Here is a 71,464-nt window from a genome sequence, read left to right on the forward strand (position 1 = left end):
GGGGGTTTTATTTGGTTACTTTATGACCTGTAGGAGATAAGATACTATAGTCTGGAAGCTTTGAAGCGATTTTTTAAAAATTTCACAAATTTTGATAAAAACCAATAAGTTTAGGAAAGCATTGCGACTTGATAGTTTGGAGTAGACTGACAGTTGTGCCTATTCTGGATTCCCCAGAATCTGTTCTTTCCAAAAATGTATCATTTTCTGGTATAAACCTTCTGTTAGTGGATGTTTTGGCCTTGAAATCTAAAGTACTGCTGGGAGTTTTTGACCTATACAAGTGAGAAATCTCCATATAACTATATATATTTGGTATTGGCACATTCAGGAGACATGGGACTTTCCAAATCAGTTGTATTTTTGTGCATAAAATAATTTTTGTTTCTAATATGTGTGTTTATATTATGGAAAATATGATTTTTTTTTAATTTGTAGACATTTAGAAGCCTATATCTTGTTACAGAATTGGAATTACATCGAACTTCTACCAAATTTTGAAAGCTTAGGTTGTCCTGAAAAAAACGATATATTGTTTTCCTGGGTAAACTAAAAGTCCCCCCCCCGAGGAAAGGCCCCTAAAGTGAAACAGTGCAAAAAAACTGTCTGGCAATACAAGGTTAAAGGTTTAATTGCTTGATTTTATTAAATCTATCTAACATTCCATAATATAAAACAAATCAGGTTTTTCCATAAATTAGGCTTAGGTTCAATTAAAGCTGAAGGAATATGTAGGAAATATAGAGGGGGGATACTGCTGCCGCACTCACCTGGCAACACCGTGAAACATTGATCCAATGTTCTACTGCCGGGACCGTATAGAGATTATATAGTCCCCCCTAACCCAGCGGGAATCCATCCCCCGGCCCCTTGGCCTGTTAGTATTTACCCACTGGGTTTGTATTAACCCAATTAATTGTTTTCTCTGGGATTTGTTAGAAAGATCATTATCTGGAACTGGAATATTTATGTTTTAAAGCTTTTTTTCTCAATAAATCACTTAATAGGCAACAATGTTTCATAGGTATGTTTTTGTATTTTTTGTTGTTGTTTGAACAACACCAAATATTTTTCATGCCATAATCATGTAAATCACCTAAGGGCAACAACAAGAGCCCCTTTGTATTTCCCCATTATCACTATATATAGGGCATTAACCCATTATGCGCTTTAAGCAAAACAGGGGTTGTCTGGCCTGTCCTACACTCACTCACCCCCGGTCTGGCCAGTCCTACACTCACTCACCCCCGGTCTGGCCCGTCCTACACTCACTCACCCCCGGTCTGGCCTGTCCTACCCTCACCCTCGGTCTGGCCTGTCCTACACTCACTCACCCCCGGTCTGGCCAGTCCTACACTCACTCACCCCCGGTCTGGTCTGTCCTACACTCACTCACCCCCGGTCTGGCCCCTCCTACACTCACTCACCCCCGGTCTGGTCTGTCCTACACTCACTCACCCCCGGTCTGGCCAGTCCTACACTCACTCACCCCCGGTCTGGTCTGTCCTACACTCACTCACCCCCGGTCTGGCCCCTCCTACACTCACTCACCCCCGGTCTGGTCTGTCCTACACTCACTCACCCCCGGTCTGGCCCCTCCTACACTCACTCACCCCCGGTCTGGCCCCTCCTACACTCACTCACCCCCGGTCTGGCCTGTCCTACACTCACCCCCGGTCTGGCCTGTCCTACACTCACTCACCCCCGGTCTGGCCTGTCCTACACTCACTCACCCCCGGTCTGGCCCCTCCTACACTCACTCACCCCAGGTCTGGCCTGTCCTACACTCACTCACCCCCGGTCTGGCCCGTCCTACACTCACTCACCCCCGGTCTGGCCCCTCCTACACTCACTCACCCCCGGTCTGGCCTGTCCTACACTCACTCACCCCCGGTCTGGCCTGTCCTACACTCACTCACCCCCGGTCTGGCCCCTCCTACACTCACTCACCCCCGGTCTGGCCCCTCCTACACTCACTCACCCCCGGTCTGGCCTGTCCTACACTCACTCACCCCCGGTCTGGCCTGTCCTACACTCACTCACCCCTGGTCTGGCCTGTCCTACACTCACTCACCCCCGGTCTGGCCCCTCCTACACTCACTCACCCCCGGTCTGGCCCCTCCTACACTCACTCAACCCCGGTCTGGCCCCTCCTACACTCACTCAACCCCGGTCTGGCCTGTCCTACACTCACTCACCCCCGGTCTGGCCTGTCCTACACTCACTCACCCCCGGTCTGGCCTGTCCTACACTCACTCACCCCCGGTCTGGCCCCTCCTACACTCACTCACCCCCGGTCTGGCCTGTCCTACACTCACTCACCCCCGGTCTGTCCAGTCCTACACTCACTCACCCCCAGTCTGTCCAGTCCTACACTCACTCACCCCAGTCTGGCCTGTCCTACACTCACTCACCCCCGGTCTGGCCTGTCCTACACTCACTCACCCCCAGTCTGGCCTTTCCTACACTCACTCACCCCCGGTCTGGCCAGTCCTACACTCACTCACCCCAGTCTGGCCTGTCCTACACTCACTCACCCCCGGTCTGGCCTGTCCTACACTCACTCACCCCCAGTCTGGCCTTTCCTACACTCACTCACCCCCAGTCTGGCCAGTCCTACACTTACTCACCCTGGTCTGGCCAGTCCTACACTCACTCAGTAGGTATCAGAATAGCACTCAATAGTAAGAAATCCAAGTCCGGCTTGGGACTCCTCCAGTTACATGGGAGTAGGAGAAACAATAGGTTAGCTGAAAGCAGTTCTAATGTGTAGCGCTGGCTGAAAGCTCAGATTCAGGCACACTTTACTGCTGCGCTGCAAGTTGGAGTGATATCCCCCCCCTCACCCCCAGCAGCCGATCAGCAGAGCAATGGGAAGGGAGCAAGATAGCAGCTCCCAGTAGGTATCAGAATAGCACTCAATAGTAAGAAATCCAAGTCCGGCTTGGGACTCCTCCACTTACATGGGAGTAGGAGAAATCTACTCACCTTCAACCCACAGTTGATGTATTTTAAGGTGTAGTCCTTGTTGTTCTGTGATGATCATTAAAGACCAAGAGCACTTTAAGAATAAATAATTTATGGGTCAAAACTGATGACACTATGGATGATTCCGGTTGTGGTTTTTTAAACCACAAAAATTTAAACTTTTTAAGTACCCCCCTTCATTTTAAAGGGCTTTTGAGGGGCCATCTGGGACCATGGGCTGGGCACCAAAATATCTGCACCGTTCCATGAAAAGCAGGACAGTTGGTGGGTGTAATGTGAGATAACCAGGAAGTATCTGGGAACCAGGAGGCTCTTTCAGTGAACGAGTTAGATAAGTACTTGCTCTTATATAAAGGTGTAAAACAGAGTTTCTGGGCAGAAAAACTCTTATTTTTAGAGAAAAGCCTCAACATAAATCACAGCAACTAAGAACAGTGAGTATAAATAATGACTTTATAAAGTGTCAGCTCTTCAATGTTCTGCTAGAGGAAAGTTGTTAAATACTTCAGATATAAACCCTCATCTACCAAAAACTGTTATTTAGACTTCCGCCATAGGGGGGCAGTAACAGTTCTCCACTCCAATACCCTCTCTGTTGAGTCTATACCCAGAGACAATGTGTTGGCCTAGGTGCAGTCTCCCCAAAGAGCGGAACAGCTGTTTACTTGCCCTTAAGTGCAGGTCAATTTTTTTTTCAAGATGACATGAAAGTTTGAAATTCTATATATAATATAATCCTACATATGTGTAGAAATAATAATAAATATGCAGTAAAAATGTGAAAAAACAACTCAAACACAGTAAAAGTTAGAAGGTCTGGTATTGAGGAGGTCTGGTCCAGAGAAGGTCTGGTATTGAGAAGGTCTGGTATTGAGAAGGTCTAGTATTGAGGAGGTCTGGTCCAGAGAAGGTCTGGTATTGAGAAGGTCTGGTACAGAGAAGGTCTGGTACAGAGAAGGTCTGGTACAGAGAAGGTCTGGTATTGAGAAGGTCTGGTACAGAAAAGGTCTGGTATTGAGAAGGTCTGGTACAGAGAAGGTCTGGTAAAGAGATGGTCTGGTATTGACAAGGTCGGGTACAGAGAAGGTCTGGTATTGAGAAGGTCGGGTACAGAGAAGGTCTGGTATTGAGAAGATCTGGTACAAAGAAGATCTGGTATTGCTATTTCCTATGACATTCTAAATATTCAATCCTATTCCCCCAAATATTTATATATTTTCGCATGGTGCTTCTAATATCCTGATTTCTCAAGCAGTAAATGATGGGGTTAAATAATGGGGTCACAAATGTGTACAATAATGAGAGAAACTTATTTGCATTGACTGAATGATTTCCAGGTGGATATATATAAATTGATATTAGGGTCCCATAATACATACACACAACTGCCAGGTGGGAGCTGCAGGTGGAGAAGGCTTTTTGTCTTCCACATTTGGAGGGGATCCTGGTGATGGTGACAATGATGGAGATGTAAGTGCCGATAATGAAGAAACAGGGGGAAACTATTACAAGTGTAGAAGCCAGGGAGGTGACCAGTTCCAAGGTGGAAGTATCTGAGCAGGAAAGTTCCATGACAGGGGAAATATCACAGTAGAAATGGTTGATGATGTTGGAACGACAGAACTGCAGTTGACTGAAGAAGGTAAAAACTAGGAGAGACATCATGAAACTAGAGGACCAACAGAAGATGACAACATGTAGTTGCACTTTGAAGGTGACAATAGATGTATAATGCAGGGGGTTACTAATAGCGGCATGGCGATCAAAGGACATGGCGGCTAGAAGGATACACTGGGTAACGGTGGGGACACATAAGACAAAAAACTGAACTCTGCATCCAGATACCGACACGTTTCCTCCCCCAAACAAAACAAGTCGGAGCAGGTTGGGAACAATGTTTGTGGTAAATAAGATTTCAGATGAAGACAGTTGGCTGAGGAAGAAATACATAGGGCAATGAAGAGCTTCGGTGACAACAACCAGAATAATAACCAGAAGGTTCACCGTTAATGCCATGAGGTAGAGGAGCAAGAACAAGGTAAAACAAAAATATTTTAAGCCATGAAGGTCTCCAAAGCCAAGCAAGAAGAATTCCATGATTAATGTGTGATTTCCCTCTGGCATTGCCTGGGGACAATAAAACAGAACAGAGATATAAGCATTTCAGTGACTGACAAACTGTAGGGAGGCTATTGGCACCGGAGGCTCAGCCTAAAGGCCAGTTAAGGTGAGAAATGGGGAGAACGTATCAAACCTTCTCTTCATTCACAGCACCTTCTGCATTCATAAATGACCCCTTTAATATATCTGCTATATCTTTATCTTCTGCTGTATTATATTCTATTGTCTATTTAGTCTACAATGGTTGAGGGTAGTTAGCCTTTTTTCATGATACCCAAGCCCCTAGTTTTAGACTGTGACCTACTGAATAGATATTAGCGATGGAGTTAGCACTGACTGGTGATGGATCCTAAGTTCTCCAAACAATATCTCCATTAGTGCTTATTACATCTAAAATTTCTCTTCATTTAGCCCTTTACTGCCAACTGCTTGAGAGATGCCTCACAAGGAATCTAGAACCTGTAAATCTGCTCTAGATTCCTGTCCATATATTAACACCTCCCATAAACATTAAATCATCCTGTATGGATATCTCACATATCTTGTCAATAACAAGACACTTTCATGGATATAGAAGCACCTGCTTCTACAGATGTTGGATGGATATAGAAAATGATTCTGTAGCTCCATACAAATGACCATCTATTTTATGGACAAATATCCCTTGTACAAACTTTATTTAAAACCAGACATTATCAAACACAGCTGCATTTCAAGTGTGGGACGCATTTTGTGTCTCAACAGGCTACTGAATCATAGGCAACTATTAAGAAAAGAGATCTATTGACATTCCAGCACCTCTACGATAAGTAGAACATACCCAACACTCATGTTAAGGGTCCCCTACCCAACAAACTTACTACGCTATCATATAACCTCCTTATACAGGAACAAGAAATAAGACCTCAAGCTCTGGTAAGGTGGGAACCAGATCTGCAACTTACATGGACCCGTAAACCCTCTAAACACTTACAAACAAGAAAGTATCTGAAATCACTGAAGCGTTCTGAACTCTCTATAAAACACTTGAATTGAAGGAAGTGGACCCCAGACACTAGATATGCAACAAGTCCTCGCTGCTCTGATAAAATCTGGAGGAACTGTGGAGTAATCCATTCCATTTTACTAATTTGTTGTGCGTACCTACAACCAGTGTCGGACTGGAACCCCAGGGGCCCACCAGAAAAACTTAGACCATAGACCCACTCTCCAAAATACTTTTCCTCCTTTCCTCACCCAACATCTTTATTCTCCTATTATTTTTAATTACATGCTAGCATCTATCCTTCTTCTTCCTCTTTGTTCCCATTCAGAAATAGCAAATGACCATGAAGTAGGCCAAATGGTCAGGAGCAAGATGGCCCACTGGGAGTTTTCCTGGTATCCTGGTGGACCAGTCTGACACTGCCTACAACTAACCTAATGTACGTAGAGGGTTTTCAATAATGGTAAAAACAAATCCATGCATTATCCACTGGCCATAGAGAAGGGACCTCCAGAAGCTGGTCAGTTGAGGACTGGTTTGTGTGGATTCTATGAAGCAACAATAATAACTTTATTAATACACAACAGAATATACAGGCTGATCAGCTGACTTACCTTAGACAAAATCATTCCGAGATATCTTCATAACGTACTCATGTCTTTCTTCTGCACTACTTAGCTAAAATATCTATAAAAATAACCTAACTGTAAATCCTTTATAGTTCCCTAGTCTGAATTTGAACAATTTGCCCCCAAGTGTTAGTTTTCTTGCCTGAAACATTGGCTGCCTGAGATACAGCAAGGCTTGGAGCAGTCACATTCCCCTCATACAAAAAATATAAGTCCTGGATGATCGGGTTTGCACTTTTATTAGCCCTGTTATCTCCAAGGAGGACGTCTTCAAATCCCAGAGACTGTATAATTAATAATAATTAGACTAATTAGATGCTGTTGTTTTACTAAACTGGGAAATATTGGCTTAGGCACAATTTTTGTTAACGGTTTTTACACATGTCTCTATATGCTGTATTTGCTGCCTTGTAAAATATCAAAGAAAGTCTAGGCATGGATGAACCTTACTATATTTTATGTGGGAGAGACCTGGATAAATATAGTATTAGAGCCTTGACGTATATCACAAATTTTTAGAGCTGAAAGTATTGTTAAAACTTGAAAAAAATGAGTTTAAATGGACGTTCATTTCCATGAAACAGGAAGTCCTCCAGCAGCCATTTTAGGAGCACTGGCGCTCATGCTTGGAAAAGAATAATGTGTTTAAGTTTCACTTGAAACTGGGTGAAATAGAAAACAATGATGGGATTAACTTCCCCTTGAAACTGGGTGAAACAGAAAACAATGATGGGATCAATGTCCCCTTGAAACTGGGTGAAACGGAAACAATGATGGGATCAATGTCCCCTTGAAACTGGGTGAAACAGAAAACAATGATGGGATTCATTTCCCCTTGAAACTGGGTGAAACAGAAAACAATGATAACATTAACTTCCCCTTGAAACTGGGTGAAACAGAAAACAATGATAACATTAACTTCCCCTTGAAACTGGGTGAAACAGAAAATAATAATGGGATTAACTTCCCCTTGAAACTGGGTGAAACAGAAAATAATAATGGGATTAACTTCTCCTTGAAACTGGGTGAAACAGAAAACAATGATAACATTAACTTCCCCTTGAAACTGGGTGAAACAGAAAATAATAATGGGATTAACTTCCCCTTGAAACTGGGTGAAACAGAAAATAATAATGGGATTAACTTCTCCTTGAAAATGTGTCAAAGACAGGTTGTCACTGACTATTCTATTCCCCTACTATTCTAAGCCTCCATAGGACACAATGGTACTCCATAGATCAATCCTGCTGAATTTTTTTTGACAACCTCTTTTTTTTTTGGAACCTGTTTTTGGGCTCCATAACTGCCTTCCCTGACTAGTACCAGTAGAACATGGGTTTCACTGCACTCCCTTCGCTAAGTGGAAGAAGAAGGTGAGGGTGTTGCGCAACTACACTTTGCTGCTATACAGGAAAATAAAGACAGAGGGCACCAGAAGTTCTTGCAAACAAAACAAAAAGGTTTTAATTAACATCCACAAGGTTTACTTACAGCTCTGAGGCAAGTGGTACAGGCAATGTCAAACGCAAAGAGTAATAATAGAAATCATTAACCAAATGTATTGACTTTAATGTCCATATTTCCTATCAAATTTAATACGTTCTGTCTACAGTTTTAAAGCCCCCCCCCCATCCCCACAAATATGAAATATTTCCGTATGACCTGTCTAATATTTTGATTTCTTAGGCAGTAAATGATGGGGTTGAACAATGGGGTCACAAATGTGTACAATAAAGAGAGATACTTATTGGCGTTCACTGAATGATTTCCAGGTAGGTAAATATACATGGATATTAGGGTCCCATAATACATACACACCACAGCCAGGTGGGAGCTGCAGGTGGAGAAGGCTTTTTGTCTCCCACAGCTTGAGGGGATCCTGAGGATGGTGACAATAATGGAGATGTAAGTGCCAATAATGAAGAAACAAGGGGAAAGTATTGCAAGTGTAGAAGCCAGGGAGGTGACCAGTTCCAAGGTGGAAGTATCTGAGCAGGAAAGTTCCATGACAGGGGAAATATCACAATAGAAGTGGTCAATGATGTTCGAACGACAGAACTGCAGTTGATTAAAAAATACAAAAACAACGAGAGGCACCATGAAACCAGAGAGCCAACAGAAGATGACAACATGTAGTTGCACTTTGAAGGTGACAATAGAGGTATAATGCAGGGGGTTACTAATGGCGGCATGGCGATCAAAGGACATGGCGGCCAGAAGGATACACTGGGTAACGGTGGGGACACATAAGACGAAAAACTGAATCTTGCATCCCAGTACCGACACGTTTCCTCCCCCAAACAAAACAAGTCGGAGCAGGTTGGGAACAATGTTTGTGGTGAATAAGATTTCAGATAAGGACAGTTGGCTGAGGAAGAAATACATAGGGCAATGAAGAGCTTCGGTGACAATAACCAGAATAATAACCAGAAGGTTTTCCATTAATGACACGAGGTAGAAGAGCAAGAAAAAAGTGAAACAAATATTTTAAGCCACAAAGGTCTCCAAAGCCAAGCAAGAAGAATTCCATGATTAATGTGTGATTCCCTTCTTGCATTGCCTGGGGACAATATAAGAGTACATAGGCATTAGTAAGTACTAAAGGTTGATAGTCTAGAACAGTGATCCCCAAGCAGAGGCTCGGGGGCAACATGTTGCTCATCAACTCCTGGCTTCAAAGAAGGTGCTTTTTTTTGAATTCCTGGCTAGGAGGCATTAAGACCATGTGTACTGCCAAACAAAGAATCTTGTAGTCTGCCAGTGGACACTGGGCTACCAAATAGCCAAATACTGCCCTTAATGGTCACCCCCAGGAACTTTTTTCATGCTTGCGTTGATCCACAGAAAGGTTGGGGACCCCTGGTGTAGAACAGTTAACCAGCTAGTAAGAAGCAAAACGGAACAGACCTACATGTAGACCTGTACCAGCCAGTATTGGGCTATTGACCTTTCTTACCTGAATCCAGTGAGTAGTGACACATCATTCCAACCAGAATCCCACATTCGTTGGTTTTATTAACCTTGTTTAACCCCTGAGAGATGTCCCTGAGTCCCACAGCTCTGTGTAATTAATCATTGTTCCTTAACTGGATTAATTGATGTTATTTTCCCATGTTGTCCCATGAATAATTGGTTCTAGATACAGGAAACTGGTAAAACTCCATTCTAAGGCGTGACTGTTCTGCCCAACCTCTTTAAACTGATTTAGCCACACCCATAAAGGACCTCATACATCAATATATATGTAAATATTTCCCCTGCACCTATAGAAATTATTTTGTCATTTTATTGGGATGAGTGGAGATGATGAGTAGTGGACATAGTTCATTACAAAGCAGAGAATGTCCCGCAGAAAAAAGATGAGACCAAAGTTTTGCCTCTGTAGCTCTTGGTTTGGCTGCTAAGGTAATGTGCCTGTAGCTAGCCTCCCTCCCCAATCAGATCTGTATATGGGGAAATTGTATTCTTCTACTGGTTTTCTCTCTTGCAGATGGAAAAGTCTGGCAAGACAAAAAGCTGTGGATGAGTATAAAGCTTCTCCAGTTCCCACATTATGCCGTGCCTCCTTAAATAAAGATTCATGATGGGGAATCCTCAGGCAAAAGTGTATCCAGTTCCGCTTCAACTTCTGAACCTCATACTTCTCAAAAAGAAGATTTTTTTCTCTTTCCTGTGGAAAAAAATGCCCAGGCTTATTAAAGAAGTTTGTAAGGTTATATCACCGAGGGATACTGCTCAGGCGAATTCTGACACAATAAAGGACATTTTCCGGTACATCCTTCTGTTAAAGATCTTATTGAATGGAAATGGAAAATTCTGGGGGAAGAACCCAGAATCATCCAAACGTCAAGCTTATGTTTCGTTTTGAGGCTAGGTTATCGAGGAGTGGGAAATCCTCCCAAAGTAGATATTCCAGTGGCAAGATTGGCTTAGGACAACAATTCCTGTGGAAGTAGCAGCAGATGGATCGTAGGGCACAATGTGCCTTGTGCAGGTCATATATTTCGGGTTCTTCAATTTGTAAACCCTCCTTAGCTGCTGTTTCAGATCTTTGAAACATTGGCTGAAGACGCTAGAGGAGGATATAGATTCTGGGACCTCAAGAGATGTCCTTCAGGATATACTTTATCCAATAAAGTTGGCAGTAGATTTCTTATATGATGTTGCAGTGGATACTTTGAAGCTTGGGGCCAGGACTATGGCCTTGTCTACAGCCAACAGAAGAGCCTTATGGCCTAAAGCTTGGGCAGCAGATTCAGCTAGTAAAAAAACGGTCTCAATTCCATGCCCTTTGAACCTGGGAAACTCTTCGGCTCAGCTTTGGATAAAGTAATAGAAAATCTGTCAAGTGGAAAGGATAAAGTTTTACCTCAAGATAAACAAAAAACTCAGTGTAGGTCATCCTTTCATCCAGCCTCTAAAAGAACTTCGCCCAAGTCCAATGCTTTCAGAAGAAATAACTTCAGAGATGGAAACAGATACACATACAGAAATTACAGATCAAGAACTTTTAGATCACAGGCGTCCAAAGATACAAAGCAAAGGAAGGATTGTTCTTCAAAGAAGACAGAGTTCTGACACCAGAAGAAGTCAGGGAGAAGCGGGAGAAAGGTTAACCCAATTTCTCCCAGAATGGGAAAGGACAACTTCAGACTCTCGGGTCTTAAGTATCATAAGATCAGGCTACCTTATACATTTCCAAAAGAAGCCAATTCCCAAGTTCTGTGTAAGCTTAAAAAAGGCAGACAATCTAGAACAACTATAGAGAAAGCTGTTATGGATTTCTTGTGGATGGGAGTCCTGGAACCTGTTCCCGTGATGGAAAAGGAGATGGGAATTTATTCCTGAATTTTTCTGGTTCCCAAACCAGACAGCAGGTTCAGACTTATTATAGATCTAAAGTACCTAAATCAATTCATTTTAAAGGAAAAATTCAGAATGGAGACCATGAGGTCAGCATTGAGTATTCTTCAGAAGGGAGATCTGATGATAACCTTGGATCTGAAGGATGCATACCTTCATGTTCCAATTCATCCAGCCAGCAGTAAAATGTCTTTCTGAAGGGGGAAATTCTTCATCTCCAGCTCAGGGCCCTTCCATTTGGGATTACTTCCACTCCAAGAGTTTTCACGAAACTGATTGTGGTTCCAGCAGCTCATTTGAGGAAACAGGGAGTATTTGTGATTCCTTATCGGGACGACTGGCTGATCAAAGCTTCATCGACAGCTCAATTGATCAATCCTATGAATCTGACCATGGAAGTATTGAGGAACCACAGCTGGATAATAAACAAAGAAAAATAAAATCTTCGGCTGTCAAACTCAAGCCATTTTTCTAGGTCTCCAGGGAAAAATGCTATTTCCTGTTCTTATGATTCTGCTGGGAAAGATCCTCCTTCTCAATTAAAAGCTCATTCTACAAGATCAATCTCTACTTCCTGGGCAGAAAGATCAGATATCTCCAGTTCAGGGCCCTTCCATTTGGGATTACTTCCGCTCCAAGGATTCTGCTGGGAAAGATCCTCCTTCTCAATTAAAAGCTCATTCTACAAGATCAACCTCTACTTCCTGGGTGGGAAGATCAGATATCTCCAGTTCAGGGCCCTTCCATTTGGGATTGCTTCAGATCCAAGGATTCTGCTGGGAAAGATCCTCCTTCTCAATTAAAAGCTCATTTTACAAGATCAGTCTTTACTTCCTGGGCGGAAAGATCAGATATGGATGTGCAAAAAATTTGTAAAGCAGCCACCTGGTCCAACACGTTGACCAGACACTACAGACTTGACTTAGCAGCCAAGCATGATGCAGCCTATGGCAGTTTAGTCAGTTTCTATGAGGGAGTTTCCCCCCACCCCCTTGTTAGCTGGCTATATCCTTCATTTGGTGCTGCCTGTAGGACATGGTAATTTTTTGCGCCCGTTTTGCAAAAATATGGGGCAAAAATTAGCCGGGAATCCATGCCTTCACTCATCACTACCCCTGTCCATTCTAAGGAACAGATTTGCTAAAACTTAAACTGATTAGAATTCCACCTTATATTTTTTTCTGCCTTCCCATTGACTCTAATGCATGTGGGGAAATTTGGGTGAAATTCTGCCATTTCACAAATTTTTCTAGCGTTTGTGAATTTATTTACCAAAACAAAATGGGCTCCTCACTAATGCTTGAACCCCTCAGGGCATAAAGTTCTCCCATAGTATTTGTGTAGGGACCCATAGGGTTAACAATCCCTACAGCCTTATTCCTACTACTTCCTTGGTTGCTGTTACTACCAATTCTCCTATTTGCATCTGTGCATTTATTGGCTCTTAGATAGGATGACCACTTCCTGCTCACTTTAATATAGTGTCAGACAGGGGGTGGGAACTTCCTCTTTGGCCTTCCTCTTTCCAGCAGAAGGTGGTGTTCCAGGGAGCCTTGACCAACTAGGCCCAGAAACATCGAGCCTTAGAGGAAGCCGTAGCTCTAGTGATAAAAGTCAGGGAGCAGGGACCCCGTGAAGTCAGTGTGCAGGAATTAAGGTAAAGCTCCACTCTGATTCAAGTCAAAAAATTCGCGAAAAGTGATTTTTTTACATGACCACGCCCCTTTTTGATGTGACCGTGCCCATTTTGACACAGCTGTGCCTATTTTGACCCAACTGCGCACCTTTGTAAGTGACCACAACCAATTTGACGCAACTGCGACTCTTATTTTGACCCATGGCAAATTTTTTCCATGGTGAGTTTTTGCCCCCTTTTTGCAAAAAAATGGTGAAATGCAAAAATTTGCCGTGAATTCATGCCTTCCGAAAGATTTCACTCATCACTACCCCTGTCCATTCTAAAGTGCAGATTTACTAAATTCCATTATTTAAATTTTTTTTTTTTTTTAAATTTGACTAAATTCAATTCCTCGAATATCTGACATTTACTGAAAAATCAAGCCTCGAAAATTGCGGCTTTTTTGAATCGAAGCCCCCGAAACCTCCACTTTATTGAATTGTCGCACAAAAAAACAACTTCAAAAATCCGAAAACCTCTAAAGTCTCGAGGCAAAAGAAAGAACTTCCAGGAAAGGGGAGGGACCTCTGCCATTGGCTTCTACATGAACTCGGCAAGTTGAATCTGGTAAATTGTCCAATTCAGATTTTTCCTTTTTTTTTGTTTTGATGCATTGAAAATCTAAAAAAAAATAACTTTTCAAGAAAAAAAATGCAATGGTTAGTAAATAAGCCCCAAAGTGTTTATGTATGTGACAACTTTGCACAAATTTATTATCGCGGCCACATCTTTGCTCGGTATTTTGTGATTTATTAAAAAAAATGATTGTGTAAAATCCAAAACTACCATAGAATTTAAGAGGAATTTAATTTTTAGACTTTTTCCAAGAAAACCGTTCTAGACAACTGCCAAACTGACAAAATCCTTTACAAAACGAATTCAGTGGAAGGCAAAGTGCCTAATAGGCATGAGCAAACTTTTTCACCTGCTGCTATTTTGCCTCTCATTTTTGCCAGTTTTAAAAATTATCACAAATCTGCCCTCGAATTTCACCATTTAATTTGCTTTGCTGAAAAAAAAAAATGAAAAAATGCAGAAAAACTGCCACCGTGATTAGAATTCCACCCAATGTTTTTTTTTTTCTGCCTTCACATTAACTCTAATTCATGTGGGGAAATTTCGGGGAAATTCTGCCATTTCACTAATTTTTCTAGCGTTTGTGATTTTTTTTGCCAAAGCAAAATGGGCTTCTCACTAATGCTTGAACCCCTCAGGGCATTAAAGTCCTCCCGTAGTATTTGTGTAGGGACCCATAGGGCTAACAATCCCTACAGCCTGTTCCTACCAATTCTCCTATTTGCATATGTACATTTATTGGCTCTTAGATAGGATGACCACTTCCTGCACACTGTAATATAGTGTCAGGCAGGGGGTGGGAACTTCCTCTTTGGTCATCCTCTTTCCAGCACAAGGTGGTGTTTCAGGGAGCAACCAACTGGGTCCAGAAACCAACTAGGTCCAGAAACATCAAGCCCTAGAAGATGCCAATTAGGTCCAGAAACGTCAAGCCCTAGAAGAAGCCAACTAGGTCCAGAAACAACTAGGTCCAACTAGGTCCAGACCAACTAGGTCCAGAAACATCAAGCCCTAGAAGAAGCCAACTAGGTCCAGAAACAACTAGGTCCAACTAGGTCCAGACCAACTAGGTCCAGAAACATCAAGCCCTAGAAGAAGCCAACTAGGTCCAGAAACAACTAGGTCCAACTAGGTCCAGACCAACTAGGTCCAGAAACATCAAGCCCTAGAAGAAGCCAACTAGGTCCAGAAACAACTAGGTCCAGCTAGGCCCAGACCAACTAGGTCCAGAAACATCGAGCCCTAGAAGAAGCCAATTAGGTCCAGAAACATCAAGCCCTAGAAGAAGCCAACTAGGTCCAGAAACAATTAGGTCCAACTAGGCCCAGAAACATCAAGCCCTAGAGGAAGCCATAGCTCTAGTGATAAAAGTCTGGGAGCAGGGACCCTATGAAGTCAGTGCGCAGGCTATACATTTGTAAGAGCGTGAGTTAGTTCAGGATTATTTAGAAAGAGCGGTTGTGGCTCCAACCAGGAGAATTTAATGGGAGTAGTTTTCCCAAGTCTTTGCTGCCTTAGTGAAGGACCCACAGTAGCAACAGGGAACTCCGGTATAGCTCCACTGTGATTATTTAGAAAGAGCAGTTGTGGCTCCAACCAGGAGAATTTAGTGGGGGTAGCTTTCCCAAGTCTTTGCTGCCTTAGTGAAGGGCCCGCAGTAGCAACAGGGAACTCAGGTATAGCTCCACTCTGATTATTTAGAAAGAGCAGTTGTGGCTCCAACCAGGAGAATTTAGTGGGGGTAGCTTTCTCAAGTCTTTGCTGCCTTAGTGAAGGGCCCGCAGTAGCAACAGGGAACTCAGGTATAGCTCCACTCTGATTCAAGTCAGCTGTAGGGATCTGGGCCTTTAAGAAGGCTCATTCTGTGTGTTGGAGTCAAGTCCACCTGTGCTTTGTACCATCTAGTTGGACACTGGCATACTACTAGCCAAGATAGGGTTACCCTAGAATAGATACAGAGCAAATATGACATTTTCACAAATCAAATAGTAAACCTCTAGAGAGCAAATTGGCAGTTATAACAAAGAATTATTATTATTTTTATATTTATTTTTGTATTGACCAATCAGGCTGCCAGTGTTGTAGGCCTATTGATCTGCCTGTTGTGTTATTAGATAGATCTAGGTGAATATGACTTTAGAGTTTATTTATAACAGAGTATTCCTCTAGATAATGCCGCCATTTCCCCAGAGATTACCTGCCCCACGCGGAATACTGAGCTCCGTGCTCCATAATGGCCTATTAACTGTACAGCAAATGTATAAAAGACTGTTTGGATCTAACAACATTCCATGGCTTTTACTAAACCCGTTTGGGCTCCGAAGAGGTAATATTTCTTGGGGAGGATTATGGGTAAAATAATTCTTTCATTTCTCTTCATTTTATGTAAACAAAGTTCCTTCAATTCTACTAATTCTGGTGGCAGTTTTTCATATTTATTATAAACCTATTGGGATAATTATGTATTATTTATATTATAGATAAATATTATTATCGATTATAGATAAAAGCTACCGAGTATATAAAATGATTTATTAATTGATCAACCTTTTGATTTCAGATGAGACCTGAATTACAACTAGAAAGTATTTTTATAGAGATTCAAAATTAGAAGTTTTCTATGTGTTGAGCGGATCATTCTATGGGGCTGATTTACTAATCCACGAATCCGAATCCCGAATGGGAAAAAAATCGGATTGGAAACTAACATTTTGTGACTTTTTCATATTTTTTGTGATTTTTTCGTCGCCGTCGCCACTATTTTGTGAATTGTCGCGACTTTTTCGTTGCCATTACGACTTGCGCGAATTGTCATGACTTTTCCGTTGCCGGTACGACTTGCGCGAATTGTCGCGACTTTTTCGTATTGAGTGCTAGTAAACGGTGTGCAAACCTTTCCGATTTTTTTGCGACGGCTACGAAAAAGTCGCGACAATTTGCGCAAGTCGTAACGGCTACGAAAAAGTGGTGACAATTTACAAAAAAGTCGCGATGGCGACGAAAAAAACCCAAAATACCGATCATTACGAAAAAAACGCATTCGGACGCTTTTGATTCGTTTGTGGATTAGTAAATCAGCCCCTATGTGTTTCTTTATTCACATGATTAACCAGCACTTTGGCAGATATTCCTTGTTCCGGAGAGAGTGTCACTATGAAACCCAGTGGGTGAGCTTTAGCCTATAGGATAAACCCATGTAAATAGGATTTTGTTAGGAGCCTTAAGGAATTTGTTCCCAGAATGCCTTTGGTCTATTTTGCATACATATGAGGCGGTCTCCCCAACCCGTTTGAGTTGTTTGTGTATCCCCACTCCTGGCTCTCCCTAAGCTGATCAGAAAACCCTGCACTACACTGATGAGCCCCAAGAAGGGTGAAACTGGTCTGTAGTTGGGGCAAAACCGGTCTGTGGTTTGGAATCTGAAGCTTTAGCTTCAAAAACCCAGTGGGCGAGTTTTAGCCTATAGGATAAACCTGTGTAAATGGGATCTTGTTAGGAGCCTTAAGGAATTTGTTCCCAGAATGCCTTTGGTCTATTTTGCATACATATGAGGTGGTCTCCCCAACCCTTTTGAGTTGTTTGTGAATCCCTACTCCTGGCTCTCCCTAAGCTGATCAGAAACCCTGCACTACACTGATGGGCCCCAAGAAGGGTGAAACCGGTCTGTAGTTGGGAATCTGATCAGCTATTATCCCGGCTTTTGCATTAAATATCCAGTGGGTGAGCTTTAGCCTATAGGATAAACCCATGTAAGTGGGATCTTGTTAGGAGCCTTAAGTAATTTGTTCCCAGAATCCCTTTGGTCTTTTTGTACACATATGAGGCGGTCTCCTCAACCCTTTGACTTGTTCATGAATCCCCACTCCTGGCTCTCCCTAAGCTGATCAGAAAACCCTGCACTACACTGAGGAGCCCCAAGAAGGGCGAAACTGGTCTGTAGTTGGGAATCTGATCAGCTATCATCCCGGCTTTTGCTTTAAAACCCCAGTGGATGAGCTTTAGCCTATAGGATCTAAGGATCTTTTTAGGAGCCTTAAGGAATGTGTTCCCAGAATCCCTTTGGTCTATGTCCCACTGTATAAAACATATTCATTTCTATAGAATACACATTGATCAAATGTAGAATGAAATGCAAAAATTCATGTGTTCCCTTCTACAATTATTTCTAAAAAAAACTTTTTTATTTCAATTATATTATATTATAGTTCATTCTCCACCAATTTTGATGCATTTCTATCTAGAGCCATCTAGTGGTCATCTTAGTATAGCAAACAACGTTTAAAAGTGAATGTTGACTTCACGTAAGATGACCACTAGATGGCTCTGGGAATTTAGTTAACGTGTGGGTTTCTCGACATCTGCTGTTGTATTACCGCACTGTATCATTTTTCTGCTGGAAATACCCTCATGTCTACTAATTTCAGTATTTCATTTGGTTTTTAAAGTTTTATTTTGAAATTATTTTCAGTTTTATGTTCTGACAAAGAGAATACAAAAGTGTGATATGGAAAATAATTGAAATGAAGTCTGCAGGTTATGAACCGAATCCCGGATTTGGTTCGGGACTCGGGCCGAATCCAGGCCTTTTTTTTGAAGGATTCAGTTTCAGCCGAACCCAAAAAAGTGGGTTCGGTGCATCCCTAATGGTACAAGCAGAAGGAAAGGCAAAATCACTGGGGGTGCCAAAGTTAAAGGGATACCTAGGTCATCAGCCATAGAGAAGCTTGAAATCTGCCCTGTTTGTTTTGATCATCCTCCCTAGTCACCCACTATGGTCAGTTTCAGTAAGATATTGATCTGGTGGGAGGGGAGGAAACCCACACAAACATGGTGAGAACATGTAGATGGGCTCCTGGTTGGAACGGAGGCTCCAAGAGTGCGAGGCACCAAATGTAACCAAATTACCACCGCAGCTGGGACTGCATGCAACCCATAAAAAGTCAAAGAATAAACACCTTGAGTTTTTAGAAAAGTTGGTGGTTAAAAAAAAGTTGGGTCGATAAAAGATAGACATCCATCACATTCAACCATAATGCCTATATATAACCTGCCTAACTGCTAGTTGATCCAGAGGAAGGTTAAAACCCCATCTGAAGCCTCTCTAATTTGCCTCAAAGGTAGAAAAATTCCTTCCTGACCCCAAGGTGGCAATCAGACCAGTCCCTGGGGCAACTTGTACTAAGAGCTACTTCTCCTAACCCTGTTGTCCCTCACTTGCTAAACAGCCATCCAGCCCCTTCTTGTCCCTATCAAAACCTTTCTGAATATTCAGATGGAACCTCCTTTCTTCTAATCGGAATGGGTGCCCTCGTGTCTGCTGGAAGGACCTACTGGTAAATTTTGATTATTACTATTATTATATACTATTATATTATTGTTATGTAAAAGAAGCTCTTTGAATTTTGCCAATTCTGCTGGTAGTTTTTTCATATACATTATGAACCTACTGGAATAATTATTGATCTTTCATACAATATATATTTTTTCTTTATTTCTATATCTCCAGTTGGCTTCAGTTGGCTTCAGTTGACTTCCTAATCCCTATGATTAAGTTTTTGGAAACACAAAACGCATAAGGATTGTGAAGAACCACGGCCATTGGTATTCTCTGTCTGCGCCCATTCAAGAAGTTTGCGCCCATCTTAATCCAACAAAAAAAGCGAATCTGATGTTCCAATAACCTTCTCAACAAGTCAAGATAAGTGGATATCATAAGCTTCGCATCAGCAGAAGAACTGTTGAGACACTTAATGGAAAGATATAACAGATCTGGGAATGGCCATTGAGACAAGGGCATTCATGTGAGGTCAACGTCCAATCATAGACAATTTATGGCCCAATATGGCAGTCACTATGGGGCACTATAGGCCCCATTGACCTAATAGGGAACGATGGATGATCCCTTATAGATTGTGTTGTGTTTTTACACTTTCATCATTAACTTTGAATGGAACCATTGGGGAGTTCCATGCCGCCATGATCTTTGGAGACTTGACTTCAGTAGATTGAGTGGAGTCCATGTGTGTAATGGCTTACAGAGCGGTCACGCTGACCTGTATCTGCTTTTACCTTTTTTATCTGAGCACACTTTTGAATTGGGACACCGTGATTCAGAAGAACTACAACTATTTATTTGTTTTCTTATATTCAGATGTTATTTTGTAGCTTTATGGCACGGTGCTATGCATTCCATATAGTAGATCCCATATGCTTCAACCTTTAAGATCAATTTTGCTATTTTTTTGGTAGGTATATATTGGGGGGGGAACTTGTACTTGATCCCAACTAAGATATAATTACCCCTTATTGGGGCAGAACAGCCCTATTGGGTTTATTTAATGGTTAAATGATTCCCTTTTCTCTGTAATAATAAAACAGTACCTGTACTTGATCCCAACTAAGATATAATTACCCCTTATTGGGGCAGAACAGCCCTATTGGGTTTATTTCATGGTTAAATGATTCCCTTTTCTCTGTAATAATAAAACAGTACCTGTACTTGATCCCAACTAAGATATAATTACCCCTTATTGGGGGCAAAACAGCCCTATTGGGTTTATTTCATGGTTAAATGATTCCCTTTTCTCTGTAATAATAAAACAGTACCTGTACTTGATCCCAACTAAGATATAATTACCCCTTATTGGGGCAGAACAGCCCTATTGGGTTTATTTAATGGTTAAATGATTCCCTTTTCTCTGTAATAATAAAACAGTACCTGTACTTGATCCCAACTAAGATATAATTACCCCTTATTGGGGCAGAACAGCCCTATTGGGTTTATTTAATGGTTAAATGATTCCCTTTTCTCTGTAATAATAAAACAGTACCTGTACTTGATCCCAACTAAGATATAATTACCCCTTATTGGGGCAGAACAGCCCTATTGGGTTTATTTAATGGTTAAATGATTCCCTTTTCTCTGTAATAACCCTTGGTCCCGAGCATTCTGGATAACGGGTCCTATACCTGTATATTGTTTTTTATCAAGGAAGAATAGTTATAGTAAATCATTTATTTTCCAATAACCAAATGTATGATGAAGCCACTTAGACTACTCTTTGTGTTCTTGCCTTCCTCCAGTTCTGCTGTAAGTGGCATTGTGGTGACAACCCAAGGACTGGTCCAATGTTCTTCTGCCTTCCAGTCAGTTCTGAGCTCCGTTGTGGTCTCTTGTGTTCAACTGCACAACTCCCAACAGGCCTTTCCATAGGACCACTACCTATTCTCTTGGTTCACAGTGATGCGTCAGTAACATTAGTGCTCCAGTCTACTGGGTCTTTGATCCACCACCATGTAAACCCTACATTTTCCTACCATGTATATAAGTTGGGCACGTCTCCCCCACCCAAACCCCACCATTAGTGATGAGCGAATCTGTCCCATTTCGCCATAAAATTTGCGAAACAGCTAGAAAATTCGCATTTGTCGCGCCCGCGTCTTTTTTTTTTTTTTTTTGTAGCTGGCGCTTTTTTTTTACATTACCGCGCCCATTTTTGACGCAACCGTGCCCAAGTTGACGCGCAATTTGTTTCCGCAGGTAAATTTTCACGGAAGTTTCACAAAACAATTCACCACTGGCGAAATACGGAAATTCGCTGCGAATCCATTCCTGGCGAAAAAATTCGCTCATCACTACCCACCATTTTCCTAAAACAAATAACAGCTTTCACCCGGCGGCCATTTTCCCTCTCACACATCTGCAAACAGCACCTGTGCGCAGTAAAGTTCATGGAATGAAGAATGCAGGCTTACACGGGCAGAACTTACTTTCATAAAAAGTCCTGCTTGGACTGTGCCCTGTAACAGTTAAACTGAGCTCAGGACAATTCGGGACGTGTTTCTCCAACAGCGGGCACAGCTAGAGCAGAGTTTCTATGGAAACCAGCAGTGCCATCTCTTCATTGGCTGATAGACTGGGGGGTTCTGAGTTGATAAGAACTGAGCATGCTCAGTAGCCAAGAGCCAAAGGCAATACCTAAGGGAGGGGCCGAGTGGGATAGAGGAGGAGAAGGAACCCTAAGTGATTTAGGGGGTGCTGCAGCCTTACTATTAACCTGTTAACAACCGGAGTGGCAGCTATAAAAAGATTTCAAAGAGACTGTTCACTGATTTTTCACCATGATAAAAATGCCAAGAAAGTGCACTTTGACCCCAATGTATTTTGTAGGGATGCACCGAAACCACTTTTTTTGGTTCGGCCGAACCCCCCCCTGACAGATTCGGCCCGAATCCCAAACCAAATCCAAATCCCAATAAGCATATGCTATCAGGGAGGGTTAAAAAATCCCCCCCCCTAACATTTAACCCTTCTGTTTTATTATTACAGAGAAAAGGGAATAATTTAACCATTAAATAAACCCAATAGGGTGGTGGTGGTGGGAAAATTTGCCCATAGGCAGTTACCCATAGCAACCAATCAGTGATTGGCTTTTTTCAGCCAGCTGCAGGTAGAACAATGAATGCAACAATTTGATTGGTTGCCATAGGTTACTGCCCATGGGCGAATTTGCCCAGTGTTAATAAATGACCCCCACTGTGTAAAAATGCCCACTAAATCCAAAGTATTTTGCACAGAAAAAGTTGCGGAAAAACCCCCTCGGACTTGCCAAGATTCGCTCATCGCTAGCTATCGGCCATTTTGCTTTGAAAAGAAGACGAGCAGTTAAATGAATATGCCGCCACGGCCAGTCATATTGGCACCACCTTGGCACTTTTTCAAATACCTCACAAATAAATCAGCTGCAAAACGTTGCAGCAAAGTCGTGAAAACCGCAACTTTTTGCAACTTTGTCGCCAGATAACCACGACTTATTTCAATTGGCACGCAAAAACCAGCGTAAAAAATTGTCAAAAATCTCTAAAAACCACAAAGCAAAGAGAGATCTTCCAGTTGTAAATGGGACATCTGCCATTGACGTCTACATGATCTCCACAGGGTTTATATGGGATAGTTTTGAATTCAGAATTGTCGTATTTTTGTCGCATAATAAATCTTGGAAAAGTTCCAACTTTTTGGGGCTTTCCCAACCTGAAAAAGTTGTCGCTTAGTAAATGCCCCCTTAAGAGTACCGACATTGCCATTCTGTCCAGAACTCATTCAGGTCTGAATACGTTACGGTTGGCAAAATTATTGACCTCCTAGACTTAATATTTGGATAGAGTAAGTGAAATCAAGTGCTTCCTATAGCCACCAATGGGCTTTTGGCATTCTTTGCCCATGACTTAATGAGGGCAGTGCACTATGTGTCGCCGGCCTAAGAGAATAAAACTCCTTACCAAGAATATTTAATGGGATATCTGGTAGGGATGCACCAAACCCAGTTTTTCAGGTTCGGCCGAACCCCCGAATCCATCGTGAAGGGATTCGGCCGAACACCGAACCTAATTTACATATGCTAATTAGGATTTGGAAGGGTTAAATGTCACGTCCATGTTCACGTGGCGACATTTAACCCTTCCAAATCCCAATTATGCTTATACTAATTAGGATTCGATTGATCCAGGAGCTTGGATTTGGCCGAATTTGAACCCTGCTGAAAAAAGGCCAAATACCGGACCGAATCGTGGATTTGGTGCATCCCTAATATCCGGTTCATGATATACAGCATAAAGTAGAATTAAGTCTAAAGCAACGGGACATTTCTCGAAAACTTTTCACCGAAGAACCGTAGAAGCCTCTCGGATGAGTTGTGAAACGTTGTCAAGGAAACTCAGAGAAGTCCACTTAATTCTACTTGGTACAATGAACTGGAGTCTTTATAGGGGGGGTTACAACTGATACAGACATTATATATGCCAACGACTTTATAATTACCATCCGCTGTTTCCTTGCCCCTAGACAATGCAAGAATGGAACCAGACTATAATCACAGAATTGTTCCTGGTCGGTTTCGGAGACCTTCACAGATCCAAATATTTCTTCTTCTGCATGTTCTTCCTCCTCTACCTCGTGGCTTTAAAGGGGAACCTTCTTGTCATTACCTTGGTCATTATCAACGAAGCTCTTCATCTGCCCATGTATTTCTTCCTCAGCCAACTGTCTTTATCTGAGATCATATTCACGTCCAACATGGTGCCCACCATTCTCCGACTGATATTGTCTGGGGGAGGAAACATGTCGGTATCGGGGTGCAAGATCCAGTTCTTTGCCTTGTGTGTCCCGACTCTTACACAATGTTTGCTCCTGGCTGCCATGTCCTTTGATCGCTATGTGGCAATTTGTAATCCTCTGCATTATACGTCTATTATGACCTTCAAGTTGCAGCTATGGGTGGCCATCTTCTGTTGGGTTTGTGGCTTCTCAGCTTGTGTCCTTGTCATTGTGTTTATATATCAACTTCAGTTCTGTCGTTCCAACGTCATCAACCATTTCGCCTGTGACATTGGTCCCGTCATGGAGATTTCCTGCTCAGATACTTCCAGAATGGAACTGGTCACCTCTTTGGTCTCTACGGTTTCTATTGCTTTCCCATTTCTGTTCATTATCGGCAGTTACATCTCCATCATCCTCACCATCCTCAGGATCCCCTCGAGCTTTGGGAGACAAAAAGCCTTCTCCACTTGCAGCTCCCACCTGGCCGTGGTGTGTATGTACTACGGGACCCTAGTAGCACTTTATATCTACCCATTCGGGAAGCATTCGGCCAATGCCAAGTTTATATTCATATTATACACCTCGGTGACCCCATTGTTCAACCCCATTATTTACAGCTTGAGAAATCAGGATATTAAAAGAGCCATACGGAAATTGGTTTCTATTTGTAAGAAAAAGATTGACGTCTAGATGTGATAATAGGATAAAGGGGCTCATATGCAACGTGTAGACCCTCTTTCTAGCAACTTTGCATTCATAATTAGCGATAAGCGAATTTTTTTTGCCAGGCATAGATTCGCAGCGAATTTCCGCATTTCGCCATTGGCGAATTGTTTTGCAAAACTTCTGTGAAAATTCACTGTGGAAATATTCATTGCACTATTTTTTTGTTGTTGTGCATCAAAAAAGGGTGCGGTCGCAGGAAAAAAAAAGGTGTGGTCGAGGGAAAAAGGCGCAGTCACGGCAAAAAGGCGCAAAATTGGGCTCGGTTGTGTAAAAAAAATGCAGGCGACAAAAAAATAGCCGCGGGCGACAAAAAAGTGAAAACTTCCGGGAAAATTTGCCGCAGAAATATTCGTGGTGCAGGTTTTTTTTGCCATTGACAAATTGTTTTGTAAAACTTCATTGAAAATTTGCTGCGTAAATCTTTGTTGCGCAGATTTTTTTTGTTGTGCATCAAAAAAGATGGCACAAAAAGACGCGGTCACAGCAAAAAGGCATGGTCACGTCATAATTGGGCACACTCACGTCAAAATTGGGCGCAGTCGTGTCAAAAAACACAGGTGACAAAAAAATGCCCAACAAATGCGTTTCGCAAATTTTTGCGCTGTTTCACAAATTTCACGCCATTTCGTGAATTTTCTTGCCATTTCACAAATTTTTTGCCGTTTCAGAATTTTTGGCACTGTTTCGTGAATTTTCTTGCCATTTCACAAATTTTTTGCCGTTTCGGAATTTTTGGCACTGTTTCGTGAATTTTCTTGCCATTTCACAAATTTTTTGCCGTTTCGGAATTTTTGGCACTGTTTCGTGAATTTTCTTGCTGTTTCACCAATTTTTCGCCATTTCACAAATTTTGCGCCGTTTCGTTCATTTTCTGGCTGTTTCCTGAATTTTATGGCGAAGCGAAATGGCACAGATTCGCTCATCACTATTCATAATTCACCATTTACTAAATATATTTATAAAATGCATTGACAATTACTTTTTGGACCACGGGTTGGTGGGCTGGGAGTGTGTGAAGTTTGAAAATTTGTTTTTTCATTGTATAAATTCAAATTAAACTTGTTCATTGTTGTATTTATAAAAAGGCCTGATACTGCTGTTATTGGTTGTACAGAAATTTCGAGTCTACATTTTGAAAATCACACATTTTTCTACTTGAAAGCATGGTTGAAACTCAAAAAATTCAATATATTTTGGCCCAATCAGATCCTACCAACCCTAAAGCACTAGGATAAAAGGAATGAAATAAGCCCCTTGCACAATGGCACGTAACTTATGTCAATGAAATCAAATGGACCAGGTCACTTTAATGGTTTGTGTGCAAGGAACGAGGAAGTGTGTATGTCATAAACAGGGTTCAGGTGTAGGATCCCTTATCTGGAAACCCATTATCCAGAAAGTTCTGATTTACGGAAAGGCCATCTCCAAAGACTCCATTATAAGCAAATAATTCTAATTTCTGAAAATGATTTTCTTTTTCCCTGTAATAATAAAACAGTACCTGTACTTGATCCCAACTAAGATATAATTACCCCTTATTGGGGCAGAACAGCCCTATTGGGTTTATTTCATGGTTAAATGATTCCCTTTTCTCTGTAATAATAAAACAGTACCTGTACTTGATCCCAACTAAGATATAATTACCCCTTATTGGGGGCAGAACAGCCCTATTGGGTTTATTTCATGGTTAAATGATTCCCTTTTCTCTGTAATAATAAAACAGTACCTGTACTTGATCCCAACTAAGATATAATTACCCCTTATTGGGGCAGAACAGCCCTATTGGGTTTATTTCATGGTTAAATGATTCCCTTTTCTCTGTAATAATAAAACAGTACCTGTACTTGATCCCAACTAAGATATAATTACCCCTTATTGGGGCAGAACAGCCCTATTGGGTTTATTTCATGGTTAAATGATTCCCTTTTCTCTGTAATAATAAAACAGTACCTGTACTTGATCCCAACTAAGATATAATTACCCCTTCTTGGGGCAGAACAGCCCTATTGGGTTTATTTCATGGTTAAATGATTCCCTTTTCTCTGTAATAATAAAACAGTACCTGTACTTGATCCCAACTAAGATATAATTACCCCTTATTGGGGGCAGAACAGCCCTATTGGGTTTATTTAATGGTTAAATGATTCCCTTTTCTCTGTAATAATAAAACAGTACCTGTACTTGATCCCAACTAAGATATAATTACCCCTTATTGGGGCAGAACAGCCCTATTGGGTTTATTTAATGGTTAAATGATTCCCTTTTCTCTGTAATAATAAAACAGTACCTGTACTTGATCCCAACTAAGATATAATTACCCCTTATTGGGGCAGAACAGCCCTATTGGGTTTATTTAATGGTTAAATGATTCCCTTTTCTCTGTAATAATAAAACAGTACCTGTACTTGATCCCAACTAAGATATAATTACCCCTTATTGGGGCAGAACAGCCCTATTGGGTTTATTTAATGGTTAAATGATTCCCTTTTCTCTGTAATAATAAAACAGTACCTGTACTTGATCCCAACTAAGATATAATGCTTCTTCTTTTGCAGACTGTATGGGCACTAGAGGGAAAAACCTGATTGGTTCTAGCCGGATTGGGATCCACAACCTTTGTATCAGAACCCAAAAATGAGTTATCGACAAGGCGTCTTTAGCTATAGATATCGTTTTTAATAGGGTATGCATTTAATGATTAAATTAGGCATTTATTATGTTCCATTATGGTCTGTAACACTCTGTTACTGGAATAAACTTTAATGGAGACAAAAAAATTGGAAATTAAAATGAATACAGAAGATCTGAGCTTAATCAATATTTATGGACCCCAGACAACGGCAGGAAGGAAAAAAACGTTATGTAGAGGTGAGTCTATACTTCATATGTGTGGCTCTTCAGTTAGGAAAGTTCAGGAGTTATGTTTGATATAATATATGTTAAACCTGCCATTATTTTTGGGATGGAGCAAAATATTGGGGGGTTTTCTGACCAATTAGCACTTTTAGTTGAATATGACAGATTGGAGATTCCAGAAGAATATGGAGATGGGAAGCAAAGGAGGAAGCAAAGAAGGGTTTCAGTCCACTAATCTGTTAAAAGGGAATGTAAAAGACAATGGAATTAATAGAATAAATAAATTGGAATCCTGTATTTCAGAAGGGGCGGGGTGGTGGGTAAAATTGCCCAACTGAAGAACAAAATAAAGCAGAATCAGTATTACTGATAAGAGTCTCTGGAGAACCTTCTGGAGAACCTTCTGGAGAGAGATTTTGGAATAAGAATCTCCCAGATAGCTGGAGCAGGATCTCATTGGGGTCTCATTGACTTCCAGGGTAAAAAGCAACAAACATCAAACAAGGCAATACTGGAGGGTTGTGGGATCCTACTGATTTGGAAACGTGGAAAGGTAAATAATGAAGATATTTATGGAGATAAGCTCAAGCCCTGAGACCAATGATTTAGAAGTATGATGTAAGGCTTACAATAAGTCTACAGAAAAAAAGACTCCGGGACCAGATTGTGTTCTGGTTCTCTGGTCAACAGTAAGAATTGGGGCCTTCTGAAGATTGGAGGTTGAGCCTAAATGATGAGGCTTCTTCATTATTGTCTCTCCGGTTAATATTCTTTAATATTCTTTAATGTAATTGTGTTCTGGTTCTCTGGTCAACAGTAAGAAGTTGGAGTCTTCTGCAGATTGGAGGTAGAGGCTAAATGATGAGGCTTCTTCATTGTTGTCTCACTGGTTAATATTCTTTAATGTAATTGTGTTCTGGTTCTCTGGTCAACAGTAAGAAGTTGGGGCCTTCTGAAGATTGGAGGTTGAGGTTAAACGATGAGGCTTCTTCATTGTTGTCTCTCCGGTTAATATTTTTTAATATTTGAATGCATTTCAAAGGAAAATCAACGTATAAGCCAATTGTGAATTTTCAGTTTCCAAATTGGAACAAGTCTCTGCATTGCTTACCCATTGTAAAATATGGAAAATATTAACCCATAGGGCATCCTCTCTTGTGAAACGGTTAGTAGACATGACTGAATATTGTCTTACGCTTAACTATATTACAATTGCTTATTGCTCTCCTTATATCCTGATTTCTCAAGCTATAGATAATGGGGTTGAACAAGGGAGTGACCAGAGAGTATAGTAAGGAGAGAACCTTATTTGCATTCATGGAATGTTCTCCAGTTGGGACAATATAAATGGTTGTCAATGTGCCGTAATACATAGAGACGACAATCAGATGGGAGCTGCAGGTGGAGAAGGCTTTCTGTCTCCCATGGTTTGAGGGGATCCTGAGGATGGTAAAAATGATGGAAATATAAGTAGCGATAATGAAGGTGAAAGGTAAAAGAACCACGGGCATAGAAACAAGGGAGGTGAGCAGTTTCACAGAGGAAGTGTCCGAGCATGAGAGTTCTAGAACTGGAGCGATGTCACAGTAGAAATGGTTAATGACGTTGGAATGACAGAATTGCAGCTTATGTAGGAATATATCAATGGGAAGGGCCAGTGTGAAACCGGAGGTCCAACAGAACATTACAATGTGCAGCTGCAGTCTGAAAGTCAACACTGACGTATAGTGAAGGGGTTTGCATATAGCCACATAGCGATCAAAGGACATGGCAGCCAATAGCAAGCACTGAGCAATGGTGGGGGCACATAAAAGATAGAACTGGGTGATGCAACCATTTACAGACATGGTCCCTCCTCCGGCCAATATGAGTCTCAGCATATTGGGCACAATATTGGAGGTGAACAAGACCTCAGACAGGGACAACTGAGTGAGAAAAAAATACATAGAAGAATGGAGGCTCTTGCAGGTAGCAACCAAGATGATCACAAGATCATTACTCATTAATGCCATAATAAAAATGATCAGAACCACGGCGAACAGGATTATGTTGAAGTTGTGAAGATCCCCAAACCCAACCAAATAAAGTTCAGTGATTAAGGTTCGATTTTCTTGAAGCATTGCCTCGTAATAATTAATCAATGATAAACATATTCTGCATCCCTAGATGAATGAATACTATATCATAAATCAATCAAGAGGAACCAAAGAAACAAACTTTGTCTACGTTGCCATATAATCTCAAGATTCTGTCCCTTATCCAACCAGATGTCACAACTTATAAACACATTATTCATTTAAAAAAAACAAAAAACCCAACCATAAGCATGAGTCCTCTATCAAAAGAAACACAGGATTTCTTGTCTCCTTTTGTCGGAGAATTTATCCTCTTGATGAATTCAGTGTGTAAGTACGTCTAATATTCTTGTTCTGACAAATAATGACCCCAACTGGGACAATACGGTTCAACTCTTCGGCTCACAGATCTACCAAATCTTGTTTGATTATTGTCCTACATCTTCAATAAATAGGCATTTGGGTCAGTAGATTTGCTGTACTGTCTGAATGAAGGTTTTGGGTCAATGAACGTTTTTGAATTAATATTTGGAAGCCACAGCTGGCCATTCCATAGTCACGGAGATCCTGCCTCCATTTTGGTAAGTTTGTTGGGACGAAACCAGAAATACGTTGTGACTGAGGATCATCGGCTCTCAACTGACAATAGAAGAATTCAGACTTTTTAGAGTCGTTGATTCAATGATTTGATTTGGGCCCATTGGGTCTAAATCAGATTTGAGTTGAATGTTTTTTAAGCCATAAATACTAAAACCTGTATTTTCTAGAATCTTCTTACGTGTCCTACACATCGGAGGTGAATGAGCTTTGCTGATTGGATTTCATAGAACACTTTTATTATATTTATTTACTCGTGGGGGGATAAACTCACAGAGCTTTGGTATCAGGGGACTAATTACATTATTTTCCCCTGGAAATGTAAATCATTTTCTATTCCTTGTTTATTATTATTTTGGTAATTGTTACTCCCTGTGGTGCCCTAAATGGGGAGTTCAGCTTTACATTTACTTCTAGTATATTATGGATTGACCTATTCTTGGTATTTTTTTACTGGTCTTTGTTATCTATTTTGTTTGTTTTTTCAGTTATTATCTGCCATTTTCCACCCTGTTTGTAGTGGGGAGGAGGGTCAGTGACCCTGACAACCAAACGAAAAGGAAACCCCATAAATGATAATTGCAAGCAGACAGGGATGTGTAAACTAATTCAGAGATGCTCACTAGTTCTCCAAGTAGTGCAAACTTGGCCTGGTAGGCTTAACTCAAGTTGATATTTTTGGGTAAGGACTATAGCCTCTGACTCAGAACCTGTTCATAAACTGCAATCAGAATTTCATACATGCACATAATGGCGCAGAATAATGATGTGAGGATCACGTGGACTTCCCTTGCATCACTGGTGACCCTGACTGCTCACCTTCTTCATTACAGCCTCCAGAAGAATTAAGAGTGTAATCAATTCCATAGTTATGTGAGCCTCTGAACATGAACCTCTTTTGTCTCAAAGAGGATTGTTCACCCTTAAGGAAAAGGAAAGGTAAAAACTAAAAACAAAAATAAGTTTTATCAGAAAGGTCTATGTAAATACAACCATAAGCATGAGTCCTCTATTAAAAGAAACACAGGATTTCATATCTCCTTTTGTGTCACAAGTTCTTCCGTGTCAGACTTCCTCTCTCAGAAAAATCCATCAGGGGGATGGGCACAATGTGCAGCTCTCTCCTCTCTCCCCCTCCCTTCTCCCTCTCCCCTCTATACTTGTTCCTCCTCTCAACTGTGCTGTGTAATCTAAGCTACCAGCAGCCAGAGCTGCAGCAGGAAGCTACGGAGATCAAGCTAAAATGGCAGCTGCTATCTTAAACAAACAGAGGGAGCCTCTACAGCTGTTACTCAGGTATGGTAAAGCTTTCTGCAGAATAAATATATATTGTTTATATATTATTATATTATTATTATTTGTGGTTTGTCAGTTATGTAGCTTTTTCTTTAGCAGATCTCCAGGTTGGAAGCCGCAACCAGGCAGTGGTTTGGATGAGAGACTGCAATATGAATAGCAGGGGAACTGAATAGAAAGATAAGGAATAAAAAGTAACAATAATAATATAATTGTAAATGTCAACACACAGAGGATTATGGGGTTCTTAATGTTTTTGGGGCTCCGTATATCTAAATGATCAAAAGAGCTTTTGGATTTCTCAAGAGAAAATATGCCTTTAACAAGGAGACAGTTTTAATTATCTTTCAATAAGAATATACCAACTGTGATCAGTAAAAAATCTTTATAAAAAATCCTTCATCGACGCTGTAGATCGTATAATAAAAAATATGTGAGAAGTTGCTTTAAATAGAAAAAGTGAGCTCTTCAGAGACAAAATGGGCAATATTGAATTGGAATAATGTTTATTACTGTGAAATAATGTGAAAAGTCTTTTCATATTAAAGGGAAACTGTACTTTGAGAATGAATATGTAACCAACAGATAACTTATATCATAATGAGTGGCCTATTAAAGAATCTCCCCAAACTGGAATATATATATCAGTAAATATTGCTCTTTTACATCCTTTCCCTTGAGCCGCCATTTAGTGATGGGCTGTGTGCTCCCTCAGAGATCAGCTGACAGGAAATAATGCCTCCATTTTGTGATGGGCTGTGTGCTCCTTCAGAGATCCCCTGACAGGAAATAATGATAATTAAGGCTGTCAGGTCTTTGATGGATCTTAAGGATGAAGATAAGCCTCACTCCAAATAGGACATGACATTCCTGGGATGGAAGAAATCCCCTAACGTTTTCCTGGTTCGTGATGTAATTTCAGGTATTATTAATAAAGAATGACTGAAACAGTAGAGGAGACACTTTTTACCAAAAAAAAGCTGAAGGCGCTATTTCCATTTGATGATAAGACATCTGCTACATGGGATCATCCTCCCAAGGTGGATGTGGCCAGTTTGGCTAAAAAGACGACTATTCTGGTTGGAGATGGTTTTAGAGATTCCATGCATCATCCAAGGTGGACTAAAGAGGCTCTTAAATCATCATCTGCAGCTTTTAGACCTGGAGTGGCTACAGCTCGTGTCATTCGATCTGTTAGGCTTTGGCTCACCCAGATGGATCAAGATATGAAGTTTCTCCTGAAGTCTTCATTGGAAATCATTAAACTGGTGGCAAAATACCTTTGCGAAGCCTCGGTTCTTGGTTGAGAGTATTAGGATGGCGGCTAGATCATCCACTTTGTCAGTGGCTGGAAGGTGAGCACTCTGGCTCAAACACCGGGCAGCTGACCTAGCATCAAGAACAAGCTTTGTGCTGTGCCTTTTGGGGGACCCTTTCTCTTTGTAAAGAGCTGGTAACTAAGTTAGGTTAAACTAATACGTTGCTTCCACATTACAAAGGCTTCTTTTCCCAAAAGAATATTTTTCACCAGATGAGTCAGGCCAGACATTCAAGAGAGAAGAAAACCGGAAAAAACGGTTTTCTTCTCTCTTGAACTTCTGGCCTGACCCATCTGTTTGATCCACCTAGGGCAAAGCAGGTAGACCTCAGAAAGGGAAAGATGGACCAGGGCAGTCATGTAAGACAGAACAGTTCTGACGCCAACTCATCCAGGCCAGTGGGGAAAACTACTTTATTTTTTTCAAGAGTGGACAAAAATGATCAAATTCTAAGTATTATCAAAGGTGCTTACAGGCTGGAGTTGGCCTCTTACCCAAGACCTCGTTTTGTTTGCACAAGGGTTCTCAGACATTTTGTGCAGTCTTATGTTTTGATTCCAGTCCCCCAAAAGAGACAAATTTGAATTTTCAATTTTCAAATTGGAACAAGTCTTCGGATTTGGTGTCCTTCTATGTGAAATGGTTGTTAGTAGACAATAGGGATGCGCTGAACCCAGTGCTTTGGGATTTGTCCGAACCCCTGAATCCACCCAGATGGATCCTGGAAATCCTGGATTCGGTGCATCCCTAGTAGACAATAATGAATATAGTTTTATGCTTATATTATGGCCACTCTGGATGAACAATCAGAAACAGATTTGCTTATTGCTCTTCTTATATCCTGATTTCTCAAGCTATAGATAATGGGGTTGAACAAGGGAGTGACCAGAGAGTACAGTAAGGAGAGAACCTTATTTGCATTCACGGAATGTTCTCCAGTTGGGACAATATAAATGGTTGTCAATGTGCCGTAATACATAGAGACGACAATCAGATGGGAGCTGCAGGTGGAGAAGGCCTTTTGTCTCCCACGGTTTGAGGGGATCCTGAGGATGGTACAAATGATGGAAATATAAGTAGCGATAATGAAGGTGAAAGGTAAAAGAACCACGGGCATAGAAACAAGGGAGGTGAGCAGTTTCACAGAGGAAGTGTCCGAGCATGAGAGTTCTATGACTGGAGCGATGTCACAGTAGAAATGGTTAATGACGTTGGAATGACAGAATTGCAGCTTATGTAGGAATATATCAATGGGAAGGGCCAGTGTGAAACCGGAGGTCCAACAGAACATTACAATGTGCAGCTGCAGTCTGAAAGTCAACACTGACGTATAGTGAAGGGGTTTGCATATAGCCACATAGCGGTCAAAGGACATGGCAGCCAATAGCAAGCACTGAGCAATGGTGGGGGCACCTAGGAAATAGAATTGGGTGATGCAACCATTTACAGACATGGTCCCTCCTCCGGCCAATATGAGTCTCAGCATATTGGGCACAATATTGGAGGTGAACAAGACCTCAGACAGGGACAACTGAGTGAGAAAAAAATACATAGGAGAATGGAGGCTCTTGCAGGTAGCAACCAAGATGATCACAAGACCATTACTCATTAATGCCGTAATAAAAATGATCAGAACCACGGCGAACAGGATTATGTTGAAGTTGTGAAGATCCCCAAACCCAACCAAATAAAGTTCAGTGATTAAGGTTTGATTCTCTCGAAGCATCGTGATAATTAAACAATAATAAACATATTCTGCATCCTTAGATAAGTATTGTATGACTATTTTATCATAATATTATATCATCGATATATGGAATCCAATGAAACAAGTCAAGAGTCTAGAGTCCGCCCCTTTACCTACCAGATATCACAGCCTGAACCAGTCAATATGTTCCGCTTGACCTCAATTGGAACAATATGGTTCAACAAGTTCATAGATTGACCAAATATTGTTTGACTCCTGCCCTACGTCTTCAATAAATAAAATCCTGCCTCCATTTTGGTGAGTTTGTTGGGATGAAACCAGAAATAAATTGTGGCTGATGATCGTCTGCATTTTATCGTTGAATAGTTCCAGTAACTAGAGGATTCGTTGGTTCTAAATCAGATTTGAGTTGCACCAAATACATTGTTTTTGAGCCATAAATACGTTATGTATCTTCCTACTCAGCCTACACGTCGGAGATGAGTGAGCTTTGGGTTTTGTAGAACATCCTTATTATATTCATTTACTCTTGGGGGATAAACTCACAGAGCTTTGGTATCAGGAGACTAATTACATTATATTCCCCTGAAAAGGTAATTTTTTTCCAATCGTTGTTTATTATTATTTTAGGAATTGTTACTCCCTGTAGAGTTACATTTACCTAAAGTATCTTGTTGATGGAACTATCCTTGATATTTTTTACTTGTCTCTATTATCATGTTCTGCCACTTTCCAACATGGGGAGTAGTGGGGGTGAGGATCAATGACCCTGAAAAACAGAATAAAAAAGACTGACTGTGAGGCTTTCATTTTATTGTTATTCTTGTTTTTCTGCTACTCCCATGTAACTGGAGGAGTCCCAAGCCAGACTTGGATTTCTTACTATTGAGTGCTATTCTGATACCTACTGGGAGCTGCTATCTTGCTGCCTTCCCATTGTTCTGCTGATTGGCTGCTGGGGGTGAGGGGGGGGGGATATCACTCCAACTTGCAGCGCAGCAGTAAAGTGTGCCTGAGTCTGAGCTTTCAGAAGGAGCCGGCACTACACATTAGAACTGCTTTCAGCTAACCTATTGTTTCTCCTACTCCCATGTAACTGGAGGAGTCCCAAGCCGGACTTGGATTTCTTACTATTGAGTGCTATTCTGATACCTACTGGGAGCTGCTATCTTGCTCCCTTCCCATTGTTCTGCTGATCGGCTGCTGGGGGGGAGGGGGGATATCACTCCAACTTGCAGCGCAGCAGTAAAGTGTGCCTGAGTCTGAGCTTTCAGCCAGTGCTACACATTAGAACTGCTTTCAGCTAACCTATTGTTTCTCCTACTCCCATGTAACTGGAGGAGTCCCAAGCCGGACTTGGATATTGAGTGCTATTCTGATACCTACTGGGAGCTGCTATCTTGCTCCCTTCCCATTGTTCTGCTGATTGGCTGCTGGGGGTGAGGGGGGGGATATCACTCCAACCTGCAGCGCAGCAGTAAAGTGAGACTGAAGTTTATCAGAGCACAGGTCACATGGCTGTGGCACCCCATATGTGACAATTTACAAGCAGACAGGGGTGCTAGAAACCAATGCAGATACACTGACCAGCTCTTCAAGTAGTTCCCATGTGGCCTGGTAGGCTAAAGTCAATGAGCATATACAGTAGTAATCATTAATAAAGTCTATAGCCTCAGATGTACATGGACATAGTGATACAGAATGCAATATTTAGAAAAATGGTGTGGACCACATTGAATTGAGAATACCCATACTGTTGGTAAGGACTGGAATATGATTGGCTTGAGCAAGGAATGTGAATAGTAAAGACATAATGGCACATTTTAACATCTCCCCATAGCCACATTAAGGAGCTTATCCACACTGGTGCTTCTGAATTTGAGAAAAACCAGCGCCTCATTAAAAATTAATGAACAGTAAGTCTCATTGGTGTGACTTACCCCCCCCCCCCCCCAAAAAAAGGAGGGGCATTAGCCCACACCCTACTTTTATCAGCAATGGCAGGACTTGCCTGCACTTCCACATGTCTAAGGTTCCGGTCTGACAGCACCACAAAGTTGCAGTTGCACCGGGTCTAATCCAAATGCATTAAAGAGAAACTATCCCCCCAGACAATGTAGGTCTCTATATAAATATATTGTATACACAGCTCATATGTAAAGCCCTGCTTCATCTAATAAACCATTTTCATATAAATATACTTTATAGCAGTATGTGCCATTGGGTAATCCTAAATAGGAAACTGCCATTTTATGTACTAAGCCCCGCCCCCTGGGATCATAGGAGTCACAGTGCACACAAACAAGCCAAGGCACACATACATGCTAGGCCCCATCAGCCAATGAATGGGCAGAGTTCTACCTTTTGCTCCCACACTACTTCCTGTTAGAGCTGCATCACTTCCTGTCACCTGATCTGAGGGAGCACACAGCCCATCACAAAATGGCGGCTCAAGGGAAAGGATGTAAAAGGGCAATATTTACTTTAGCTAGCAACTACCTGTGGGTCTGAGTTGGCAGGTTTGGCCCCCCAACTTCACCCAAGTATGAACAAATGCCTACCTCCCTAGAAGGGCTCCCCCATAGTGGAATTTATACCTAATCATGTTTTCAAATACCATCAGAATGATTTTCCTCTTTCAACTGACTTAATCATGGCACCATTTTGTCTACTGGTCCATAACTGGACTCTAAATATAGAGTTAAAAGGGGTGGTTCACCTTTAAGTCACTTCAAGGTTATAGAATAGCCATTTATAAGCAACTTTTCAATTGGTCTTCATCTTTTATAGTTTTTGAATTTGCCTACTCTTTCCAGCTTTCAAATGGGGGGGGGGGGGCTATTGCTTTGCAAGACTACAATTTATGGTTATAGTTACTTGTCTTTCTATTCATAGGTCACTCTCAAATGACTCCCTGGTTACTAAGGTAAATTGGACCCTAGCAACCAGAAATACCAAATTTGAAAGCTGTGGAACAAAGAGTAAGTTAACCAGTAATACATGAAGACCAATTGCAAATTGTCCAAGAATAGTACACTCTACTATGCAAGTTAAAGGGGGTGGTTCACCTTTGAGTTAAGGATGATTAAGATCATGATTGATTGGCTTTGATGTCCAACTCAAGGAACCTTTATAACCAACTTTCTAGATCTCACTCCACCTAAAGGGCATTACTGTTATATTGGTGTACAAAGAATGTTCCTTGCATGATGGGGCAGAACAAGTTAGACCAACCCTGGCACATTAGCCCCAACCCTTTTACATTTGAAGAGTAAGTTAATAAATCCACCCTCTGATCAGAGACAAGAACACTTTTCAGTTGAAATGTTGTCTTTTATTTCTGGATAGTAGATACATATTGCTTCCTTTTCATGAGCTTAGTGGCCACAACAGCAACACAACCAGCCAGCACAACAAGCCCCAAAGAACCCAACGCCAGAAGCTCCCACAGTTCCAAGGTCTTGCTCTCCGGTTCCTGCTTTAGAGCTTGTGTTTGAGTGTATTCAGGGGTGACCACCAATATGGGCCCTAGAGTGGCCAAGCTATGTTCTTCCTCCTCCATCTTAGATACTGGAAAAAATAAAGACAAAAAGGTATTATTGATCTTGAAATAAGACCAAACATGTCATCTCTAGTGTCCCACCAATTGTATCAGTCATCTTGATTTTTGTCTTGGCAGAGGACCATTAGTAAGTAAGTAGGAGCATTGTGGTCTACACTATGCAGGCTCTTTAGAACCAACATGCAGAAGATGGCACCATTGGACAAACGATAGTGTTTTGTTTTGAAGTTTAAATACTCAGTGGTCTGTAGCCTATCCCATTAAAGCCAATTGTTGCAGTAAGACCCAGCTACATAGCAATGAGCCAAGGGGTTGACCACCTTCAAGTTAACTTAGTATGTTATAGAATGGCCTATTCTTAGAAACTTTTCAATTGGTCTTCATTTTTTCTTCATCATTTGCCTTCTGCCTCTTTCCAGCTTTCAAATGGATGGGGGGGAGGGGTGGTCACTGACCCCAGCAGCCAAAAACCTTGCAGAGGCTACAATTTTATCACTTATCTTTCTACTATTCATATATCAGTGTTTTTCAAACCACTGCCTGGTTGCTTGGTTAAATTGGACCCTAGCAAAAACTACAAATAAATGAAGACCAATTGCAAGTTGCTTCAATAGCACTCTCTACATCATACTAAAAAGGAGAACAACCCCTTTAAAGACTACATGCAACCAAGTAAGTGGTTTCATCCAGTTACCAGTCTCAGGGACCCATCTATCAATCTACTTACCATGCACGGCTTCCCGTTTCCTGTTCCACCTAGAGCCTGAAAAGTATGGTCCCAGTCTTCGGCTTTGGGATGGTACCGACACACAGTTCCCCGCATCACAGCAGCTGCATATGTTACTGGGTCCTTGAAGAGGAGACCAACTGTGGAGATGTACACATTGAGCCTCTACAGGAACTCCATGTTCCGGATCAGACAAGACCTTTGCCTGACCCACATTCTAGGCAGAAGGCTAGAACTCAAGATATTTGTGCCTATCTTGGTCCATTTACCCGTTTGTGGTTTTGCTGAAGGAGCAAGCTTTGTTCATGGCATCTGGGACTTTGTTGGCAGTAGCCTTCCTAATGCCACAACCCTTTAATACAGTTCATGTTGTATTGACCTCCCCAACCATAAAATTAATCCTAGGACCATCAGAAATATGTGTTTTCCCCCCGAATGGTCTTAGGCAACCCCTGTGAAAGGGTCGTTCAACCCCAAAAGGGGTTGAGAACCACTGCTCTACAGGAACTCCATGTTCTGGATCAGACAAGACATTTGGCTAACCCAGATTCTATAATTAAAGATAGTTGTGCCCATTTTGGTCCATTTACCTGTTTGCGGATTTGCTGAAGGAGCAAGCCTTGTTCATGGTGTCTGGGACTTGGGTGGCAGCAGCAGCTCTCAGATTGCAAGTGATGTAAATCTAGAATAGGATTTTAAAGTCAGACTGTTCTTGGATTAAATATACTACTCACAAAGACTCAATGAAGTCAGACTCACCACAGAGGCATCGGTTGTAGTAAACCTGAAGGCATCAACAGAGAACTGAAGCTTGTCAGGCTGGGTCCTTGGAGATCGGAAGGCAGAAGAGGAGTCATCTTGTTTCCCATCTACCAGACACCTACAGACAAGAGGCCGATTAGACTTAATTCATTCAGTCTACCCAACCCAATTGCAATCACAATAACCCTGCCGTTACCCATTTTGATTAATTATCTCATAACGAGGGTTGGAGTTGACATCAGGCGCAACTGTGGCCACACAACTGTCAACATATATAGTCATAGGTGCATGGTTGGCAATGTTGATGGAAGCTTCTATGTGGAAGACGTCGCCCAACTGGAAGACATTAGAAGCCCTTGGAGCAGACCAGTCATCTGGAAAGTGATATAAACATTAGTCAAGAGCCATATCCTACCTATGAGAAGTCTATCTGTAGTAATAAGTCAAATCAACTGGACTTGTTTTTCTTGAAGACGTTTTGCCAGTCATTGAGAAAGCCGGTTGGATGACTGGCGAAACGTCTTCAAGAAAAACACAGCAAGTCCAGTTGACTTACTACAGATGTACCATGACCTCGATGAACGAGAATCTTCAAACATATGAGAAGGCTACAAACCGGTCATAAGGCGTAAGGAGAATGCTAGTCTATCTTCAGCAGATATGGTGGAGCTAAATGGCACCCATGTTGGTTTGATGGCCTTACTACTGACATTTCCATTCCTGGAAAGGGGGAAAAAAAAAAGTTAACTCGACAAAGGGTAAGTTTAATATAACAGATAGGATGTAGGGCTTTAAGCAATAAGACTTTGTATATTGTAAAGATAGTTTTGCCTTGTGCTATATCAGGGCCACTTGTAACCCAAGAACCTCAAACCATGAACCCCCCCCAGAGTATAAAAAAACAAATTGAATATGCTCAGGTCCAACTACTCAACTTAGTTTCAATTGGCACAATTTCTCAACTTGTTAAGAGCATCACCTTAAAAAGGACAAGGAAACCCAAAGTCAATATATTAGGCACCCCCTTGTGTATTTAGACCAGGGATCCCCCAACCAGTGGCTCATAAGCAACATGCAGCTCACCACCCCCTTTGATGTTGCTCCCAGTGGCCTCAAAGTCTTGGAAACAAGTTTTGGAAGCACAGACCTCCTCAAGAGCCTCCTGAAGGCTAACCATTCACATGGGGCTACCTAATAGCCAATCACAGTCCTTATTTTGCATCCCCAAAGAAGGTTGGGGATCTCTGATGTAGACTTTGGTTTTGTTCCCCAGGTTGGTGGTCCTTTTTGGAGAACAATGGCCAAGGGTGGTTTCTTTCACAGTGCCACCTTGCTTTTTTTGTCCCTCAGAGTTAGACTTGGCACTGCCGAGCAATACTAGCCAAGGTACAGAGAAAGCAATAGAACAGCAGAGAAGGTTCCTCAGGCTGGTGCAGTTTTCCTGTATAGACCACCAGCCTGGGAAATATCTAGCAACTGGACTCTTTGGGGGGATACTCCCAGCAAAATCAGGTTTCCTTGCCCATTAAGCCAGTAGCCATGGGCAAAAAGCAGAGACAGAAAGCTTATATCCCATAAGCCGTATGAGAAGTTGCCTAAAATAGGTTAAGCAACTAGGAAAGTTAGATTAAAGGGGAAGTTCACCATTTATTGTGTTGCAGCACCATGTGTGGGCTCTCTAATGCCCCATCTACATAACAGCAGTGAAAACCCAAGGACGTTGGTCATTGGCCACGGGCAGCTACACCCACCTGGGATAGAAGCACTGAATGAGAACCTTGGCACCATTCATCCGGATAATGGGAACATTCCTGGGGGCAGGAGCGTAGGTCAGGTTGGTGCTATAGACCAGGAAGTTGGGAGTCATCTGTGGAGACAGCAAGTTATTGGCACGGGGCAGGAAGCTGCATCATTGGGGAGAGGTCAGGCCAGGACATGGGCAAGTTTGGGGCCCCTCTTTAATGGCCGCCATAAACACCTTCTAACCAAGTTACTCAGGGAGACATTATGGGTTGAAAAGTCAATTTATTTAACTTAATCATAACTTCACCTTTAGCAATCCTTAATCAGATCCCCAGTTCCCCACAATCCAAACCCTAGAGGCCAGCCCCCCCCCCCTTTTATTTAACCCCTCCCCTTTATACAGTGACCACTATACGCACCCCCTACCCTCAGACCCAAACAACTGCCGCCATGTTCTTTCTAATTGGCTGTGACTTGCACAATATACCCCCCTACTTACATCCCAACACAAGGAAGGGGGGGGCCTGTTAAGGTAAAATGGCGCCTAACTCAACCACATTTACTCCCTACCCCTTAACCAATCCCCTTCAGTCCTACACTTCCCAGAACCCTTTGCAAACCACATCTCCCCTTCCTAGCCCAGTCATAGCCCCTTCGCTACATATCCATTTGGCCCTATGGGGCCCCCTTACAGAAAGGGGGTACCATGGGCAGCCAATTGGCTAAAATAAGCCCTAAGCATCTCTATGGCAGTTCTGATAGATGTACATTTACAATAAACTGAATTAAGGGCAGAACCTTTATGGGGAGGAACCTTTTAACCCCTGGCTTGGTGTTTAGGATTCAAGCAGTTCTGATATATACATAGGCCAGGGCTTTAACATACACAACTAGTTCTGACTACTACCAGAGGTGGGTTTTATGGGGGGTCATTGATAACACAGAAACACAGCACCCCCCCCCCCCATATCCCTATCAGAATGTACTGTGATGCATTCCCCCTTGAGGACTGGTTAGTAAATATAGGTTATAGTCTACATAATTAACCCTTTATCCACTTACCTGTAAGCTGTTCCCACAGTCCTGCAGGTTAACCTGGAAGACAACGGCAGTGCTTGTGCTCTGGGGGGCACTGGGGGGGCATCGCTGGGGTCCCAGAGTCAAGTCGGAGGCCTTGACGTTCTTCCCAATCCCATAGAGATCCGTCTGCACCGTCACCACCATCTTGTCCTCATTGCAGCGCACACTGACCGTGTTCTGGGGGGAGCCGGGGAGCTGCCTAGAGCCGAAGCCCAGGCCGTTAGTCCCCCTACTGGGGCCATAGTTAGATACAACAGAATGGTAGTCTTGCCACCATTGGCTCCCCTGCCGCCGACTCCTCTCAGAGGACACAGAATGGGCCAAAGCATAGACAGGTCCCAGCAGGACCAACAGTAGGACATTCAGTCTCCCCAACTGTCTCATTCTGATTCCAGCAGGAACAGCACAATAGAGCAACCTGCCCCCCCACTGAGCCTGTTATACCCCCTGCCTATGGCCCCGCCCAAGGGCTATTAACAGCCACACCTGAGCCTACACCTGTAACCTGCTGCCTCCCTGATCCATATGGGTTGGAAGCTACTGGTTCTGGTTAAACGTCCTGTTTGTTAATTGGACTAATGTGGGGGAAGAGCAAACGAGCAAGGTTTCTGGGCCTGGGGGGATTCATAAAACCCGTGCTACTATGGCTCATAAGCCCATAGCAACCCATTAGCTTCCTCCAGAATGATAAAGGGAAAATCTTATGGGTTTGACGTGCGGCGTAAGTAATCAAGCTTAAAGGGGACATATACTTTGTACTGTGGTGTTGCTGAACTACAACTCGCACATTGTGCAGCACAAAATCTTGTACAGGTATGGGATCTGTTATCCAAAATGCTCAGGACCTGGGGTCTTCCGGATAAGATCTTTCCGTAGTTTGGATCTCCATGCTTTACATTTAAATTAACCATTAATTAAACCCAATAGGGCTGTTCTGCCCCAATAAGGGGTAATTATATCTTAGTTGGGATCAAGTACAGGTACTGTTTTATTATTACAGAGAAAAGGGAATCATTTAACCATTAAATAAACCCAATAGGGCTGTTCTGCCCCCAATAAGGGGTAATTATATCTTAGTTGGGATCAAGTACAGGTACTGTTTTATTATTACAGAGAAAAGGGAATCATTTAACCATGAAATAAACCCAATAGGGCTGTTCTGCCCCAATAAGGGGTAATTATATCTTAGTTGGGATCAAGTACAGGTACTGTTTTATTATTACAGAGAAAAGGGAATCATTTAACCATGAAATAAACCCAATAGGGCTGTTCTGCCCCCAATAAGGGGTAATTATATCTTAGTTGGGATCAAGTACAGGTACTGTTTTATTATTACAGAGAAAAGGGAATCATTTAACCATGAAATAAACCCAATAGGGCTGTTCTGCCCCAATAAGGGGTAATTATATCTTAGTTGGGATCAAGTACAGGTACTGTTTTATTATTCCAGAGAAAAGGGAATCATTTAACCATGAAATAAACCCAATAGGGCTGTTCTGCCCCCAATAAGGGGTAATTATATCTTAGTTGGGATCAAGTACAGGTACTGTTTTATTATTACAGAGAAAAGGGAATCATTTAACCATTAAATAAACCCAATAGGGCTGTTCTGCCCCAATAAGGGGTAATTATATCTTAGTTGGGATCAAGTACAGGTACTGTTTTATTATTACAGAGAAAAGGGAATCATTTAACCATTAAATAAACCCAATAGGACTGTTCTGCCCCAATAAGGGGTAATTATATCTTAGTTGGGATCAAGTACAGGTACTGTTTTATTATTACAGAGAAAAGGGAATCATTTAACCATTAAATAAACCCAATAGGACTGTTCTGCCCCAATAAGGGGTAATTATATCTTAGTTGGGATCAAGTACAGGTACTGTTTTATTATTACAGAGAAAAGGGAATCATTTAACCATGAAATAAACCCAATAGGGCTGTTCTGCCCCAATAAGGGGTAATTATATCTTAGTTGGGATCAAGTACAGGTACTGTTTTATTATTACAGAGAAAAAGGAAATATTTTCTAAAAATTAGAATCATTTGTTTAAAATGGAGCCTAAGGGAGACAGCCTTTCTGTAATTCGGAACTTTGCAGATAACAGGTTTCCGGATAATGGATCCTATACCTGTACTATATAAAGATGGGAGCTGCAGCATAGCAAGAAATCTTGGGGCCCCACACTGCTTAGTTAACAGGGGCCTCTGTACATTCTAGTTAGAGTAGAGGGGAGGGGGCGGCTGGGTACCTGTGCATGCCAGGCCCCTCCGTTAGCTCTGATAGGCTGACTGCAGAAACTTTTGTACCCCCCCCCCTGCCTCCCCTCATTAATCAGTGCTGGGCAAAGTGGTATTGGCACCCAAGTCAATAATATTTAGTTCTGTGCCCTGCGCACCCCCCCAGCAATTGCACGCCCGTCACATTTTTCTGTTGCACCTTGCCCACCCCTAGTTCCAGCCTTGCCCACCCCTAGTTCCAGCCTTGCCCACCCCTAGTTCCAGCCTTGCCCACCCCTGGTTCCAGCCTGCCCCCCCCTAGTTCCAGCCTTGCCCACCCCTGGTTCCAGCCTTGCCCACCCCTAGTTCCAGCCTTGCCCACCCCTAGTTCCAGCCTTGCCCACCCCTAGTTCCAGCCTTGCCCACCCCTGGTTCCAGCCTGCCCCCCCCTAGTTCCAGCCTTGCCCACCCCTGGTTCCAGCCTGCCCCCCCCTAGTTCCAGCCTTGCCCACCCCTGGTTCCAGCCTGCCCCCCCCTAGTTCCAGCCTTGCCCACCCCTGGTTCCAGCCTTGCCCACCCCTAGTTCCAGCCTTGCCTACCCCTAGTTCCAGCCTTGCCCACCCCTAGTTCCAGCCTTGCCCACCCCTAGTTCCAGCCTTGCCCACCCCTAGTTCCAGCCTGCCCACCCCTAGTTCCAGCTTTGCCCACCCCTGGTTCCAGCCTTGCCCACCCCTGGTTCCAGCCTTGCCCACCCCTAGTTCCAACCTTGCCCACCCCTTGTTCCAGCCTTGCCCACCCCTAGTTCCAGCTTTGCCCACCCATGGTTCCACTCCTAGTTCCAGCCTCGCCCACCCCTGGTTCCAGCCTTGCCCACCCCTAGTTCCAGCCTTGCCCACCCCTAGTTCCAGCCTTGCCCACCCCTAGTTCCAGCCTTGCCCACCCCTGGTTCCAGCCTTGCCCAACCCTAGTTCCAGCCTTGCCCACCCCTGGTTCCAGCCTTGCCCACCCCTAGTTCCAGCCTTGCCTACCCCTGGTTCCAGCCTTGCCCACCCCTAGTTCCAGCCTTGCCTACCCCTTGTTCCACCCCTAGTTCCAGCCTTGCCCACCCCTAGTTCCAGCCTTGCCCACCCCTTGTTCCAGCCTTGCCCACCCCTGGTTCCAGCCTTGCCCACCCCTAGTTTCAAGGAGAAGTTAATCCCTTCATTGTTTTCTGTTTTATCCAGTCATTGCAGTCAGTAAGAAAGCCTTTAGGGCCATTAATCATGGCTACTGGGGGTGACCAATCTCTCCAAAATGTCTTCCCTATAGTAAAGATTCACTTTATTGCCAGTGGGAAGGCATTTCAGGAAGAATAGTTGCCTGGGGTGGCAGCTAATCTCCCTGTGGGCCATGGCCCTTAATGAGTATCAGAAACAACAGCAACAACAACAGAAAACATTGGAGCCTGGGGAACTCACTAGAGAACATTAGAGAATAATCGTGGCAGCTTGACTGCCTATAAAGCAGCGGTTCTCAACCTATGGGTCGGGACCCCTTCGGGGATCGAACGACACTTTCACAGGGATCGCCTAAAACACATATTTCCGATGGTCTTAGGAAAAATTTCATGGTTGGGGGTCACCACAACATGAGGAACTGTATTGAAGGGTCGCGGCATTAGGAAGGTTGAGGACCACTTTTCCGAAGTTGCGCAAAGTTGCCTCCAGGAGGAATCTTTTCATGACTTCAGATTACCAAAGGGCTTTCTCAATGCCAACATCTATTGTTGCCACACAAGCATGAAAAAAGGTCCTTGGGGATGCCAAGTTAGGGCTGTGATTGGCTATTCAGTAGCCCCATGTGGACTTCTAGCATGCAGGAGGTTCTGCTTGGAGTAAACTGTGTCTTAGTGCTTTCAAAACATGTTTCCATACAAGATATTTAAAAATGGGTGCCTACTTTAAGGTCACTGGAAGCAACATCAAAGGGGGTGGCCACTGGTTGGGGGTCATGACAGCTGTCATTCTGATGCCAAGAATAGGAAGCATCAGAGGAATAAGAAGTGATATCCCAACACTAAAGCTTTTCAGCACAATAGCGCCTGGTTTGTGCTGCATCTTGGGTGAAAAAAACATGATGAGCCCTATCACTACATATGTTGGTGTGATGAAGGTGATCTTCTTTGTGAGTGGGTTCTTCCATCTAAAATGAAATTTCTGGGAACGTCTTTACCAAGAGGCCCCATAGTTTGCAATGAATGACTGCAGATATTGAACCAAGATGTATGTACCAATGGCTACAATGGTCTACATTTAGATCGCGTCTTTGGAAGGTGGCAAAATGAAGAGGTAGTTATTAAGAGTCAAGTGCTCTGATATTTGCTCAATAAGAAAGAGAATCGGGCTAAATAGAACCAGGGAGAGCACCCTTGGGGTTGCTGTCTACTAGAGCTGAATGCAGCCATAGAGAACATAGCTGGGGCTGTAACCAACCTGAATGGAATGCCCGAGACTGATGAAGGACATGTCCAAAAGCAAATCTGAAGAACCTCAGACTGAATACTTCTTGTGTGTCTTTGCCTGAATCACTAGTCATAGAAACAAAAGCAATATATGGAGGCATAACAACAAACAGAACAATGGAAAACCAACCATTTTAATTTGTAAAGTTGGCAAAAACCACACATAATGGCTTATTAACCAACCCAAACGCATTTTGCAAAGTGCTCAAAAGGAGGAAAAACTGACCACGTTGGCGCTATTCTCATTCAAGGTACCTGAATCCACCCATGCAACTTGAAACAAGTCCCATTCCTCCTACTCTGTTGAACTGGGGCGACTGACCTGGCCATAAAACAAATGTCTCCTTAGCGACTTGCGCCCATAGACGCCGATGACTCGGCACCAAGTCATTTACATGGTAATGTCATTATTGTTGCCATTTCCTACTGTGAAAAACTTGTGCTACAAAGTTGTACAAGTTTTAATGGAAGCTTCTTAGTGGCTATTGGGCGGGAAATGCGGCATTGTGGCGATTTGGGCCAAAATGTTTTTTTCTTTTGCACCCAGGAGACCAACCCTTTTTATAAAGAAAATTAGTATTAACTATGTTGCCAAACAGTACAAACACCTGCCCGGGGCTTAATTATTCCCCCGCAGATTAATCATCTTCCACAGAATTCCCAATTCTATCTGAGCTCCACTGGGATTTGCCTCTTCTGTAACTGTGCAATAAACCTATAAATGGACACTTAACAAGATTCTGTGTTCCTTCAATCCATTCGATATGCTTGGAGCTTGAGAAGAAGCAGATTTTAGGGGTTGATGGATGAGCTGGAGATGTTCCTCAGGAAAAAATAAAGAGGCCTCTGAGGTGGGCATTATACTCCTCAGAACCTTGGTAAGTGAAGTCCGTGGCTTGTCTAGGTGATGTTCTGCAGGTTTGTTGGAATTTCGTCATTTCATAAGTGCAATAATATTATTATATATGTTTATATAATGTTTGCAAAGTGCCATTTAAGATGCCAAAGGCCAGTTGAGCTCTGTCTTTGCCCAAGTATAGATCAACACAAATAAACTTCTTCAAGTGCTTGGGATAGATCTTTCTTCTGCAAGTGATTACTTCAATGATTACTCAGCAAGTCCAGTTTCTCTAGATTCATTTATACTAAATATTCCTCGACCTGGATGAATGAAAATCTTCATAGTCATATTTCTTCTGAAAAATATTGTCTTATGGAACCCTTTCCTTCCATTGCCAAGGCAGTAACTCTTCTAGGGACATGAATACCCAGCTAAAGCACATTCCGTCATTCTACTTCTGCCATTGTGCCGAAAACCTCCACTTCTGTTTGGGCTGGAAGGAAAGGTCTCAATGGGAAAAAGAGAACATAATATATATTTAGTGTAATTATGATGAACAATTGGAAACTCTCCTGTGTATCTGTGCCTTCAAACACTGTATGTGTTGTGTATAATTGCTAAATAGTGTCTACAAACTATTATTATGTAGCATTATATCTGCCGGTGCCTTTGTTTCAATTCCATCAACCTTGTGGACTCTCGAGGGCGGTTTCCATGAATTTCAGTTGTACGAGTTCTCCATTTATTGAGAATTTCATCCTTGTATTATGTGAGATTGTGGGAGATTGGTTCTTTAGATCTCATATACAAGAGTGACTAAGGCATAGATGCACAGGAGAGTTTGTGACTGATGAAAATAAATATTACACTTTATATATTTGTCTCTCTTTTTTTAATAGAGACAGAAGAGGACACTCCAGCACATATTGCATTATGTTGCTCATAGTTGGTATACGCTATATGGATAATTTACTATGTGCAGAGCAGGGTGCAAAAGCCAAAGAAATTAGGAGAAATCGGCACTTTTGCACTTTGCTCACTGGAACATTCCTTCAGGTTTCTGCTGTCAAAAATAGAGGCATATATCTGAGTTTGCACACTGAGTTTGCTTCCTACATTTGGCAGCTCTATAATCATGAGAGGCTGGAAACGGGAAGGTCGGTAGGAGAATTCCTCTTCCACCCCTTACTTGTTCCTTAACATGCTCTTCAACCATACTTGAAAATTAGGGGCATCAGTGCTAAACACTTTGCTCCATGAGGTGTAGAACCGAACACAACAATGAGGTGCAGAACACAAGACCCTAGACCGGAGTACTCTTTGAAAGGAGTTTATGTCAATAATCCCTTATATAATGCATGGTTTGTGTTATTTTGTTCTACTGTTGTAGCTGGGCGTGAACTGATGGAGTTAATATTCCAGATCACTTATTTGACATTGACTGAACAAGTGAGACTTGAGGTCTAAGCCTACATCAAGTTACAATGTGTGCCAAAGAGTGGCTATTTACAGTTAAAGCACTGCATGCTTCAGTTATTTGTTGGGTACTTACTTGGTTTGGGTTTGGGCACCTTGAATGGACTTGGCAAGTGACTTTGGACTTGTCCAACACTTAACAACAGAGGTCATTTACAAATGCAAGTTCGGTGTGCAATTTAGGATGCAAGTGACCATGTTTTCTACCCATACAGTAGTGTTTTCTCCAAAGGTCCAGCATAATTGTGGCCATCCAAACTACCACAATTGTGTCTGTTGTGCCAAAAAAGATAAATTTGTGCTTGTGTTTGATGCAAAATCAGTTACAACTGCCAGATCCAGGGTGCTTATAGCTGGGCTTCCCAGCATAAATTGAGCACCATTCATTAGGATGGAGATATTGGAAACAGTATGGAGATGTAAATCCATTGTGCCCATTTTAGAGCACCTACACTTGTGTTGGCATTTGTAAATGATCCTCTTTATCATTTAGTTCATATCTGTAGTCTTACTCCACCAGAACCAAGGATGAGTAAAATTTCTTGAATGGTTGGTGGACAGGATTCTCCTGTACTAGCCTCATTATAGGTGTAACATGTTGGTATTAAAAATGATGAATGTAGTATCACCCAGTGTCACAGACCATGACAACAGTTCAAAAGTCTGTATAATAGAAGGAAAATCTGATTGGAAAGTATGTACCAAGGATTTAATACAAATCTGAGAGCTGTGTATCAATGTATGCCCCAATGTGCCATTAGTAATTATAATACTATTGTTATCTTGTATTTATAAAGCAACAGCATATTCCATGTGGCCGGAGAAAGTGGAATCATCTAGGTTCATTAGTTCTTCAAAAGAAACCTTAAATGAAGACCTCTCATCCTCATCCTTCATTTATTCAGTTATTTTGCTCCACTCAACTGATCATCTGAACTAAATCTTCTTCATTTGTTCTTCAAAAGAATATTTTCCAGTTAACCAAAAATGAAGACCTCTCATTGATTCAGCTGTTCTGCTCCACTCAACTCATCATCTGAACTAAACCTTCTTCTTTATTCATAGGTTCTTCAAAACAATATTTTCTTATAAATGAAGACCTCTCATTGATTCAGCTGTTCTGCTCCACTCAACTCATCATCTGAACTAAACCTTCTTCTTTATTCATAGGTTCTTCAAAAGAATATTTTCTGATAAATGAAGACCTCTCATTCTCACTCATTCAGCTGTTCTGCTCCACTCAACTCATCATCTGAACTAAACCTTCTTCTTTATTCATAGGTTCTTCAAAATAATATTTTCTTATAAATGAAGACCTCTCATTCTCACTCATTCAGCTGTTCTGCTCCACTCAACTCATCATCTGAACTAAACCTTCTTCTTTATTCATAGGTTCTTCAAAAGAATATTTTCTGATAAATGAAGACCTCTCATTCTCACTCATTCAGCTGTTCTGCTCCACTCAACTGATCATCTGATCTAAACCTTCTTCATTCATTGTTTCTTCAAAAGAATATTTTCTGATAAATGAAGACCTCTCATTCTCACTCATTAAGATGTTCTGCTCCACTCAACTGATCTTCTGAACTGAACTTTCTTCATGCCGTGCTAATGATCTTTTAAACTTGGCTGCTAATAGGACTTCCACCTTCCATCTTCGAACTGTGAAATCCTCCCCATCAACAATACCATAATAAAATTGTACTTTTTATTGCCATGAACGCCCCTGTTCTTACTCATCTCTTCTATGAGCCTGAGATGAGACCAAATGTATGAATGTTCTTATACACAAAACAATGAGTCAGACAAACCAAACATCTATAACAGAAATTGTCCTTCTGGGGTTTGAAGGACCTGTAAACATCAGAGTCATAATGTTTATCTTGCTTTTTGTCATTTACATGGGGTCCTTAGGAGGAAATTCTTTAATAATACTCTTGGTGTCTCTTAGTCAACGTCTCCATTCTCCAATGTACTTCTTCCTTTGCCACCTGTCTGTAACCGATATCATTATCTCTTCCAGTGTTGTTCCTAATATGATGTATTTCTCATTACAAGGCAGAGGTATTATTTCATTTTCCAACTGCCTCACCCAACTGTTCTTCTTTGGTATGGCCATAGGAGTTGAGTGCCTTATCCTCACTGTCATGTCCTATGACCGATACCTCGCCATTTGCAGACCTCTACATTATAACTCCATTATGGGCCTCAGACTTCAGTCCCTGTTGGTCACATTCAGTTGGCTTGTAGGCTTTTCTGCACCTTTTATAATTGCTTGCAGCATACCTACATTAGATTTCTGTGGCCCAAATATTATTAACCGTTGCTTTTTGGAGCTTTCCTGCTCGGACACTTTTCTGATTAATTCTGAACTTCTTCTGACCGGATACCCAATGACGGTCATTGCTTTCATGTTCATTATCGTAACATATGTCAACATCTTTCGCATGATCTTTGGAAGTTCCATCACCATTGGGAGACAAAGGGCCTTTTCAACCTGCAGCTCCCACCTTACTGTTGTCTGTGCTTATTATGGCTCACTAATTATTAACTATATGATTCCCATCAAGGGAGACACCATCATAATCAACAAATATTTATCTCTTCTCTACACAGTGATGACGCCCTTGTTCAACCCCATCATATACACACTAAGAAATAAGGAGATAAGGCTTGCATTCAATTATTACCTCCAGAGGTCCACAGTTACTTAGCTTTCATTAATTATTTATTGGGACAATGAGGACCTTTAGTCAACATGTTGAAAAAGCTTCCTTCTATTTAAGTGAACTTGGAGCCCACTTTTAGATTATTGTCGATCCCTTCTTGGTTCTTCAGAGCAATTATGGGAGACGGAAAAGTATGTTCATCAAAATATTCAGCTTAGGTAAATCCCCTATAAACTCCTTCCTATCTAACTGCAGATTCTGGTCCTTCACACCGTTTTGGCAGCTTTTCTGCTCAGGTATGGGCACCCCTGATGGGCCTACCCGACCAATATCTGCCCTAAAATTGGCCAGATCTCAACCGGGCAGGTTTGATTTTCCATCAGCTTGTTGATGTGGTCCCTGATCCGATGGCGCCTGTGGTATTTACATCCTAGCTGGTTCTTATTAACATTTCTTTATCCTTGTACAGTTTATATAGTTTATATAAAACCCCAAGATATCCATTTCTTACTGGTAAACCTGTCTTGTTCCCATGGTATGTGGGTCTGTTGAAGTAGATGGCTCTGCACAAAGGGCCAGAGGTATAGGTAGGCCTTAGTCTAGGAGACCAAGACTAAGCCCTAAGGTGACCTTTAGTTAGAGCTACATCAAGAAGAACTAGTGGTGGATTAGCATTTGCCAGGTGATACCTACCTTAGTGTAGAGATCACTGATGGAAAGGGTCTTGGGCAATGTTTATCAATGAGAGGCTTCCGCTGTAGGGGACTGTAGAGCACTGTGGTGTCCATTCATAGGTAAAACTATCCTCCCACTTTATTCTGTCTATAACCTGGCTGGTTTCTGGTATTTGAGTACATCTGTAGCAACCATTTCAGTGTATTAAGGAAACACCCTTTCAGTTCAATAAACTTTAGTTCATGTTTATCTCATTTATCTCATTCTTTTCACTGTCCCATCACCTTAAGTTACAGTTCAGCAACAACACATTTCCACCAGACACTTCAAGTGAAGGCTTAAACAAGGGGTCACAATGTAACAATGCTCTGTTTAAAGCGGTTTTAAGGGAAACCATTTGACCACACCCCATCTACCTGTTGGCCACACCCCAACTGTGTGTTACACTGAGTTTTTGACAAAAAACAATGTTGATTTAATTAAAGAGACACTGTCATGATGTTTATGGGGCACTTTTTATCTCTAAATGACACTGTTACACAGCAAATAATTCCCTTTTTTTTCCCATTTAACCTTTTATTCTTGAACCAACAAATGTATTTGTAGCTGTAATATTGGTGTGTAGGCGCCATCTCAGTGCCTTGTGCCTGAGTCTGAGCTTTCAGCCAGCGCTACACATTAGAACTGCTTTCAGCTAACCTATTGTTTCTCCTACTCCCATGTAACTGGAGGAGTCCCAAGCCGGACTTGGATTTCTTACTATTGAGTGCTATTCTGATACCTACTGGGAGCTGCTATCTTGCTCCCTTCCCATTGTTCTGCTGATCGGCTGCTGGGGGTGAGGGGGGGGGGATATCACTCCAACTTGCAGCGCAGCAGTAAAGTGTGCCTGAATCTGAGCTTTCAGCCAGCGCTACACATTAGAACTGCTTTCAGCTAACCTATTGTTTCTCCTACTCCCATGTAACTGGGGGAGTCCCAAGCCGGACTTGGGTTTCTTACTATTGAGTGCTATTCTGATACCTACTGGGAGCTGCTATCTTGCTCCCTTCCCATTGTTCTGCTGATCAGCTGCTGGGGGGGGAGGGGGGGACATTCCGTTGCTCTCTATTTCTTTCTATCACATTTAGAAACACATTTTTAAAGAAAAGTTATTGTATCACAAAAAGAGGAATTGGGAATGAAATGGTTAGGAACTACAAGTCATTGTTTTCTTCAGAGATTGTGTTGTATTTATGGAACACACTGCACTCTTCAAACTCCACCAGGGCCTATTCCCTAATGTACAGTCAAGATATAACTGGGTATAAGGCTTATATATTCCCTGATACCGACACACAGTTCAGATGAATGAGGGATTCACTAGCAGATGAGTAAAGTCCAATGACATGAAATGATTGAGAGAAATCAGACATATTTTGCCGACATCGTGCTTCTTGGGCTTGAAGGACCTCTTGGCGTCAGGATCATTATTTTTCTCATGTTTTTTATTGTATACATGGTCACTTTAGGGGGAAATTCCCTAATCATGGTTTTAGTGTTAATAACTTACCGTCTCCAATCTCCCATGTACTTCTTCCTCTGCCACTTGTCCATAATGGATATAATAATCTCTTCCAATGTTGTTCCGGTCCTGCTGTATGTCACTTTGACAGGTAGAGGAACAATCTCATTCTCCAGTTGCCTTACCCAGCTTTTCTTCTTTGGACTATCAGCAGATGTTGAGTGTCTGCTTCTTACAGTCATGTCCTATGATCGATTCCTCGCTATCTGTAACCCATTACATTATAAGTCAATCATGGTCCCTAAACTTCAATTACTAATGGTCATGTGCTGCTGGCTGGTCGGGTTAGCTATAGCTTCCCTGGTTATTGTCCATATACTGGAATTACAATTCTGTGGCGCTAATATCATTGACCATTTTTTCTGCGACCTTGATCCTCTTTTGGATTCGTCGTGTTCTGATACATCATTGGTGAGAACTGAAATTCTTGTGGCAGGAATCCCAGTAACAGTCTTTGCAGTTGTGTTTATCGTTGTAACGTACATCTGTATCTTCTGCACCATCTTCGGGAGATCCACCACCACCACCAACGGTAGGAAGAAAGCCTTCTCCACCTGCAGCTCTCACTTGACTGTCGTCTGCATTTATTATGGGACACTAATTAGTAATTATATTATCCCAATGGCTGGGCAGACAGTTAATCTAACCAAATACCTTTCCCTTTTGTACACGGTTATTACTCCCTTGTTGAACCCCCTCATATACACACTGAGAAATCAGGAGATCAGGTCTGCTCTAGTTGGTTATACATCAAAGTTAGTTGATCAGTTTTAAGCACAATATTTTACTTGCCCTTCCTCAAGATATAAAAGATAATAGACAATGGACCAGATTAAAGTGATGAGAAAACATTATTTTATGGTTTTCCGCACAAGGACCAGTTTTTCCCATAGAGTAGACCACAAAGGGACAGATTCGCTCAACGTTACATCCGGACTATTGTAAGAACAGTAAAAAAACTTGGAATATTTGGCCTGAACTAGATTTAAGACTTATTTGGTTGATCGAAGCAATAGATTCTGGAACTGTCATCAGTTACGCAGAGTTTTTGAAGAAAAGACAAGGAGATGCTTCTTCCAATAGGCAATAGGACCTGATGATGGTAATAGGACTGACCATGTTGAGGAATGGCAGAATGGCTTTAACATCAGGGGGGGAACTTTCTAGCAAGGTATCAAAACGTGAAGCAGAGTAAGAAACAGGCAGCAGAGAATCAGAACCGATAACCGTCGGGGGGTCAGGCCAGGAACAACATTCAAAAATGCTCCATCTGATAAAGTTGGTCCAAGTGTAAATCTCTATAGACTTTAAAAGCCACTGGGGTAAATTAAAAAAGAAGCATTTATTTGTATATAAATAGTCTTTATTTGATTGTACTGTATATGGTATTTATTTGAATACATGTGGTTTTTAGGTACATTGCATTGAGACATTGCAAGTAAAATAAAGAATAAACATTATTTCTCACTCTCGGCCATTTTGTGCTTGAGGGTGATGGGCCGTCTCTTCCGGGCATCGGAATTCAAGTAGTCGCTGAGGGTTGGCTGGGAAACAAGTCTTTCAAGATAGGCCCTGAGCAAAGGGAAGGCAGAAAGGCACTCTGGAGACAAATCAAGGTGACATTGTAGTAGATCCACGAGGTTGTAATCAGCATAGGATATCTGTGGGAGGAGCAACGGAGAAATCACTTTATGGGCGGGGCAAAGCTCAGGGGTCACAGGCCATTGTCTGTCCCATAATAGAGAAGGCAACAACAACCTCAACTTTTTCAAATTGTCGCTGCGAAAATCCCAACTTTATTGAATTGCCATTGGGACAATTTAAAAAAGTCAAGTTTTTGGACAAAACCCATTGAAATGTCTAAAGTTTTGAAACAAAAGAACTTCAAGGAAAGGGAAGGGACCTTTGCTATTGGCTTCTACATGAACTCAGCAAGTTTAATCCGGCCAATTGTCAAATTCTGATTTTTATCCATTAAGATGCAGAGTAAATCTTGGAAAAGTCACATTTTTTCTCAAAGCCAATCGTTTAGGACAGTCGGGCCACCTCCCTTTCCAGGTCTGATGCTGGATTTCTCCAGGACTGTCCAGGGGCGGGTGTGTATAAATATATATATATATATATACATATCTATATACACCCAAGGGCTCTACCACCTCTAAAGCTGCTGCTTCTAGATGTAAAACTGCAAATCTCAAGATACTCTTCTGTTTTGGTCTCCAGTGCTCAAACGGGACATTATTGAGTTAGAGAGGGTCCAGAGAAGGGCAACTAAGCTGGTAAAGGGTATGGGAAGTCTCAGTTATGGGGAAAGACTGGCCAAGTTGGGTTTGTTTACACTGGAGAAGAGGCGCTTAAGGGGGGATATGATAACTATGTATAAATATATAAGGGGATCATATAATAACCTTTCTAATGCTTTATTTACCAGTAGGTCCTTCCAACGGACACAAGGGCACCCACTCAGTTTACAAGAAGGGAGGTTCCACTTCAATTTTTGGAAAGGATATGTTACAGTGAGAGCTGTGAGGTTATGGAATTCCCTCCCTGAACCAGTTGTATTAGCCCAACCAGTTGGGTTGGATGGCTGTTAACAAGTGAGGGAATACAGGGTTATGGGGGATAGCTCTCAGTACAAGTTGCCCCAGGGACTGGTCCGATTGCCATCTTGGAGTCAGGAAGGAATTTTTTCCCCCTCTGCGGCAAATTAGAGAGGCTTCAGTTGGGGGTTTTTGCCTTCCTCTGGATCAACTGGCAGTTAGGCAGGTTATATATATATTATATATACAGTATATCTGCTGTCTGTTATACCATGTTACATTCCCACTAACCATGATACCCCTAGTAGTTCTAATTACCTTCTGTCCCACAACAAATTTAGATCCGTTGTGATTTTTAGAAAGGACCCTCTCGAAGAACTCCAGCTGCTGGGGAAGGGCCTCAAGGTATTTCCCTTTACCTTTTTCCTGCTGAAAAGCAAAACGAGTTAATGGAGAATTCAACCCAATTGGCAAGATTTTGTCCACCACTATTAATTGACGACAAAGTTACTCAAAGCTAAAGGTCGTGTGAGAACACAAGGCCAGTCACATCAGCACCATTGTGCCAGAGCTAGAAAACCAGGATGGACTTGGGGGCCACATTAGACCCCAGGGGTAACAACAGAACATCAGCGAGATGCCAGATGGTGCCAAATTCAAAGTGAAAAGGCCCAGTGACAATGACTGTGCCAATCTGTATGGTCGCTTTGCTTGTGGGAGGTCCCCCTGTATTCCTAATGAAGACTGTTGGTATGTTCCTACCCTGCTTGTATGCTGTCCTGCCATGACCCCCAAAAAAAGTGTTGGGGAGCAACACAAGCATGAAAAAAGATTCCTGGGGGTGCTATTGAGAGCTGTAATTGGCTACTTAATAGCCCCAATGTGGACTGGCAGCCTACAGAAGGCTCTGTTTGGCATTATACTTGGTTATTATGCAGCCAAAACTTGTCTTCATACCAAAAATTCAAAAATAAGCACCTACTCTGAGGCCACTGGGAGCAACATCCAAGGGGTTGGGGAGCAACATGTTGCCCCTGAGCTACTCATTGGGGATCACTGCCTTAAGGCCATTAAGGTCCAAGACATCACCTATTTGTAATGGCAGCATGGGAACATTTACATTTCCTGTAGAAGTTAGTGGCCATCTTCTAAGTCAACTGGTCTTACCTGCATGTAGGGTTGCCTTGTCCTTTAAAGCCATTGCACCAAAAACCATTGGTGGTGTAAATTCACACGAGTATATTTATATACAGAAGAAGCTTTTATTTCCTCTAGATCAGTAGTTGAGCCCCAGGGAACTGGCAGGACAGGTGGAGGGGACATGGTAGGAGGGGAGGTCCCATAGCCAAGGGGTTATGGGCAACGTAGAACTTGGATTTGGGTGGACTGGGGAGAGCAGGCTTCATATTTCTTTGGAACCCTCTGCCCTCTCTCCCTAATCAGGGGCAGTTTCACCCCAAGGCAGTTTCCTTCTGCTACTGAGTTTGTTTTTGTATGTTTGTTTTTATTTCAAGAACGTGATACTGCCTTTTTGTTTGTTTTTAGGCATTTTCGATGGATCTCAAGCCTTTATCTTCATTATTATAGCGGATGCCTTGTTTTGGGTTTGGGGGTCTTCTTTTTCTTTTGGGTGGGGGAAGGGGTTAGGGTGGGCGTGGGCTTTCAACATTTTGTTTTGGTGGAGGGGAATGGAAGCCAAACTGGACAGAGACAAGACTTTGAAACTGGCTATCCATTGGGTGTTGTGGCATTGGTGAGGGTGTGGGGTGGGGAGGCGGTCAATATGGACAAAGGGGTGGACTTTGATAGTTGGCTGTCCTCATGTGGATGGAATGGGGAGGGAGTCACAAGTGAACTGTTCATGGTTAATTTAAGTTAAGAGGTGATAACAGGTGACGGGTATGGAATAGTCAGTCTTCATTCTTACCATTCTCAGCCACTTACACATGTAAAGTAGATAAAACGCCCATATTTCTTTCTCAGGTCCTCCACACTGTCGTTCACCATGTCTATGTGAGCACTTTCTTCATCGTTGTCTCCAGTCAGTCCTGCAGAAACACACAACACATGGGTCGTTAGTTATATTTCATCCAAGATTAAGCATGGCTCCTCTAGTCTGTGTGGGTTTAAGGGAAAACCCCATCTACAGCCTCTCCAATGTACCTCAGATGGGGCAAAAGAATTTCCTGACTCCAAGATGGCAATAGGACCAGTCCCTGGGTCAACTTGTACTAAGAGCTATCTCCCATACCCCTGTATTCCCTCACTTACTAAACAGCCAGTCAAACCCTTCTTCTACCTATCTAATGTATCAGCCAGTACGACTGATTCGGGGGGGGATTCCCCAACTTCACCCTCCCAGAATCCTCTATGAAGCAGCGGAGAAGGCTGTGAAAAGTCTACTCAGCTGTGAGGTCCAATTAATCTCACCTGTGGTTAAAATGGGTGGCCCAAGAGTAGCTGCTGCTTTTGGAGAGAGAAGAGCAAGTGGAGCTGGGATGTGGAACTCACACTGCAGGTAACAGTGTTTTTGTTCGGGGATAAGGGCTGGACAATCGAGAAAATGTATTCACAAATGACAAATTCCCTGGTAGAAGGACCGGCTACCATCTACTGCCCTAAAGACTTAGGAATGAAGTGACGTATTTTGACTATTGCTCTACTTGAAATGATTATTGATTAGTCTTTGCATGTGGCACAGTCAGCTCCTCATGTTCTATTTTTGCCTTCTGGCTGCTGCTTTACAACAAACCCTAAATGAGATAATATTATGGTCACTCTTACCCAGGGGTTCTAGAACTTGTATGTGCTATATACACTGTGTTGTTAGAGATGATAAGGTCCGCCATTATTTTTGGATGTGTCCTCAACAATCTGCGACATAAAGTTGCCATGCAGCACCAAAATCAAGTAACCTATGGCAAGTCATCATTAGGTACCATTTCCATTTTAGGTACCATCTGATTCGTCACTATGGGTTACAAGACTTGGTGTTTGAGGGAGCATACTCACCATGTTTATGAGCCAGATACCTCAGGATACTGTTACTCTGACACAGGACAAAATCTCCATTCTGAAACTGAGGCAGCCGACCAAACACCTAAAAAACAACAACAACAAAAGAGAAATTAGAAATGTTACGGGAGGCAGCGGAGGGACATTTCAAGTGTTGTATCCAGGTCTGACCTCCTATAGATCACAATATTTGCTGGGAGTGAACCTTAGAAGCCTTGTTGCTACTGTCCTGGGCTAGGGGAAGTTGCTCCACCCAATTTAAAGCACAGTAACAAAATTGTGGAGGCACAGTAACAAAATGGTGGAGGCACAGTAGCAAAATGGTGGAGGCACAGTAGCAAAATGGTGGAGGCACAATAACAAAATGGTGGAGGCACAGTAGCAATAAGGTGGAGGCACAGTAACAAAATGGTGGAGGCACAGTAACACAAAGGTCTCCACCTTTGTGTTACTGTGCCTCCACCATTTTGTTACTGTGCCTCCACCATTTTGTTACTGTGCCTCCACCTTATTGCTACTGTGCCTCCACCATTTTGTTATTGTGCCTCCACCATTTTGCTACTGTGCCTCCACCATTTCAAGTGTTGTATCCAGGTCTGACCTCCTATAGATCACAATATTTGCTGGGAGTGAACCTTAGAAGCCTTGTTGCTACTGTCCTGGGCTAGGGGAAGTTGCTCCACCCAATTTAAAGCACAGTAACAAAATGGTGGAGGCACAGTAACAAAAAGGTGAAAGCACAGTAGCAAAATGGTGGAGGCACAGTAACAAAATGGTGGAGGCACAGTAACAAAAAGGTGGAGGCACAGTAACAAAATGGTGGAGGCACAGTAACAAAATGGTGGAGGCACAGTAACAAAATTGTGAAGGCACAGTAGCAAAATGGTGGAGAAACAGTAGCAAAATGGTGGAGGCACAGTAGCAATAAGGTGGAGGCACAGTAGCAAAATGGTGGAGGCACAGTAACAAAATGGTGGAGGCACAGTAAAAAAAAGGTGGAGGCACAGTAACAAAATGGTGGAGGCACAGTAACAAAATGGTGGAGGCACAGTAACAAAATTGTGAAGGCACAGTAGCAAAATGGTGGAGAAACAGTAGCAAAATGGTGGAGGCACAGTAGCAATAAGGTGGAGGCACAGTAACAAAATGGTGGAGGCACAGTAACACAAAGGTGGAGGCACAGTAACAAAATGGTGGAGGCACAGTAACAAAAAGGTGGAAGCACAGTAGCAAAATGGTGGAGGCACAGTAACAAAATGGTGGAGGCACAGTAACAAAAAGGTGGAGGCACAGTAACAAAATGGTGGAGGCACAGTAACAAAATTGTGAAGGCACAGTAGCAAAATGGTGGAGAAACAGTAGCAAAATGGTGGAGGCACAGTAGCAATAAGGTGGAGGCACAGTAACAAAATGGTGGAGGCACAGTAACAAAATGGTGGAGGCACAGTAACACAAAGGTGGAGGCACAGTAACAAAAAGGTGGAAGCACAGTAACAAAATGGTGGAGGCACAGTAACAAAATGGTGGAGGCACAGTAACAAAATTGTGAAGGCACAGTAGCAAAATGGTGGAGCCACGGTAACAACATGGTGGAGGCACGGTAACAAAATGGTGGAGGCACGGTAGCAAAATGGTGGAGCCACAGTAGCCAAATGGTGGAGGCACAGTAACAACATGGTGGAGGCACAGTAACAAAATGGTGGAGGCACAGTAGCAAAATGGTGGAGGCACAGTAAGAAAATAGTGGAGGCACAGTAAGAAAATAGTGGAGGCACAGTAGCAAAATGGTGGAGGCCCAGTAACAAAATGGTGGGGGCACAGTAGCAAAATGGTTGAGGCACAGCAGCAAAATGGTGACGGCACAGTAGCAAAAAGGTGGAGGAGCAGTAGCAAAATCGTGGAGGAATACGACTAGCACCCCTTTGTGTCCTGGACCCACCTAACTTGCACGTCTGAATGACCCGCTACTAAGGGTGGGGGTTATCGTTTGGGGCAAAAAAAGAAACTCACCGCCTTTTTCCTTTCATCGTGGTTCCCTGAGCACCAGTCCTGCCACTGCACTTCATCCTCTTCCCAGGGAATGTCCTGATCCGCCAACAGTAGCCGGATAGCTTCAGCCCTTCCTACGAGAAAGCGCGCGGGGGGGCAAATAATAGGGGATCAGCAAGAAGAAAAGGCATAATAATAATAATAGCTCTCTGGGCATTACAGTCAGGGGGGGTATTCCCCAGGCCCTAGGCTACCAGCAGGAAGGGCAACAAGTGGGGCCCTAGGGTGGCATGTTGAAGTATCCAAGGAGTCCTGTAGGAGTCCTGGACTGTATTATTCCCTGGGTGACAGTATCCACTCTCAGTCCTTCATATGAAACTTACTACTATTAGGTAAGTACCCACCAATAGCGGTGGTGGGAGGGGCTTATACAGTATGACTGGAAGGCCCGTTGTTCATAAAAAGACCTATATGTTTCTATGTGCACTTACCTCTCACAGGGTAATAGGTCAGGGTGTAGCCAGACACTAAGGGAAAGAAATAATATAGTAAGTTAGGTTGAAAAAAGACACACATCCATCAATTTGAACCATAATGCCTATATATAACCTGCCTAACTGCCAGTTGATCCAGAGGAAGGCAAAAAAACCCCATCTGAAGCCTCTAATTTGCCCCAGAGGGGAAAAAATTCCTTCCTGAGCCCAAGATGGCAATCGTACCAGTCCCTGGGGCAACCTGTACTAAGAGCTATTTTCCATACCCCTGTATTCCCTCACTTGCTAAACAGCCAATCAACCCCTTCTTGTACCTATCTAATGTAACTGCCATTACCACTGATTCGGGGGGGGGGGGTCCCACAACCTCACAGCTCTCACAGTTACAAACCCTTTCCCAGTATTCAGATAGAACCCCCCTTATTCCTAAATGGGTAGAAATATATAACAACAGGGCCCTTGTCACCTTTTGTTTCAGTTATTGGTTGTTTTTGTGTGTAAATCTGTCGGTTCAGTGTTTACGCCCATTTATTTCGATGAGAATAGGTCTGTGGGACATGTCATGGCAGGGAGGCACATTAGCACAGGGAGAGGAGGAAGGGGGGCCCAGTGCAGATTAGTTATGCCACTGAGGTAGTTAGTAGAGCATCCAGAGGCTCCAACGAGGAGGCCAGTTGGGTTAATACCCTGCGGTGCCAGGATAGGGACTCAATCGGTCAGGCTCGGGGATAGTGAGATCCTTGGGATCACTGTAAGCTTTTCCTAGCGCTGGGGATTGTGCCCCAAGGCAGTAACTATTACCCCAGGGGTGTTGGGAACACTACCGCTAAAAAGTAAGAGTCAACTCTGACTGAGATTGGTGCCTGTACCTAAGGAGGAGACTGGGAAGCTATTCAGCCAATAAAGGGTTTCTTGTGGCATCCCAGGTATGTGTGAGATCAGGTTCCGTGTGTGAACAGTAACACTGGGCCCCACCCGTCCCACAGGAAAAACCGGTTGCGGTTACAAAGGCCCTGACTGCCTGTCTGCGCTTCTGTTAATATTAAATCTGCCGCGGCACGAGGAGAGGGGGCAGTCGGGGGTCCCACCTTCCCTGTTCCAAGGTCTTCACTTACCCACTTAGAGGGCTTTTTATTTCATATTAACATCCGTGGTAACAGGGCATTTTAACTGCTGGGGGGGTATTCCCTAATGGAAACTGACACTGATAGTGCAGGGGGGGGGTATTCCCTAATGGAAACTGACACTGCTAGTGCAGGGGGGGGTATTTCCTAATGGAAACTGACAATGCTAGTGCAGGGGGGGTATTCCCTAATGGAAACTGACACTGCTAGTGCGGGGGGGGGGGTATTCCCTAATGGAAACTGACACTGCTAGTGCGGGGGGGTATTTCCTAATGGAAACTGACACTGCTAGTGCAGGGGGGGGGGTTATTTCCTAATGTAAACTGACACTGCTAGTGCAGGGGGGGGTATTTCCTAATGGAAACTGACACTGCTAGTGCAGGGGGGGGGTTATTTCCTAATGTAAACTGACACTGCTAGTGCAGGGGGGGGGTTATTTCCTAATGGAAACTGACACTGCTAGTGGGGGGGGGGGTATTTCCTAATGGAAACTGACACTGCTAGTGCAGGGGGGTTATTTCCTAATGGAAACTGACACTGCTAGTGGGGGGGGGGGTATTTCCTAATGAAAAGTGACATTGCTAGTGCAGGGGGGGGGGTTATTTCCTAATGTAAACTGACATTGCTAGTGTGGGGGGGGGGGGGGGTATTCCCTAATGGAAACTGACATTGCTAGTGCGGGGGGGGTATTTCCTAATGGAAACTGACACTGCTAGTGCAGGGGGGGGGTATTTCCTAATGGAAACTGACACTGCTAGTGCAGGGGGGGGTTATTTCCTAATGTAAACTGACATTGCTAGTGCGGGGGGGGTATTCCCTAATGGAAACTGACACTGCTAGTGCGGGGGGGGGGTGGTATTCCCTAATGTAAACTGACATTGCTAGTGCGGGGGGGGGGTATTCCCTAATGGAAACTGACGCTGCTAGTGCGGGGGGGGGGTATTTCCTAATGGAAACGGACAATGCTAGTGCAGGGGGGGGGTATTCCCTAATGGAAACTGACACTGCTAGTGCAGGGGGGGGGTATTTCCTAATGGAAACTGACACTGCTAGTGCAGGGGGGGGGGGTATTTCCTAATGGAAACTGACACTGCTAGTGCAGGGGGGGGGGTATTTCCTAATGGAAACTGACACTGCTAGTGCAGGGGGGGAGGTATTTCCTAATGGAAACTGCCACTGCTAGTGCGGGGGGGGGGTATTTCCTAATGGAAACTGCCACTGCTAGTGCAGGGGGGGGGTATTTCCTAATGGAAACTGCCACTGCTAGTGCAGGGGGGGTATTCCCTAATGGAAACTGACACTGCTAGTGCGGGGGGGGGGTGGTATTCCCTAATGTAAACTGACATTGCTAGTGCGGGGGGGGGGTATTCCCTAATGGAAACTGCCACTGCTAGTGCAGGGGGGGGGTATTTCCTAATGGAAACTGCCACTGCTAGTGCAGGGGGGGTATTTCCTAATGGAAACTGACACTGCTAGTGCAGGGGGGGGTATTTCCTAATGGAAACTGCCACTGCTAGTGCAGGGGGGGGGGGTATTTCCTAATGGAAACTGCCACTGCTAGTGCAGGGGGGGTATTAATATTCTCACATATTAGAATATAAACAGCAACTAGTGAGTAGAATCACTTACTTTTCAGGATTGGATGGAAACGGCAACTGGATTTTCAGTTTTTAAAAAAAAAACAAAAAAAACAGTCTCTAACTGGTGACTGTCAGTCCGGCACAGATTCCTCCAGCGAGCGGCTCGTGCTGAGTCACAATGAGAGAGTGACGGGGATTGTGGGAAAAAAGCTTGGGATGTGGTTATTGGACTAATAAACTAAAGGAGCCAATCAGCTGGCAGGCAACGGTCTCAGTGCCCCATTACTGGCAATACAGTGCATGTAGATTTATTACTAGTGATGGGTGAAATAATTCGGCGGCAGGCATGGATTCACGGCGAATTTCCACGTTTCCACGGATTATTTAGCGAAATGGGCATCAAAATTCGGTGCATAAAAATTTGCGTCCATCATTTTTTGTTGACCCACTAAATTTTCGCCGTTTCGTGGATTTTGCCCACAGTTTCGCAAGTTTTTGTCGAAGTGAAACGGGACAGATCAGCTCATCGCCACTAGACAGGTCCAGTCCCTCTTTGGTGGTAAGAAGTAGCGATGAGCGAATCTGTCCCGTTTTGCTCCGACGGCAAAATATAATTCATAAAATGCGGGCAACTTTTTCTGACGCATCTGTCACTTTTTCCTCACTCGTCAATTTTTTTTTAGTTGTAATAGCCGTGGGTGACAAAATAATAGGCGCGGGTGACAAAATAATAGGCGCGGGTGACAAAATAATAGGCGTGGGTGACAAAATAATAGCCGTGGGTGACAAAATAATAGGCGCGGGTGACAAAATAATAGGCGCGGGTGACAAAATAATAGCGGTGTGCAGCAAAATAATAGGCGAAAATAGACATTTTCGCCGTTTTGCGAATTTTCCGCCGTTTTGCGGCGAAGCGAAATGGGACAGATTCGCTCATCACTATTGCCCAGTGATACAAATTGAAAGGAGCCATTTGTTTGTATATAAATGGTATTTATTTGAATGCTAATGCTAATTAGGTACCTCAGGTACTTCCTTGGTGCAACTCTTAGTAGATGCTGAGACACAGTGGGCTAAATAATAAATAAAATTCTCATTTGTGCTTGGGGGTGATAGGGCGTCTGTTTCGGGCCTCAGATTTCAAGTACTCATTGAGTTTGGGCCTTGAATTAAGTCTTTCAACGTAGGCGCTGAGCAAAGGGAAGGCTGAAAGGCTCTTTGGAGACAAGTCAAGGTGACAGTGAAGGAGATCCAGAAGGTTATAGTCAGCGTAGGAAATCTGTGGGAAGAACAAGAACACCATGAGCGGGGGTCACAGGCCGTTGTCTTTTGAGACTTTTGAGTGGGAGTTTTTTAAATAATGTAGCCAGTGGCACTTTATATTGGGCTGGGGTCAACAGTAACACTGGGGGGAGGGTTGCTCTGTACCCCAAGTTTCATACAGGCAATAAATATAAAGCTGGCCATATGCTTTGCTTAGGATCGTGGTACCCCCTCTCTCCCAGCTCTGACGCTGGATGTACAGTATATTATATTATATTATAAGCCCCCAAGGAGTTCCTTATAATATATAGTGAATAAAGTACCCCCTATTGTAACATATAAGGATATTATAAGCCCCCGAGGGGTTCCTTATAATATATGGTGAATAAAGTACCCCCTATTGTAACATATAGGGATATTATAAGCCCCCGAGGGGTTCCTTGTAATATATAGTGAATAAAGTGCCCCCTATTGTAACATATAGGGATATTATAAGCCCCCCGAGGAGTTCCTTATAATATATAGTGAATAAAGTACCCCCTATTGTAACATATAGGGATATTATAAGCCCCCGAGGGGTTCCTTATAATATATAGTGAATAAAGTGCCCCCAATTGTAACATATAGGGATATTATAAGCCCCCGAGGAGTTCCTTATAATATATAGTGAATAAAGTACCCCCTATTGTAACATATAGGGATATTATAAGCCCCCGAGGAGTTCCTTATAATATATAGTGAATAAAGTACCCCCTATTGTAACATATAGGGATATTATAAGCCCCTGAGGAGTTCCTTATAATATATAGTGAATAAAGTGCCCCCTATTGTAACATATAGGGATATTATAAGCCCCCCGAGGAGTTCCTTATAATATATAGTGAATAAAGTACCCCCTATTGTAACATATAAGGATATTATAAGCCCCCAAAGAGTTCCTTATAATATATAGTGAATAAAGTACCCCCTATTGTAACATATAAGGATATTATAAGCCCCCAAAGAGTTCCTTATAATATATAGTGAATAAAGTACCCCCTATTGTAACATATAAGGATATTATAAGCCCCCAAAGAGTTCCTTATAATATATAGTGAATAAAGTGCCCCCTATTGTAACATATAGGGATATTATAAGCCCCCGAGGGGTTCCTTATAATATATAGTGAATAAAGTACCCCCTATTGTAACATATAGGGATATTATAAGCCCCCGAGGGGTTCCTTATAATATATAGTGAATAAAGTGCCCCCTATTGTAACATATAGGGATATTATAAGCCCCCGAGGAGTTCCTTATAATATATAGTGAATAAAGTACCCCCTATTGTAACATATAGGGATATTATAAGTCCCAGAGGGGTTCCTTATAATATATAGTGAATAAAGTGCCCCCTATTGTAACATATAGGGATATTATAAGCCACAAGGAGTTCCATGACCATATCAAAGCACAAGGCTGAAGGCCAAGTCATGAAACCCCAAGGTGACTTCTAATATCCTTATAATATATGTAACATATATACCATGTTACATTCCCACTAACGATACCCCCAGGAATTCTTATTACCTTCTGTCCCACAATAAACTTAGATCCATTGTGATTTTTAGAGAGGATCCTCTCGAAGAACTCCAGCTGCTGGGGAAGGGCCTCAAGGTATTTATCTTTACCCGTGTCCTGGGGAAAAGCAAAGCAAGTTAAAGAGAATTCACCATGTTTGGCGAGATCTTGTCCATCCTTCCCAAAATACTACAACGTTAGTTTCAAGCTTTCCCATTCTGTAAGCTATACAAAACGCTATACAAAAACCAAGATGGACTTGGGGGTCACATTAGACCCCAGGGGTTACACCAGGATATCAACAGGCTGCCAGATGGTGCCAAAGTCAAAGTTAAAAGGTCCAATGACAATGATTGTGCCAATCTGAATGGTCACTTTGCTTGTGGGAGGTCCCCCTACTGTTCCTCACACTCATTGCCTCCTCTTTTGGACCTCCAACCCTTATGTACCAGTGGCCTCTGGCAGTCCAAGTCATCACCTACTTGCAATGGTAGAATGGCCAACCTTGTAGTTTATGGCCAACATCTTCAAAGTCTATTGGCCTTGCCTACATGTACTATACACACATTGGCCAGCCTGCTGGGGGCTGAAGCAAATCTTACTGTGAATGTAGTAGAACTGGGGTGGAAGAAAGTGTATTAAGTGTTGCATTTTCCTTTGAAGACATTTCACCAAAACATTGAGTATGTGGGGGGGGGGGGGGGGTGCAGTGGTGTAAATTCACCAAGGGTATATGTATGTAATAATTTCCTCTAGATTAGTGATTGGCCCACTCAACGTGGGCTTCAGGGTCCTGACATGATGGCTATAGGGGAAGGGGCCATGACGTAGGGACTGTAGGACCAGATGGCCCTCAGCCAAGGGACAATGTACTGTAGTGCTATTGGTTGGGGTTTAACTGGGGGATTTTGCTTTATTTTCTTTAGCATCCCCTGCCCTCTCTCCCTAATCAGGGGCAGTTAAGAGGTGATAACAGATGGTGGGTATGGAACGGTCAGTCTCAGCCAAGAAGGGAAGCAGGTAGATGGTTGGGTCTGAAGCTGGCCGTTAGGACTATATGCCAGTTTTGAATAGGGACTGGAGTGAAGTGATAGCTTTTGGGTTTTAATAGCATGGGGGACAAGATCTCCACTAGACCAACCTCCAGTCAGTGACTGGGGACTCTATCTTTTGATATTGATAGTTCAAGTTTACTTCTTTATAAAGTCTGTGCCTAATTCAACCCAAAGTAGCATCTCTGTTGAGTACTTTAGTACAAGGGGTGGTGGTAATGTGATGGTGCCACAACAGCCGTGCTACATATATTAATAATATGGCGGCCTTACATGTGGTAGCACACAATAGGTTTCATGATGGTTTACAAACATGGTTGGATCTGATTAATTACCAAATTGCCATACATGGTGTGATCCGCTTGTCTCCTGATTTGGCCACCTAAGGTGGGTGATATCGGGCTGATTCGGGCGAAATGATCAAATTAAAATATATACAGTATATGGGCCGTCTGATTGAGGAGCACATCAACGAGCTGAAGCAGTCCCCGATCCGATGGGAAAATCAAACCTACCCAATTGAGATATGGCAATGTTAGGCCAGATATCGATCATACATAGGCAGATAAGCTGCCAAATTGGTCTGAAGAACCCTAATGAGCTGAAATCTGCCCGTGTATGGCCACCTTTACTTCCATGATTCCTAACCCAATGTGATAATCTTATAGCTTCATTCTTAACCTTCTAAGCTACTGCCGTACTTACATATTCAGTAAAGATAAGGCGCACATATTTCTGTCTCAGATCTTCCACGCCATCGTTCACCATGTCTATGTGACCAAGTTCCTCATCATTGCTTCCATTCAGTCCTGTAAAAACACGTGGGTCATTAGTTATGTTCCATCCAAGGTAGAACTTGGCTCACTTTGACAGTCAGTAGAGGCCATCTGAAGCCTCTCCGATTTGCCTCAGAGGGGGAACAGTTTTATACTGACTCCAAGATGGCAATGGGACCAGTCCTGGGATCAACTGGTACTAAGAGCTATCTCCCATACCCCTGTATTCCCTCCCTTGCAAAAAAGCCACCAAACAACCTCTTCTACCTATCTAATGTATCAGCCAGTACCACTGATTCAGTGGGGTAATTCTCACAACTTCCCAGCGCCCCCTTAGGGTGAAAACACACGGAGCTACTAGTAGCAGCTACTTGTCATGGCTACAGAAACAGACAATGCTGATCAGTTACTGATAATTGTCTCTACGTGTGTTTTAGCAGACGCAATTCTCAGTATTGTCTATGGCAGGGGATTGGTAGCCGTAACAAGTAGCTGCTACTAAGTAGCTCTGTGTCTCTTCACCCTTAAGTGGCTCTTCTTTAGTGTAAATAATTCCTTAGCCAAACTGTCATCATACCAGATACCTTTCACTTTCATTTTCAGTTTAGTCACTTAGTCACATATATTTTTACTATTGATATACTTAGAGTTATTATGGATTAGTCTTTGCATGTTGCTCAATCAGTTCCTCATGTTCTTTTTTTGTTTTTTTGCCTTCTACTTTACGATATTTGTTGTAGTGTTTATATGCTCTAAAGGAAGCATCTCTATTCGTGCTTATGTTCACTGTTCTATCATTTAATGTCTTTGTTAACCCAGTATTTTCTGCATGAAACCCTAAATGAGATCACGTTCAATGAATAGATGAATAGATCCACCGTTTCTCCACCAATGGGACATCAAATTGTAATGGAGCACATTTTTATGACATCTATATTATAACATTACGTTCCCAATACTTTCATAAAGGGCAAGGGGTGGGATAGAGACACCACCTACTATATATATATACATACAGATATCATGCCACTAATATGTAATTAAATAAAGTTTCCAAGCCTACGGGACTCACCATGTTTACGCCCCAGATACCTCAGGATACTGTTACTCTGATACAGGGTATAATCTCCATTCTTAAACTGAGGCAACTGCCCAAATACCTAAAAAAAACAAATAAAGGAATTAGTAACGGCTGATAGAAATGCTACGGGGGGCAGTGAGGGACATTTCAAGTATTGTGTCCAGGTCTGACCTCCTATGGAATATGTGGCCCCTAGTGATGCCAATATAGGGGCTCAGTTATGAACATTTACACATATAGCAAACAGCGATGAGCAAATTATTTTGCCAGGCATTGATTCGCAGTGAACTTCCGCATTTCGCCATAGGCGACTTGTTTCGCAAAACCCCAGTGAAAAGATGCGGGTGACCAAAAAATAGACGCGGGTGACCAAAAAAGACACGGGCAACAAAAAAGATGCGGGTGACGAAAAAAAAATTGGGCGACAAATTCGTTTAGAAAAAAATTTAGACAAATAAATTAAATGCGCGTCAAATTGGGCGCAATCACGTAAAAAAGGGCGCAGTCTCATCAAAATTGGGCATGGACGCATAAAATTGGGTGCGGTCTAATCAACATCGGGCGTGGTCACGGCAAAATTGGGCATGGTTGCGTAAAATTGGGTGCGGCCGAGTCAACATGGGGTGCGGTCACGCCAAAATTGGGCATGGTTGCGTAAA

The 71,464-nt window shown here is 42.6% G+C and overlaps 8 protein-coding genes across 8 annotated transcripts in view; 1 reads left to right on the forward strand and 7 right to left on the reverse strand.

Annotated features, from left to right (window-relative positions):
• Positions 1-3,680: 3,680 nt before the first annotated feature.
• LOC116409588 (olfactory receptor 6P1-like) lies at positions 3,681-5,085 on the reverse strand. Its single transcript, XM_031898317.1, has one exon. The coding sequence runs from the start codon at positions 5,083-5,085 to the stop codon at positions 4,150-4,152; it is 936 nt and encodes a 311-aa protein (XP_031754177.1). The 3' UTR covers positions 3,681-4,149.
• Positions 5,086-8,337: 3,252 nt separating this feature from the next.
• On the reverse strand, positions 8,338-9,165 carry LOC116409589 (olfactory receptor 6P1-like). The gene has a single exon (XM_031898318.1). It carries the CDS (start codon positions 9,163-9,165, stop codon positions 8,338-8,340), a length of 828 nt encoding a protein of 275 aa, XP_031754178.1.
• A 14,519-nt stretch (positions 9,166-23,684) lies between these two features.
• Positions 23,685-24,626, forward strand: LOC100491071 (olfactory receptor 5V1-like). Its single transcript, XM_002941950.1, has one exon. It carries the CDS (start codon positions 23,685-23,687, stop codon positions 24,624-24,626), a length of 942 nt encoding a protein of 313 aa, XP_002941996.1.
• A 4,058-nt stretch (positions 24,627-28,684) lies between these two features.
• LOC116409590 (olfactory receptor 11A1-like) lies at positions 28,685-29,638 on the reverse strand. The gene has a single exon (XM_031898319.1). It carries the CDS (start codon positions 29,636-29,638, stop codon positions 28,685-28,687), a length of 954 nt encoding a protein of 317 aa, XP_031754179.1.
• Positions 29,639-33,583: 3,945 nt separating this feature from the next.
• Positions 33,584-34,531, reverse strand: LOC100490738 (olfactory receptor 11A1-like). Its single transcript, XM_002941948.2, has one exon. The coding sequence runs from the start codon at positions 34,529-34,531 to the stop codon at positions 33,584-33,586; it is 948 nt and encodes a 315-aa protein (XP_002941994.2).
• Positions 34,532-37,825: 3,294 nt separating this feature from the next.
• On the reverse strand, positions 37,826-42,783 carry LOC394444 (egg envelope component ZPC). Its single transcript, NM_203522.1, is given in 8 exon segments — positions 37,826-38,083; positions 38,803-38,942; positions 39,393-39,484; positions 39,562-39,682; positions 39,761-39,938; positions 40,181-40,284; positions 41,316-41,431; positions 42,370-42,783. Coding segments are annotated over 8 exon segments (1,389 nt in total). The 5' UTR covers positions 42,772-42,783; the 3' UTR covers positions 37,826-37,847.
• A 12,916-nt stretch (positions 42,784-55,699) lies between these two features.
• On the reverse strand, positions 55,700-65,800 carry LOC100490385 (glutathione S-transferase P 1). Its single transcript, XM_031899569.1, has 7 exons — positions 65,124-65,800; positions 62,368-62,403; positions 61,898-62,010; positions 59,885-59,972; positions 58,817-58,920; positions 57,191-57,301; positions 55,700-55,993 (listed from the first exon to the last, which is right to left on the reverse strand). Coding segments are annotated over exons 1-7 (657 nt in total). The 5' UTR covers positions 65,125-65,800; the 3' UTR covers positions 55,700-55,789.
• A 250-nt stretch (positions 65,801-66,050) lies between these two features.
• The window catches only part of gstp1 (glutathione S-transferase pi 1), a 7,690-nt gene continuing 2,276 nt past the window's right edge, over positions 66,051-71,464 (reverse strand). The window contains exons 4-7 of the mRNA NM_001016641.2: positions 70,797-70,884; positions 69,654-69,757; positions 67,906-68,013; positions 66,051-66,353 (exon numbers count right to left, since the gene is read on the reverse strand). Coding sequence (NP_001016641.1) covers positions 66,168-66,353; positions 67,906-68,013; positions 69,654-69,757; positions 70,797-70,884 — 486 coding nt within the window. The 3' untranslated portion in view covers positions 66,051-66,167. The remainder of the gene's footprint in view (positions 66,354-67,905; positions 68,014-69,653; positions 69,758-70,796; positions 70,885-71,464) is intronic.

This window comes from Xenopus tropicalis, chromosome 3, assembly GCF_000004195.4.
Source record: "Xenopus tropicalis strain Nigerian chromosome 3, UCB_Xtro_10.0, whole genome shotgun sequence".
Classification (NCBI taxonomy): domain Eukaryota; kingdom Metazoa; phylum Chordata; class Amphibia; order Anura; family Pipidae; genus Xenopus; species Xenopus tropicalis.

Coding starts and splice junctions, on each gene's coding strand:
- LOC100490738 (XM_002941948.2), bottom strand. CDS start 34,531: ATGCTTCGAGAGAATCAAACCTTAATCACTGAACTTTATTTGGTTGGG.
- LOC100490385 (XM_031899569.1), bottom strand. Junction 57,302..58,816: donor GTTTTATCTACTTTACATGT/GTAAGTGGCTGA, acceptor TTTGCTTTTCAG/CAGGAAAAAGGTAAAGGGAA. Junction 55,994..57,190: donor AATTTGTTGTGGGACAGAAG/GTAATTAGAACT, acceptor CTCCTCCCACAG/ATATCCTATGCTGATTACAA.
- LOC100491071 (XM_002941950.1), top strand. CDS start 23,685: ATGCAAGAATGGAACCAGACTATAATCACAGAATTGTTCCTGGTCGGT.
- LOC116409588 (XM_031898317.1), bottom strand. CDS start 5,085: ATGGAATTCTTCTTGCTTGGCTTTGGAGACCTTCATGGCTTAAAATAT.
- LOC116409590 (XM_031898319.1), bottom strand. CDS start 29,638: ATGCTTCAAGAAAATCGAACCTTAATCACTGAACTTTATTTGGTTGGG.
- LOC116409589 (XM_031898318.1), bottom strand. CDS start 9,165: ATGGAAAACCTTCTGGTTATTATTCTGGTTATTGTCACCGAAGCTCTT.